The following is a 72,089-nucleotide window of genomic DNA, read 5'->3' on the forward strand; positions in this document are numbered from 1 at the left end:
GTATACACGAAGCCCTGGGTTCGATTCCATAGCACCACATATATAGAAAGTGGCACTGTGGCTCAAGTGGTAGAGTGCTGGCCTTGAGCAAAAACAAGCCAGCGACAGTGCTCAGGCCCTGAGTTTAATCCCCAGAACTGTCAAAAAAGAAAAAAAGAAAAAGAAAAAAAAAGGTTGAGACCCAACTGACAGCACCTCACATGTGCTTTCACCTCTGACCACCAGAGAGCAGGCCAACAATGGCCTTCCAAAAAATGAACCCCTTCCCCGCCTTCCTCAACTAGGAAGCTTGAGATGTCAGAATGCTCTAGTTGGAAGAGCAAACCAACCCTGTTGAGTCTATCAATATTACCAGGACGGAACACGAATGGACATACCTTATGCAAGTTCTTTGGGTCCTTTTAGATGACTCATGACCTCAGAAATCACACTCATGAATAAATGTCTACGGCCATATACACAGACAATGTGTCCATAAGATGAGAAACTTTGATCTTGTGGAATGGAACTGTGCTATCACCGTACATAATGGCCCCTCCAGTCCTCCACCAATGAGCTTGCAGAAAATGATCACTTCTTTACTGCTCAAGATCTGAATGACATTAATAAAAACATACAGAAGCTTGCTGTTTATGAAAATAGAGATTTTGCTGAAGGATAAAATCTAACATTTAAACAATGATTTACCCAATCCAATATGCAGTCTGTCCCAGAAACTCTATTTTGAATCTACACCTTTTGTCACCATACCTAATACCAAAAACCAAATAAATAGAAAAGCAAACTGACCCACAGACTTGTTCAAATGCCAAGTTATAGAGTATGGTAAGATATTAGGATGAGATAAAGTGGGGTTTTAGATATTGTTTTCTAATCTTTTTTATTTGAAATAGTACATCATTTAAAAATAACAATAAACAAAAGAATGATTATCAGTTAGTTCTATGAGGAGTGCTAAGCAACATATTTCAGGCAGGAAGAACAGCAGGGACAAAGGCAGACAGAAACATGGCTGTGGGCTGGGAATGTGACTTAGCGGGACAGTGCATGCCTAGCATGCATGAAGCCCTGAGTTCGATTCCCCAGCACCACCTAAACAGAAAAAAAAGCTGGAAGTTGCGCTGTGGCTCAAGAGGTAAGAGTGCTAGCTTTGAGCAAAAAGAAGCCAGGGACAGTGCTCAGGCCCTGAGTTCAAGCCCCAAGACTGGTGAAAAAAGAAAAGAAAAAGAAATACGGCTGCAAGCACAGAGAAGGTGCTGGATAAAGGTGCTGGTGCAGAAGGAAGAAGAGTAGCACATGTGGAGACCGCAGAGCCAGGTTCTACTGTGAGGAAGTCAGAAGCCACAGCCCCTCCCACCCCATTTAATGACATAGCAGACAGGCATCTGGTGGGCAGTGTGCATCACCAAACACTTCCTTGGAAAAGGAAGGGAGCTATCACATATGGAACACTTGCAGCAAGCTCTTTTCATATGCTATCTCATTTAGCCCTCCTAATACCCCAGAGCTAGATGTCCTTGGCCCTGTAGAGAGGTTATGACTTGTCCACAAAACAACTTATTTGCAGAGCCAAGAATCTATCCACATTTGTCTGATTCTATAAGGCCAATGATCTTTTTATTTAAAAAAGGTTTCTTTGATATAATTTCCCACAATAGTACCTTTTTTGTTGCCAGTCTTAGGGTTTGAACTCAGGGCCTAGGTGCTGTCCCTGAGCCTCTATGTGCTTGAGGCTAGAGCTCTACCACTTTGAGCCACAGTGCTACTTCCAGTTTTCTGGTGCTTAATTGGAGATAAGAGTCTCATGACTTCCCTGCCCAGGCTGGCTTCGAACTGCCATCCTCAGATCTCAGCCTCCTGAGTAGCTAGGATTACAAGCATGAACCACCAGTGCCTGGCTAGTAGTACCCATTTTAATTACATTATTTGATGAGTTTTAACTCATTTAATACAAGTATGTAACAGTCACTGCAATCCAGTTTCAGGATACGCCCCTGGCCTATAAAGTTCCTTTATGCCTACTTGCAATTAATCTCTGCTCCCTTCCCATCTCTGTAATTTTGCCTTTTGAGTTAGTTTTATAAAAGTGAAATCATACAATATGTGGTATGCAAAGCTTTTTTTATTATTGTATGGTCAAGAGATATAATTAGTAGTAATAATTATTATGCTATTTTTCTTTTTAAGAGTACTCAGAAACTGGACCCATACTTCATGTACCATCAACAATAATGATTCCTACATATTTGCAATGATCATGGTGCATCTCATCAGTAAATTAAATACAGGTTTTTCAAGAACATTATTTAAAACACTGGTGTTTCTAAAGTCAGGGTTCTAGCTCCATGAAGCTTAAAAAATAAACCAATGACAATTAATTGAATTATTTCCTTTTGGTTCAATAGTAGTATATTATAAGAGTCGGTGATGAAAAATAAGACCCTGGGGCTGGGAATATGGCCTAGTGACAAGAGTGCTTGCCTCGTATACATGAAGCCCAAGCACCACATATATAGAAAATGGCCAGAAGTGGCGCTGTGGCTCAAGTGGCAGAGTGCTAGCCTTGAGCAAAAAGAAGCCAGGGACAGTGCTCAAGCCCTGAGTCCAAGGCCCAGGACTGGCAAATAAATAAATAAATAAATAAATAAAATTAAAAAAAAGAAAAAAGAAAAATAAGACCCTGTCTCAAAAAAAAAATCAAACAAAAAGCCTAAGGGAGGGTTGTACCACTGAATAAGAGAAAATATTTCTCACTCTTCAGACCAAGCTGCTGGCCCAGTGTCTGCTAACCATGCTTGAGTATTCATTCTGATCTGTATCTATGGAGGAATGCTGTTCTCATACCATATCACGTAGTAACACCATTTATCTTAGTAGTTTTGCAAAATAAAATAAAGCAAATGAAATAGCCACTTTGTTTGTTCTAGTGGCAGTGTGGTTTGAACTCAGGATCTTGAGCTTGCTAGGCAGGTGATTTACCACTTGAGTGACATCCCCAGTCCTTTTTGCCTTGAGGAATGTAGCTCAAATGGTAGAACACCTGTTTGATCCCTTACACCTAGATCCTCCATTCTCTGCATCCCAAGTAGCTGTAATTATAGGTGTGAGCCACCACTTAGCCCTCTTTCATATTCAATTAATAAGGTGACAAGCATACAAACCATGGCCCAAATGGCATGATGTATAGATAATGTCTCACACAGAAGAAATGTACTCAAACTTTTCTATAGGTGTAATTATACTTGACATCACTTTTTTTTTTGGGGGGGGGGGGAGTTGGTTGTGGGGCTTGAACTCAGGGCCTGGGCACTGTCTCTGAGCTCTTTCACTTAATGCTAGCACCCTATCACCTTGAAGCCACAGCATCACTTCTGGTTTTCTGGGGGTTAATTGGAGATAAGAGTCTCATGAATTTTCTTGCCTGGACTGGCTTTGAACTGTGATCCTCAGATCTCAGCCCCCTGAGTAGCTAGGATTACAGGCATGAGCCACTTGTATTTATACTTCAAAATAAAATTATATAGGGCTTGGCATGTAGCTGACTTACAGTGCACTTTCAGGATGTTCAGGACCCTGAATTCAATCATCAGTACTACATACATTCTAAAAAGTTCTTTAGATTTTACAAGTTTCTAGATGTAACCCTGAGCAGGAGGTATCTCCAGATCTGGACAGGGTGTGCTCAGATGGCAGGTTACACAAATGGAAGTGGCCTTTCTCTGCTGTTAGCCATGGGTTTCGAGGATTAGTGTAATTACAGCACTCTGATATTCTGAGATGAAAAGTGCTGGGTGAGCATAAAGATATGTAAGGAAATATAAACAAACAGCATTGTAATGTGGGCCTGGCTGCTGGTACTGGAATTAAAAACTTTTTTAAAAGGTTATTAGAGTCACTTGGAGAGTACTTTCTGAGCACTTAGTCGCAATACCTTTTTTTATGGCAGGCACTAAAAAGGTTAATTCAACTCTTTCAAAATTCCTAACTAAATTCTGAAACCTTAGGAGGCATTTGTGGGTGGAGATCAAATCCTGTACATTTCTGAAGGTTCATTTGCTTTCTTTCCTTTTTCTTTCTTGCTCTTCTTCTTCCACTGTTAGAAAAGGCCAGATACATGAGAAAACAGGAAAACAGACAAGCATAGGAAACAGATGAAGTTATCTTTTCCATAATATTCTTTGTAAAGTTGTGCTATTCTTGTTTTGCCTGATATAAGTGGGACAAATATCCTTCTCTACATATCTTAAAAATATTTTTCTAAAAAACAAACCAACTCTAAGAAGGCATGGATGCCTGGGTAGATAGTTGTTTGGTGCTCCAATGGCAAAGAAATGTAGGTCATTTTGGTATTTCAGTCAGTTATTGCAGTGATTATAGCCATAGCATCCTGAATTCTAGCATGCCATCTTTCTCAGAATCATTGTTTTGGAGCCTTTTTTACTCGTCATAAATCAGAACCTGTATACAGATACCCACACAGTAACTTTCCTTCATTTGATAACTTTCACAGTTCCTAGTGGCCAACAGATTCATCTATTTCCCTGATCAGATATCTCACAGAGCATAGGTGACACGCCAGTGAGGATACTTGCTTGATATGAAGAAAATAAAAGTCAATTTATTGTGCTGACTGATAATATAAGACTGGTGCTTCACACCTGTAAGTTCCTAACCAGTCACTACAGAAAAAAAAAACCCAGCCAAGTTCTTTCCTAAATTTATAAGGATCCTATAAGGATTCAAATGCAAAATTAAAAGAAAAAAATCTGTTCTCCTTCATGTTGGATTCATAGAGCTACAGGTAAAAAAAGTTTCTCAGTGAACATAAAATAGCTCCTAAAGTAGACACTATCAGAATGACAGCTCTTACAGGCAGTAGAGAACATTATGTTTGAAAAGGGTGATTCCTAGGGCTGCAGGTAGCCTCAAAAATGCTAAGGAATACTTAAGAGAAAAAACTGTTTAACATTAGACTACTACATTTTAGGAGCTTAAGATTATTTCAACAGTGAAGTCGATTGTCATTTGTTGATTTCTTTTTAATGCTATGTGTTTCAGACTCATTTAAACTGTTTTCCCTTCTCTCTGTGTTGGCTTCATGTTTTCTTAACTGAGCAAAGTGTGGCCCAGCATTTATTTTGACTAAGTAACCATGTGCCTTTCTCTACCCAGTGCAGTCCTGAAACCTTCCTTATCTGCTAGGACCAGCCTTTCTCTGCCCTAGGAAGGCCTGCCAGTTGCTTGCTTATCTACATGCTAAATCCCTAGGTGGAGGGGGAGGAACCACCTAAATATATAAGAAATTACATTGGGTCTTTAAATGATCACTGGGACTTTTTTGAGCTGGACTTGATTTACTTTCCATGTATTTACTTGCTTAAATAATGCAACAATTTTATGAGGTAGCTACCATTATTAGGCCCATTTTTATAGCCAAAGAAACAAGGCAAGTATTGTAAACAAACTGCTCAAGACCAATGGTTAGTGCAGACTGGTCTTAGTCAGACATTCTGGCTCCACACACCCTACCCACTACATTGTTGTCTTTGAATCTACAAGTCCCGTTGTCTCCTAGGTGGATCATTATTAGTTCTCAATAATATGTATGCATTCCAGATTTAGCCTGAGAGTTCGGAATTGTTGATTTTTAATCCTGAGTGTTAACTACCTTTTGTATTCAGGCAGTTTTTTTGCTCACTCTGGGCTTCCATTTTTTCTCAATTATGAAATAGGAGAGTTGAATGGATGGAACTGGAGGAAATTATGTCAAATAAAATAAGCACGGCTCTGAAAGACAAACATCAGAAGTTCTCACTTCTATGTGGATGCCCAAAAGAGTTGGTTTCATATAAGTAGAGAGTAGAACAGTGATTACTAGAGGGTAGGAGAGGAAGACTTTGGTATTAGGCAGTAAGGTAGGTGGGGTAAGTTCTAGTGGTCTATAGCATAGTAGGGTAAATATAGTTTGCAAAAATTTATTATATGTTTATAATTAAGAGTTTAAAGGTTCCTAGTACAAAGAAATGTAAATGTTTGAGAAGATGGAAATTCTAATTACCCTATATTGGTCACTATGTATTGTATGTATTGTACATGTGGACCAAATTATCACACTTTATTTCACGTACTTATACGGTTATATCAACTTATCAAAGAAAAAGCCAGGGACAGTAGCTCATACAATCCCAGCTACTCAGGAGCAGAAATCAGGAGGATCACAGTTTAAGGCTAGTACAGGAAAAAAGTTAACAAGACCCATCTCACAAATACATTCTCAGAGATACAGACATAGTATTCATATAAGTACATGCATTCTTCTACATGCATATGAGGTACTATTTAGTAAAAAAAAAAAGTTGGAGGGAAATTAATCTCATACCTTTTTATTAGTGCATTCATTAGTAAAATATTTTCCAGGCCATGAATGATATACAATGGGAACCTATGGTAAACCAAAGCAACAGGGCCTATTTATTTAGGGGGCCTACAGAGCAGTGGAGAAAAAGGTAGTGTACAATGTAAGTACCCCTGTGAAGATTTAGAGAGACGTTCATGGTGCCTTTAGAAGAAGTGAGTGAGGAAAGAACAGATTTCTAGAAGAAATCTGATCATTCACCTAATATCAACAGTGGAGAGCACTTCTTTAGTAGGGAAAATAAGCAGATAGGGAAAATAATTATACACAGAGAAAGAGGTCAACAAGGGGTGATGGTAGCTTAGGCTAAGACATTGGGAGTGTGTAAGAATGTGTGTGTGTGTATGTGTGTGCAATGTAAGTACATTTTCAGTTTGTAGTTTCAGCAAAGGGGCATCTATACTTAGTAGGTCAATGGTAGGGACCAGACATGGGCCTGTTTCGCTAGATTATGGGTAGCAGATTTTAATTTGACCCTGAAAAGGATAGGATGGTCAGAAATTAGATACCAGGAGAAAACAACCACTTCATAATGACACTGTTACGATAAGAGACAGTCCTGTATATGGACAGAGGACTGACTGACTCTGGAGTTTCTTGGAGGGAGAAATGTTTTTGCCAAGTTAAAGATAGGAGAGCCTAAGTTAGTGGAAGATGTTTTTATGTTTTATGGCAGCTTAGATTTATATGGAAAAGGACAGGGGCAAGAACTTACAAAGGCAAGAACTTAACTTTGCCAAGATATCTGTTCTATTTAAGCCACGAGTAAAACAATCCTTAAAGAACCATAAACATTAATACTGACTTTTGAATTCACATTTAACAGAAAGACAAAGAGACAATATGGCTGTAATTTATTGCATTTTACTTAATTGATGAACATGGGACTACATCAAAAGTTGCTTTTTGCATAGTATCTGTAAAATAAGAATTAAATTCATTATGATTGTCCTATGGAAGTTAATTCAAAATTTAGTAACATTAACTCCCCCTCTCCCTTACCTTCTAACCCTCTCTCTTGCCCTCTGTCTGCCTGTTTCTTTCTCTCTCTCTCTCTCTCTCTCTCTCTCTCTCTCTCTCTCTCTCTCTCAGAGAAGGTAGAGGTAGCAGGAGGGAGGCCTATTTTCCAAGAATTACAAATTAGTACCCTCGAGTCCTTACCTCCACTCTGCCCTCAACTGATTAATTCTGGGCAAATCAGAATTGCCATCCAAGAGTGTTTTTTTTTTTGTAAACCAGACAGTTTATTTACCTAATTTTCTTTTAAGCATACTTTTACTATGCAGTCAGGTTGGTCTCAGATCTCTACTTCCTATCTCTAGCTCCTAAATGCTGGGATTACAGGAATGGACCACCACACCCTGCTTTAGAGTTTACTTTCTAAGTGCTCATAAAATCGTAAGTCTTATTAGTCTAGTGTCTTTGGGGTTCATCTTTGCCTTAAATGGGCTTACAAAAATAATCCTTGCACGCTACCATATCATTATTTAAAAGCTAAAAGAGACAGAACACCTGGTCCAAGACATGATATTAGTACACAGATAACTATAGAAAAACCATCTTGTCGTTGAAACTTTTTTTTTTAGCTTTTGTAAATATCTATGTCACACAGTCCGTGCTTATGTGCGAGTAAAATTTGCTTTTAAAATTCCTACTTGACTAAATTAGATGGAAATTTCTCTGTCTTACATCAAAATCACATATTTATAAGCTAATTATTTTTGACTTACCTACAGATAAATGGTGTTTGAAACAGTTCTGGTTATATGTGACAGGCAGCATTCCACGGCTATCCGTAATAGTAAAATTAAATCCAATGAGCAGGTACCATTAAGACCAAACTCAACAGTCTTATGGCTGTCACTTATGTCTGCTTCTATCTTCCAAAGTAAGGATGGTGGGGACTCTGAATAGGAGTATATTACAATGTAGTAGAAAAACTTGCTCCTTAATTTTCCCTCTTCTGCTAGGGTCAAATGGAAGAACAGATAAGATTTGGAAGTTGCCTCTTCAAGCTGTTCAAGCTGGAATTCTAGCTAATCTTATCCAAGCCAAAATCCAACCATCACTACATAGCGTCTATCACCTCCTGGGGTGCATACTCAGGAGGAATCTAGACTAAGCTACAATTACGTCTCAGTGAGATCACTTCTGCGTATTACAGAAGTGAAATGTGTGGCAAGATTATCCTTTCAAGTACGTCTAATTGTTTTGAGAATCATCCACCTACTGGTCTTGTTACAATGATGAAAGCAGAATAATTCAGAGGACACTACGCACTGGATACCGAGGCTTCTAGAAATTTTTTTTTTTAAAAAAGAGAATTTCCCACGTGGGCAGGGAAACATATATTTCCTTATCTTTCTCTCCTGCCCTTCCTCCCCTGCCCCGCTGACCCCCCCCCCCCCATTCTGACACCTATGCTTCAAATCCTTGTGTGGTAGTTCAAACCTTCTAGAAGTTTCCAGGGCCTGGTGCCAAGCTTTGGCTAGCATTTCCATAGCTTTTTCTTGTAAATAACTGTGGTCTCTAGGTTGACAGATTTCTCTCTATCTGCTCACCCTCTGTTCTGGAAGCATCTCTTCTCCATTCAAAACACAGGCAGGGCACGGCTGGGGCCTTGCGAAAGTAAGAGTGAGCAGCCACAGGCCTTCGCTCCCATCCCTTGTGGCAAAGAAGCTGTCTCCGGTGAGGATTCATTTTAATCCGAAAACTCCCCCTGAGTAAAAAGAAATCACCTCCTCTCTCCCCCGGCCCTCCGCGGACGGGACTTCTTATGGCAGGTGTTTCCCTGTGACGTCAGCCGCTTTCTAGAGCCGCAAACCCTTCCGCCGCTCTCGGGGCCAGAGGTTTTTCCAGTCGCCCAGGAGACACTCCAGGGGCGGGGTTCGTGCCTCCACTTCCTCAGTCCTAAGCCCGCCCACCGGCGATGAACTCATCTTCTTATTGGTCCAGGTATGTGCTCGTCTTCTCAGCAGGCTAATCAAGGCCTTGCTTCTTACCCTCCGGTGGGATTTGGGAACCGGAAAGGACCTTGGCCGGTCCCGCGGAGGTAGGGCGGAGCCATGCGTGAGTGACGGCGCGATTTTCCAATAAGCAGCGCCGTCGCCTTGGCCCTCCCGCCTCCTCCCTTGGCTTCGGGGCTAGAAAAGTGCGTGGATGCCGGCAGCAGCAATGAGTCCTTGGAGACGCCGGCGGGTCGGCGTCGCCGAGGAGCGGCTGTCGCTGCTGCTCCTGCTGCTGCTGCTGGCGGCTTCTTTGCAGGTGAGTGGGTTTGTGGTGGAACCATGCTGTTCGGGTGGTTTCCATTCCTGAACGACGTGGTGTCAAATTTTTAGGGCGCGGAGGCCCGCCTGAGTGGTCCGTGGGGATCCGGTGCCCGGTCCACACCCCCACCCCCTTCAAGACGACCCCCTGGTGAGACAACCCCCCCCCACCCCCAGTCTGTCTCCAGTGTCCTGGGGGGCAGGAGGAGCCTGCCTGGGTGGTTGGGTCTTCGGCCAGGATGCATTGGAAGTTGGAGGGATGGCGAGCTTTACCCTGCTGGACGCCCGGCTATGGTGTGGCCGAGCCCCCTCGCAGACCCTGGGAGGAAGCCAGGCTTGGCACTGTACGCAGGACAAATGCAGACCCGGCCCCTGGAGGGTGGATCGATGCATAATCACGATAATTAGGACGAGGGTGGTGATACCTCGTTGGAAAGGAAAGGAGAGGAGGTGAATGTGTTCGGGAACCGGATTGCAGGTTCACAAGCCCTACAGATTTAAATTAAAAAAAAAAAAAAAGTGTCATTCTTAGGGATTAGAGGGATGAGGGTTGTAGTACCCCAAAAGAGATGCATCCTTTCTAGTTGAGTTCATAGACCTTGAATGATGATTGGTTATTTGCCAATTTCACTTCAAAAAAAAATGCTGGAGAACTTTTATATCTTATGAATGGCCCCATGAATGTTAATTGAATGTGGAGCCCTATGGATGGAAAAATAAAATCGAATGTTACACTTTATCACTAGATATGAAGGGCTTTTTTTTCTACAATAAATGAAAAACTAAGGTCAATGTGTCTTTTATTTAAAAACTCACTGAAGCCAGGTATCAGGTGTGGTACACCTTGAAATCCTAGCTACTCAGGAATCTGAGAAAGCTGGAAGTAGAAGTGTGGTTCAAGTGGTTAGAGCATCACCCTTGAGTGATGAAGCTAAGGGACAGTGTATAGGCCTCATGTTCAAGCCTCAATATGAGCACCAAAGCATAAAGCCTCCTCTGGAGTCCAGGATTTGTATTATTTTGTATTCCTGTAGTACCTCACACACCATAGATGTACCACTTAGATGCTGCTGGAGTTTAGAGAATTGCAATTTCAACAAGTAGCTTGGATGAAGGAGTAGTCAGTGAGAGCTCAAGACACTTTGGTTTTGGTCTTGAAGCTGTTACTATTTTTTGTGTGATTGTAAACCATTTCATCTCTCAACTTTCACATCTTTTAAAAATGCAGAAGTTGCTTTAGATTGTTTCTGAGGTGCCTGCTCATATTAAAGTTTGTTTAAAAAAATGAAGATGGTCAGCTAATTTCCGTCACAAGTGCGTGAGCCAAGTCTCCTTGCAGTAAATTCTGTACCATATCTGAAGTTTCCAGCTTCAAAGACATATTCTTTTGGGCCCTTATTTAAACCAAACCAAGCCAGTCATTGTAGACAATTTGGAAAGTATGGAACTACAGGGTGGAAGAAATTGTGATCTTTGATCCCCTCAGAGGCAAGCACTGGTAGTGTTTGGGTAGAACATGTAGTCTCTCTTCCCCGTCTGTGGTTGAAATTAAGAAGGGTATTTCTATAAGTGATGATGGATACAACTAAATTCGTCTATGCACTCATCTTGGTGTATCTGCAGCCTAGAAAACGGAGGATGCAGAAATGTTTGAACTGAATGATTTCTTGAACGTCCTTAAAATGAAACTTGGTATGAGGTGGTGTTTGTATGAAGACACAAGACAAAAAGTATTAGTGACCAAAACCCCTTCCTTTTAAGTTAGGCTACAAATGGGAGGGGGGGGGGGGAGAATGTACTTTATAGACTACTAAGTCAAAAGTTTTAGTGTGCTTCTAGAACTGTGTTTGTTCATTGTCTTCTTCTACCACCATTGTATTTTATTCTTATTTCTGCTAGTAAACTTCTCTCTAATCCCTTTTCTCATTTTACTTTATTCTTCAGTTTTTATTTTATTCATAACATCAATCTGGTAAGGTCACTTTCATACATTGGGGGGGGGGGTTAGTATGGAGGTTAGAACTCAGGGCCTTGTGCTTACTAGGTAGGTGCTCTACCACTGACCATATTTCTACCCTATCTCTAATTTTTTATTAGACGGCTTCATTGTAATTTATTTAATATTCCTAACAGTCTTTTGAGAACTATGGTTTCTTCTCATCTAGGATATGGAATCTGAAGCCCAAGGAATGTTAACAGTTTTTTTCACCTGCTTACTGTAAGCACAACTGTGTGAAGATACTTAATGCATCAAATTTCATTTTCCTTGAGAACTGTTTTAATTTATCAGAGATATTGTTCATATTCCTTTCTCTGTCCTTAGATATAGCTGATTTTTTAAAAATAATTACTTATTTATTGTCAAAGTGATGTACAGAGGGGTTACAGTTTCATAGTAAGGCCATGGGTACATTTCTTGTACTATTTGTTACCTCCTCCCTCATTTCCCCCCTCCCCCTTTCCCTCTCCCCCCATGAGCTGTTCAGTTGGTTTACACCAAATGGTTTTACAAATATTGGTTTTGGAGTCGTTTGTCTTTTTATCCGTTGTCTCTCAATTTTGATATTCCCTTTCACTTCCCTAATTCTAATACCAGTATATACAGTATTCAGGGTACTCAAATGAGATACAGTGATAGCACGGGGACAACTACAGGAAGGGGCTACAAGAGGATCATCAACAAGAGAAGCTATGGTTTCACATGGCATGTTGAAAGTAATTACAACAGTGATATAACACTCGTTTCCATAACATGGAGTTAATTTCACTTAGCATCATCTTATATGTTCATATGCTAGCCTGATCTTTTAAAAGTTAGATTTTGGCTGGGTGCCAGTGGTTCATGCCTGTAATCCTAGCTACTCTGAAGGCTGAGATCTGAGGATTGTGGTTCAAAGCCAGCTTGGGCAGGAAAGTCCATGAAACTCTTATCTCCAATTAACCACCAGATAACTGGAAATGGTGCTATGGCTCAAAGTGGTAGAGAGCTAACCTTGAGTGGAAAAGCTCAGGACAAGGCCCAGGCCTTGAGTTCAAGCCTCATGAATGGAAAAAAAAAGTGGATCTGATCATATAAAATAGTCAAAATGAACAATCAAAATGAACTTCAGGAAATGGAAACAAGAGTTTTTTTTTTTGTTGTTGTTAAATAAAATAGTGAGCCAGGTGCCAATAGCTCACTCCTACAAATCCTACCTCCTCAGGAGGTTGAGATCTGAGGATCACGGTTCAAACCCTCTTGAGCAGAAAGTCTGTGACACTCTTATTACAATAAACTACTCAGAAAAAAAACAGAAGTGGGGCTGTGGCTCAAGTGGTGGAGTGCTAGCCTTGAGTGATAAAGCTCAAGGACAGTGCCCAGGCTCTGAGTTTAAGCACCACAACTGACCAAAAAAAAAAAAAAGTTAGATTCCTATTGCAGAGAATGTTAGAAATTGCTCCAAACTGTGTAGTGAGGATTTGGATCAAAGGAAACAGCTACTTGTTCTGGAGTGACAATTGAATATTTAATATTTAAGTGTAAGCTGTGGATCAAAGTGATTCTGGTTCTGTGCCCCTGAGTTTATATTACTTGACACCATGGTTTTGATTGCTCTGATTTTGGAATGTAAGAACACCTTATTTTAGGCTGGACTTTACAATTTGCCTGTCTTTTATGAGTTGTGATTATAGAATTTTTTTATTATAGAATCTTAAGACACTAATTTGCAAACACTTGAGGAAGGAAGGAAGCAAAGTCCTAGGAATTTTCATCTGGAAGGCAGGATCTGGGCCTCAGCTCTGGTGGGATATGAGACATCATTTGTTTAAATAAGAGGCAGGTGAAGGAAGCGGAAGCCATGTGTGATGCTACACATGTTGAAAGCTCTTAGAGATTCGGAAAATCTTGCTGTCAACTTCATTCCTTCATTATCACCTCTGTTCTTGCCTTGCCAGATGAATGCCAGTCAGGACGCATGACTTCAACTTCTCGGTGGCACTCATGGAAAAGAAACGTTTTTGCATTATAATTAATTTAGGTGGAACTTCTATGCGGGAATATAACAAAAGGTCTTTGAAAGTCCTCTGAATCACCTATGTATTCCTGGGTTGCCAAGGCAATTGAATAGCACCACTACTTCTGTGCAGGTGCATGTTCACCTGTAGTGAGAAGCACCTGATACAATGTATGGGGCTGTCTCAGAGCGGGGAAGTATGTGTGAATGAGGGTAGCTAACAGGGCAATCGCTTTTCCCCCATGGTTCTGTCTTAAATCCTTTCCTATGCAATGCAGGGAAACAAAACTTTTGTTATTTAGACTGCTGTCAATGTGCTCATGCTGTCTTCTGTGAGGACTCTAAACAATTATGAATGGGATTCTGTTACTCATAGTTCTTTCAGTTCTGATCAAAGCTAACATCTGGTGATTTGGTAATGTTGGGAGTATCCTATAAATGGATATTTAATTAAGGTCACATGCTAATGCGCGTATGCGATCCAGCTAGGCAGTGATCTGCCTGCCTAATAAGACATACATCCATCCTGTTTTTGTAGTCTATAAACTGCGAATGGTTTTTACATTTTGACTTGTTGAAAATAATCCAATAGTAATAATATTTCATGTGCATGGAAACTTTATGAGATTCTAATTTCACTGTCTATACATAAAGTTTTGCAATTACATTTATTTGTTTGTACATCACTGACAGCTGCTTTCAGCTACAGTGACAGAATGATACAATTATGCATAATTACAATAGATAATAACAAATCCTTAAAAATGCACTATTTGGCCTTAAAGAAAATATTGCTGAGATAATCATATCTTTCACATTTATCTCTTTCATCTTGTTAAGATGGGGACCAGAATTGTTATAAAACTTCACTAGTATTCATACCCCTCATTCCATGTCTTTCTGGAAGTGCTACTTGATCCTCCTAAAATCCATGCTGTTAAACCTTTAATAATGTCTCAATATATAGAGAATATATATAAATATGAAACAATTGTATATGTATTTTTTCTTTGGCACAAAGCCTTTTTTAAAGTCACTGTTCAGCTTTATCTATTTGAGCTAATCTCCTCCTACTTCCTGGTTATACCTTATACTTAGAGTGACCATATAATTTTCCAAACAAAACACAAGTGTGAAAGGAGGCCTAGTAATAATTATGTTGGGGAAGGAAACAGGCCTAAAAGCAGTCCTGTTTTAAACAAATCAGTATATATAGTCACCCTTGCTTAGACCTCTTTCCAGTTTGAATGGGCTTTTTATTCTTTATATGCACCTGTTCCTCATTGTTCCCTTAGGCCAGAATACTTTTTTTCTAAATCTCTAACATAGCTTTCCAAATCCAGTTTAAGTAGAGCCATGTCCATGAAGTCTTCCTCAGAGACCCTCTCCCTTCCTGCCTCCTTTATGAAGGAAACACTTTTCAAATTGTGAACTTTCATCTTTAGGAGCACACGCGCACACACACAATTTCTTGACAAAAGAATTGACTGTATTAGATTGAAGAAACAGTATGTGGAGATTTCAATGTGTGAACCATTCATCTGAATGTAACTGAAGCATTGAGAAAAGTTAAGACTTGGAAGAACAGAGCTTTTTAGGTTCCAGTGTGTCAGTGTAGCTGAATGGTTTGAGCCATAAGTACGTAGTTTTGGGGGCAAAGCCTGCAGAGACTGAATTCCAGCGTAACCATTTACAACCTGTCTTATGTTGGGCAAATTAACTTCTCAGTAATCATAGAACCTTCTCCATGGAATGACAGTTGAGGCTGCAAACAGTCCCGGGAACATGGTAAGGACTCTTAATGTTAGCTGTTGTGATTAACTTCACCATTGCCATCATAGTACCATTACAAGTGGGCAAGAAAGCACTGAGATCCCAAACCAGGATGTAAGAGCTGGAGGAAATGCAGTACCAGCATTTTAATAATGAATGAGTTTCCACTGATGGGTGCAGTCACCTTGGAGGGGGGTCATAGCAGTGTGGGGGTCCTGGGAGAAGATGGTATTCCTTTAGTAAGAAGTGACTTGCACACAGTCTTTTGAAAAATCACTTCCAATAGAGTTGACAAGGTACTTGTTAGAGGTGTCAGGGGACTTGGAGAGTCATGTCTAGAATGAAGAGAAGACAGTGGGAGACAGAAAGGAGAAGGTGAGGGAGAATCCTACAAGAGATATTTTTGTTGAGTACACTTTTTCTTTAAGCCAGCACATACTTTAAAATAATCCAATAACATGTGGCCCCCTTTAAGGGTATGTAGCAAATTATTGATTAAAAGTAGTTCTTGGGGCTGGGGATATGGCCTAGTGGCAAGAGTGCCTGCCTCGGATACACGAGGCCCTAGGTTCGATTCCCCAGCACCACATATACAGAAAACGGCCAGAAGCGGCGCTGTGGCTCAAGTGGCAGAGTGCTAGCCTTGAGCGGGAAGAAGCCAGGGACAGTGCTCAGGCCCTGAGTCCAAGGCCCAGGACTGGCAAAAAAAAAAAAAAAAAAAAAAAAAGTAGTTCTTAACTGTCAATAGGTCTTGCTGAAGGATTAAAGAAGGATCTTTAGAAACAACTGCAGGGTTGACTTGACCAAAAACAAAACAAACTTGAGGTTTTTTTTTCCCCAAAATGGCTTTTCATGTGGGGGGTGAGAGGTATGTATATTTTAGATCCATTTTCAGAAGTTGGGGTGATCACTACTTGGCCTGACTTGGTGCCTTTGGATTTATATCTTAAGAAATGGCAGCCTTTTTTTGAAGGATAATTTGTGACTGGAGATGATTCTGTGAAGTGAAACCAAGGGAGCCTAGATCCCCATGCCAGGACTAAAATCAGGAGTTGGAGGCAGAAGACTTGGATGAGAGGCCCAGTTTGCTCCTTAGTGGCCATTTGGATTTTCCTTTTGTTGTTTGGTCATTTGTTAATGGGCCTTGAACTCAGGATCTCACATTCTCACTGAGCCTTTTTTGCTCAAATGGTAGAGTGCTACATGGTAGCACTCTACCATTTGAGCCACACCTCTACATCTGGCTTTATGCTGGATGGTTGAATCTGTCTGCCTATGGCTGACTTTGAGCCTGGATCCTCAGATCTCAACCTCCTGAGTAGCTGGGATTACCAATGTAAACCACCAGCATCAAGGTTGGCCTTTTTAATTTTTTTTAAAGTCAGTCAATTTCTGTAGAGATCATGGCCATCTGTAAATTTACTAACCTTACAGTATAAAAGTACATGGTACAAAACTGTAGTGTATCATTATTCTTGGCTTCTGCTTTGCCCTTGTCCTTGCTGTCTTTTCAACCATGCCAACTGTTTTTACTTTCATGGTTCGCCTCAGTAGCACAGTGAAATCTAGTAATTTTTCCTCTGAATCCTGTCAGCATACCTGCTGAGTGCCTTGTACATGTGAGGTGACACACTTTAGTTCTAGAGAGCCAATAAGACCTTCCTTGACAGCACACACGGAGTGCTACAAGACAGTTTCAGGCAGTCCTGACCTATGTGTGGGGGGTGGGTGGGGGTGAGAAGGGGACAGAGGGCTCTCTCAAAGCCATGGCCCTTAGGCCAGGAGTATCAGCAGCACCTGTATCTTGTCAGGTGGGGCCCATCACTGGTCTCACTGATTCTCTTGGGGATTTTGATGCATACTAACCTTTGGGAACTGCAGCCCTAAAGCTAAATAATGTTCCCAGTGATCTAACTCTAAAGCCGCATTGTCTTCACCAATAGCTACTGAGCAGTTGAAAGTGGCAGGTGAGATGTGCTTTAAGTGTAGAATACACATCAAAGAGTATGAGAAAAGGAGTGTAAAATACATCCTCAATAATTGTATGTGGATCGTATGTTGGAAGGATAGTATCTTTGATCTATAAAATTAAATGAAATATATTATTAATATTATTTTACCCATTTCCTCCTTCCCCTCCCCCCCGCCCCCGTAGTACTAAGGTTTTTGAACTCAGTGCTTCAACACTTTCTAGGCCAGTACTCATTCCTCCAGCCCTACATTTTTTGTTGGAGATGGACTTTCAAGAGCTTTTCTGCTCAGACCCCAAACTATGATTCTCTGGATCCCAGTGATTATAGGCATCAGCCACTTGATGTTCAGCTTCCTTTCCATTTCTGATGTGTCTTTTAGTAGGATTAAAAATACATATGTAACTTACATTATATTTTAATTAGACACAGCTGATCTGCAGGATGAACAAAGATTTCCTAAAGCAGGGAGAGAATGAAGTGGTAAGAAGGTAATAAGTGACTGGAAGTTCCTCAGGGCATATTTTATAAATAAATTTTTAGCAACTGAGATCATCATTTGTGTGTTAAAATATTTAGCCAAGGTTGGTAGTAAACACTTAGGAGACTGAGGTTGTAAGATCACAAGTTGGCGACCAGCCTGAACTATATAGTGAGATCCTGTTTCCAAAAACAAAGCAAGAAACAAATAAAAACGATTCTTCAAATTTACAGGTTCTCTCTGGTCTGACTCTTAACTTGTTTACTCTCCATCCCCCATAAACCCCTACACCCATCTCTGGGAAGCCATTTTTCTGGTGTGTCCCAGGTGGGGGGGCGGAGCCTCATTATTCTCATGGTCACTCTGCTCCTAGCACAGGCAGGCAGTCCCTGGCCAAGCTTTCATTCTCTTCTGTCCATTCTGAGGCTGAGACATTGTGTTTCCCTCCCAGGTGGAGATACCTCCACCGGAGTCCTGAACCCTGACCCCCCACTCTTCTGATCACCTGTGTTTTTTGTTTCGTGTGCACCAACGTTCAAACCTAATGCTTGACAAGAAAGGGGTATTGTGATTCTATTATAGCCTCTCAGCTACGTGCAATTCACTTCATTCTGCTTTCTCCTCTATCCCTGAAACCTTATAAGAGAGAAGATTCCTCCCTTCCGAGGAATTTGTTAAAGAAATGAGTAGAAACTAGATATAGATTCCAGCAAGCTTGGTCACGGATGGTTGTGTCATTATTGTAAGTGAATCACAGTTAAAGTGGGACAGAAAACCCCTTGTGAATGGAAGTTGCCAAGAATGGCAGAAGAGACTCTGATGCTCATATAATCTTTCTTCCCAATGTAGAAAAACACTGGGGCAGAGGAGGAGGGCACGGGGGAATGTCGCCCTGGCTGTGTCTGTCCTGGTAGACTTCCTTTGGTCCTTTGCATGGAGGGTGAAGGCAGGCTGACACAGCCTGACAACGATCCTTAAGCCAGCAGCTGACGCAAAGAGAACCCAAAATCATTTTAGTGCTGCCTACCCCACTTTACTAGATTTTTCTGCAAAGATGTAGCTGGTGTGTTTAGTGTTTGCCCAGTTGGGGAAGAGGAGGTGGGGCCTCCTTATCAGTGGGGCTCCTTTTACCCCGGCAGACCTGCTCCCCTAATCTGTTCAGACAGGCAGAGTCTCTCTGCTGCTTGCACTTGATACCTTGTTTTCCATCCGGATTTATTCCTTCCCACTGCTGTATCTTGAGGCAGGTAGACGACTCTTTGGGTGAGTACCACTTTTGCTGTTAATATCACCTTCAGTCACTTTTGATTCATCCTCAAATGTTGAGCCAATGTGTTTACATACTAAGATTTGCTTGTATGTGGTATGGCCTGGAACACTGAAGAGCTGGTTGCGACCAGTCATTGATGCATAGGAGATAAATGCAATGGCTCACTGAGTTAACACATTGACAACTTCTGTAGTAGGAAGGTAAGGCTGGTTGGTACACAGTTCTTTTTCCACCATGGGAAAAAAAAAGCCAGAAGGGTGCTGTCAGTCTAGAGTCAGCTGCTGGGAGCTGGGAGTTCCCTGCTCATTCATTTAGACATCTACAAGTCCTTTTATTAAGTCCTATCTACTGTAAGTATAAACTGCCTTTTATCTGGCGGAAATGTAGCATGCCATTAGAATGAAGTGTTCTGTTATTTTACGTCATACAATTAGCATACCATCCAGCCATCAGAAAATGTAAGTCAGCTGGGTTGTCTGTAATTAACTTCCTGGAAAATGTGCCTCTCAGTACCACAGCACAGGCACCCCAGATTTCTGACCTCAGAATTGTTCAAAGGCATTTCAGTTTGTTTTAGAAATTGGCTGTTGTAAAATTATGCCCCCATTCCTGAGCCATCGTTCGAATGTATAAAATAACTTGTGCTTTTTGTTTCTCTTCTTCCCAGATGTATTGCTGGTCTTGAACATTATTCCATTTGAAAGCACCAGGGAGGGTCAATCACCAGGATGTCCAAGCATAAACTTATTATGTTGAGACATGGGGAGGGTGCTTGGAATAAGGAGAACCGATTTTGCAGCTGGGTAGATCAGAAACTAAACAGTGAAGGACTGGAGGAAGCTCGGAACTGTGGGAAGCAACTCAAGGCACTGAACTTTGAGTTTGATCTTGTGTTCACATCTATCCTGAATCGATCCATCCACACAGCCTGGCTGATCCTGGAAGAGCTGGGGCAGGAATGGGTTCCTGTGGAAAGCTCCTGGCGTCTGAACGAGCGTCATTATGGAGCCTTGATTGGGCTCAATAGGGAGAAAATGGCATTGAATCACGGTGAAGAGCAAGTGAGGCTCTGGAGAAGAAGCTACAATGTGACTCCACCTCCCATTGAGGAATCCCATCCCTACTACCATGAAATCTACAGTGACCGGCGGTACAAAGTCTGCGATGTACCCTTGGAGCAACTGCCACGATCTGAAAGCTTGAAGGATGTTCTGGAGAGACTCCTTCCCTATTGGAATGAAAGGATTGCTCCAGAAGTGCTGAAAGGCAAAACCGTTCTGATATCTGCTCATGGGAACAGCAGTAGAGCCCTCTTGAAACATCTGGAAGGTATGTCCCTACTTAGAGGTTGCTAAGTTATATGGAGAGTTAGCTTTAGTCATTTACATAAGAGAATTCCCTTCTCTATCCATTGGTCTCTTCAGATTTAAGAGCTATTCTGTAAATCGAAAGTCACATGCCTTTGGCATTCATGGTACATATACAAAACAAGTTTTCAGATGTAAGTCACTGGCAGAGCTCAGTATGATGTGGAATTTGGGTCTCCCCCCTCAGCTTTTGAATCCGGTCTGGGGTGCAGCCTGAGAATTTGCATTTCTTAAGCATTTCCAGGCGCTTCTGCTGCTCCAGCAGCATCTACAGCTTAGGGTTGGTGGTGGAGGGAGATGGCAGATGGACGCTCAGGGAAAATTGGTGAGAAAAGCTGCAAGATGCAGTTAGATATCATTCCATATGTGAATGCTGTCGGTGTGATGAAGTCCCCCCATCAACCACTCTACCTAGGACAACTTGGTGCCTTTCTGGCCTGTAGTACCCCCTGGTGGTGCCACTAGGATGAGACCCGGGTTCTTTGATGTTGCTCTGATTCCTCTTTTGATTCACTCCTGAGGCCTCATGTGCTAGAGATGATTTATTCTGCATGAAATTGCCTGAGATGGAGTTTAGAATCACTTCATAAATTACTTAGCATCTCTTGTCTTACAGGGTCTCTAAACTTGTCTCCATTAATCAAGTTGCTCTCTTATACAGTATCCATTGAAAAAATAGTGCATGCTGTTTCTTCTATGTCATCTCTGATAGTTTAGTGATATTTCAGCCTTTTAAAAATGTATTAGATGTGCAGATGTATTTACTCACCAAAATGGGAGCAACCAGTATTATAATGTCTGTCTTGCATACCAGACCTTCTAATTCCCAACCTTAAAGAAAGCATTTCACTGACTTTAGATGCTAACTTTTCAAGTCTCAAAAAAAAAAAAAAAAGACTGAAGCTGGAAGAGGAGCTGTGGCTCAAGTGGTAGAGCAAAAAAGCTCAGGGACAGAGCCCATACTCTTAAGTTTAAGCCCTAGGACCGGAACAAAAAAAAAGGAAAGAAAGAAAAAGGAAAGGTTTGAATCTCCTTTACTGAGTGGAAAAAATAAAGGATTTTCTTACAAGGAGGACTACCTTCCAATTTCTCTCTCTCTCTCTCTCTCTCTCTCTCTCTCTCTCTCTCTCTCTCTCTCTCTGTGTGTGTGTGTGTGTGTTCAAAACCTATCACAAAATTAACCACATTAATTGCCAATTTACATTTACTGCAGTCATATGATCACCTGCTCCATTTTCTGGTTCATACCTGTTAGCTTATTAGATAGCATTGCCTTTTCTCTTCAGAAGTACCACAGCTACAGTATTAACTTTCATAAATATTTCTGAAATGGACATAAGCATAGAAACTAATGTCAGAGCTCAGATAGGCTGCTGAGGTTGACTTCAACCCTATCAGATGACTTATTTATATAATATCCATAAATTGTATGCAATTTGAGATTGCTTTACTTTTATTTTTTGTTTTTATGTTTTTTTTATGAGACAGTCTCATTTATGTAACCCAAGCTATCCTAGAACTTGTAATCTTGCTACCCAGAGAAATTATAGCAATGAATAACCATGCCCACACAGATTGCTTTACTTTTAACCTGATAATTCTTAATATATTCAGAAGAAATAAGACAAACATGCCATGAATTTTCTTACTATATAGTAAGAAAGTTCCTTTTTTTTTTTTTTTTTTTGCCAGTCCTAGGGCTTGGGACTCAGGGTCTGAGCACTGTCCCTATCATTTTGCTCAAGGCTAGCACTCTACCTCTGGAACCACAGAAGTCACTTCTGGCCTTTTCTGTTTATGTGGTGCTGAGGAATCGAACCCAGGGCTTTGTGCATGCTAGGCAAGCACTCTACCCCATGCCACCTTCCCAGCAAGAAAGTTCCTTCTTAAGGGTCTGCATAACAGATTTGGGGGAGCATAAATAATTACCTACACCATCTCAGTAAGTACGGGTTCACGTCGGATCTGCCTCTACTGGCTCTGACACACTTCCCACAGCACACCATGAACACTTTGCACGCACACTGTGGATCTAAGAGCATCCTGCTCCCTAGTGTTCCCAACAGGTTGGTGTTGCTCTCTCTGGTTGGCATAGTCACTTCCTGTTTGCTTCCTCTGGTCCATACTGAAGGAAACGCTAGGTACTAAGCTGAGCACTGGAGATATATACTCTACACCTTGCCAGAGGAAATGGATTGTTTAGTCTGGGCTCAAGCAAAAGAATTAGGCAGTTTCAAGTTTGGAATCAGAACGGCAGCAAGACACTCAGGAAAGGCAGACGTGCTCTTGGGACACAGCCAGGCAAAGAACTCTGGAGATGAAATTAGAGAATCGGGAGGAAAGGTCAGCTGGGACTAGCTCATGGGGACCAGGGCCTGACAAGCATGTCACCTTTGGCATTTAGTGTGATATTTTCAGAAGCAGTAAGTTCAGGCTTTTCTCTTGTGAGCAGATATTTGCCTAATGGTATGTCTTAAGTTTTCAAAAAGTATACCAAATCTATAGACACCTATATTTCTCAACATTAAGACAAGTATAAAATTAAATGGATGAGTGTATTCTATCTGCCTTATTCTAATTTAGAATTAGGCTTTTTGTCATCGCATTAAAACAGTCAAGTAACCTATTTTTAACGGCTCCCATCCTGTCTTTAAGTTGTACATATGTAACATTCAAATGTTAAAGAATTTAAGTATGGGCCAGTTGCAGTGGCTCACACCTGTAATTCCAGTTGTTCAGGAAGCCAAGATTGGAGTATCAGGGTCAGGCCAGGCACAAAAGTTAGCAAGACCCCACCTCACCCAATGAAAAATCCTGTCTCCTCCCTCAGGAGAATCTATGGGACCACAGTTCTAGGCAAAAACATGAGATTTCTGAATTTGAAAAGTAACCAGAGCAAGCAAAGGGAAGGTCTTGGTGGTTGATCATCTATGATACTGAGAATCTCTTTCAACTCTTACACAACAAATGGCGGTCAGTTGAAATCTCCTTATGCCTGACTGGACTGGCAGGGAGTGGGGAATGCTGGTAGCAGCCCACAGTTGAATCCACTGGAGCGGTTTCTGTTTTTCTGATCCAAAGTGTGTGCATTACAGGATTGGGTTTCCTTTTTTCTAGTCACAAATCTTTGTCTCTCCCTAAATATTTCCTCCTGTTTCCCGAAGTTCAGAGATTTTTTTTTTCAAGCAAACTGTTTAGAGAAAACCAAAGAACACAGAGCAGACATTTTATCTGACTTGTTTGCTTATTAGCACTAGATAGAAAAAAGTTTTTGTTCTAGGCTAAGACCTTTCAGCTCCCTCTTTTTCTCTTGTTAAATTCATGTAGAACAGTCTTTAATCTTGGAAACTTTTGACTTCCTTTGAATCTTTGAAGCCTTTTTTTTTCTGTGAAATGTCCAATAGTACTATTTCTCTGGCAAAGACCTAAGAGTGCTTCCACTTGTAGATTTTATATTTTGGAATTCTTAAGTTACCTTTATTTCTTATAGCCTTTTAATTACATGTAGTAAGTACATTATCAGCACATGCCTGTAATTCTAGCTATTCAGGATGCCTAGACACGGAGGATCACTGCCAACCCAGGCGTAGAACTCTGTGAGACACTATCTCTAATGAACAAAATGCTAGACTGGAGGCGTGGCTCAAGTGGTAGAGCACAGTCTATGAGCAAGAATGCCAAGTGACAGCACCAGCTCTGGTATCAGCGCACGCGCACGCACACACACACACACATACGTCTATTCAAATAATAAATACAATTAGAATGTATTTTCTGGACCCTAGCTGCTTGGAGTTAAACTTTAAGCATTTGCAATGGTAAAGCACTTTAAAAAGAGCCTAGGTGGTATAGGAATGGATGTAACACTTCCTGTCCTCCAGGAAGTAGTCATCCTGGCAGCAGACACCACACTTACTCAAGCGCCTCTAGCAGAAAAGAGGGCGTGGGGACTTTGCTTTGGAGGGTTGGGGGAAGTTGCTTGTAAGTACAGATTTGACTTAAAGTGAAGTTGTTTGAATTTCTTCCCGTTTTTGTCATTGAGTTACCCTTTTGGTTTCTCCACAGACTTGGATTGCTTTTTTTCTGAAGTTTTGGTATGTGTGTATGTGTATGCGCGTCTGCTGGTCCTGGTCCTGGGGCTTGAATCAGGGGCTGGGTGCTGTCCCTAAGCTTTTTTGCTCGTGACTACAGCTTTTCCACTTGGGCCACAGCTCCACTTCTGACTGCGTGTGTGTGTGTGTGTGTGTGTGTGTGTGTGTGTGTGTGTGTGTGTGTGATTGGAGATAAGGGTCTGACTCCTAGATAATTTACCTACATGGAGACTCAAAAATTAAGACAAGTCAGATGAGAAACACATGCCTGTAATCCAAGCACTCAAGAGAATGGCATTATTTTCCTTAAAAGGAAGATAATGGGTAGTGGAAGAAGAGAAAGAGACCTCCATGGAGAAAACAGATACAGGATGAGAACTGGCTCTCTGAAGACCATTTTTAGACTGTATTAAAAAATCTGAGCCAGTTAACAGACAAGATGTGATACCTGGGCACTCATTTTACTTTCACATGAAGTTCTTAGTGAATGAGTTTTTAATAAAACATACATTAATACCACTCTAAGTGTGTTTGGTTTAATACAGTATAGATGCATTGTTTCAGCCTTAGGAGCCATGTTTATTTAACTCTCTTAGGATGAAGAATATTGCTTATGCCAAAATTTAGTAAAGAGTAATGGCTTCCCTGTGGTTTTCCCTCATTTGCTGTTTCAAAATTTTAGTTGCTTAAGTTTCATTGACTGATTAGTAATTGATTATTAACACATTTAAATATTGGTGATTAATCTGTTTAAATGGCTTGAGTAGTCATTAAAGTAGAATGTTATTTATGCATTGGGAACACTTCTTTTTTAGTTCTTCTTTGTAGATAAAGTATAGTTTGGGTAGCCTCAGTTTAGCGGACTCACACCCAACTGTGGTTACCTAAGCCATGGATGTGAACTTGAGGTGTTGTTAGAGGGCCCGTTGGATCTGCTTAGATCTGAGGCCATGGTCAAACATGCGGGTCCCGTGTGGGCCCTAGGCCCTTGCCAAACACTTAGAACTTAGTTTCTAAGGCCCATGTGATCCCAGTATGTTATCTGTTTCCGGGGGTTTGAACCACGGGCATTTCTGTTCTTTCCAGGGCTGGGAACACGAGATGCTGATATCTAGTCTCTACATGCCTTATCTTTCACAAGGGAAAAGCAAAGTATAAACATTCTTCTCTCCCATTTTGTGGAGGTGGAAATGAGTCTTGTGCTATGGGAGTGAAGAAAAAAATTAAGCAAGCCTAGGATTTATCCAAAAAAGAAATGTACTCTTTTAGCTGACATATGTAATTGTAACCCTTCTATATATACAGTAAAAAAACCAAAAAACCAAAAAAACAAAAAATCAAAAAAAGCAAGCCTGGGTCCATTTTTACCACCTTAATGGTCTTGTGACTCAAGCAGGCTTATTTGACCTTTCTGGATTGGCTTAGTATTTTTAATGTATTGGTGCATAATTCATGTTCCGGTACAGGGGTGCTAGCCTGTAGTCACAGCACTAATGAGGATGAGGCAGGAGGATTTCAGTTGAACTTGAGCTTAACTCTAGGCCAGCCTGACTACATAGTGAAACTGTGCTCCCCCGCCCCAACACAAACACCAAATCAGCACTGAAGTGTGTAATTCAGCGCATTCAGTAGATAGTTGTTGTATATACTAGTTATGGACTGTCATCCACATAGTTCTGGTTTATAGACCCCCGCAGGCACCAGCGTCTGCAAATGCTCACATCCCTTACATAAAAAGACAATATTTGCTTAGACCTTGCGCACATCCTGTCCTATCCTTGAAACGTCCTCTACATTTAGTAGTACTACCTAGTGCTATGTAAACACTCCCCACACTGCATTCTGTAGGGCTGAGTGACGAGAAAGTACATCTGTGCTTATTTGATATAATGTACTTCTCCCCCTCCCGAAATAGTTTCCATCCATACATGATTGACTCCATGGGTGAGGAACAAGTAGAGAGGGCTGACTGCATTCAGAGCAGTAAATCCATGATCACAGCCAAGTTTAAAATCTTTTAAGAGGGAGGGGCGAGGTGAGCTTGGTCAGAAGTGTTTTCAAGGTTCATCCATGTTGTAGCTTATATCGGGACTTCATGCCCTTTTATTTCCAAATAGAGACACAGCATATATTCTTTGGATGATAAGACACCAGGTTGTTTTCACTTTGGATTATTGTGCAGAATGATGTTCTTGAAGATTCGTGTACAATTTTTTTTTGTTTTTGTTTTTTGCCAGTCATGGGGCTTGAACTCAGGGCCTGGGCACTGTCTCTGAGACTCTTTGTGCCCAAGGCTAGCATTTTACCACTTAAGCCACAGCACCACTTCTGGCTTTTCCTGAGTAGTTTAGTGGAGAAAAGAGTCTCATGAACTTTTCTGCCCAGGCTGGCTTCAAACTGTAATTCTCATATCTCAGCCTCCTGAGTAGCTTGGATTCCAGGAGTCAGCCCCTGGTGCACAAGACTACCTTAACGGTCATGTGACTCAAGCAGGCTTGCTTTAGTATTTTTAATGTAGGGGTGCCAACCTGTGCCAACCTATACTGAGTAGATATCAGCATCTAGTGCACAGCTTGTGCACAGCTTTTGAGGTGGATATACATTTTGTTTCTTTTGGGGACAGGCCAAGGAGTGGAATTGCTGGATCATATGGTAGCTGTGTTTAACCGTCAGAAATTTCTAGGTTTTATTCCAAACAGACTGCAGCTTTATTCACCCACAATATTACAATGTATTCTAGTTTCTTGGCTATAATTTGTGTATAATTTGACTTTTATTGTAGCCATTCTCATGGGTAAAAGGAGAGAGTATTTCATTGTGGTTTGGGTTTGCATTTCCCTGAAAGCTTTTCTGGTGCTTGTTCACTGTTCATTCGTCTTTGGAGAAACATTTCTTCACATCTTGTGCCATTCATCCCTTTATTTTTGATGCACAGTACTTGTTTATATGTTTTAGAAGTAAGTCCTTAAACAGATATATGATTTAAAAAAAAGAGAACTGAAAGCAATACTTCTTCCTTTCCAGTCTGGGTGCCTTTCATGTTATTTTTCTCACCTACCCTTGCCTAGAACTTCCCATACAATATTGAAGAGAAGGGCAGTGTTGATCACAGTAGAGCCCTTTCTCCTAGAACATGTCCTAAGATTTATTAGTTAGTACAGAATCGCTAAATGGTGAATCCAAAATGTTCATGTGAATTTTTACTTTCTACTTTTCCTGGTAGACTTTTTTTTTTTTTTTTTTTTGGCCAGTCCTAGGGCTTGAACTCAGGGCCTGACCACTGTCCCTGGCTTCTTTTTGCTCAAGGCTAGCACTCTACCACTTGCTTTTTCTATATATGTGGTGCTGAAGAATCAAACCCAGGGCTTCCTGTATGTGAGGCATGCACTCTTGCCACTAGGCCATATTCCCAGCCCTTTCTGGTAGACTTTAGTGAGGCGTGATCCTTTTTCTTAGTTATCTCCTAACAAATTAATTTCTACAGTAAACATTTAGATTGAAGGAATTTCTAAAAATCCAGTGAGCAACACATGTACAACCTCTGGGAACTAAGAACATGGATCTTGCAGAATAGTTAAGTCTTCTATGTCCCCATGGCTCCAGGCTTCTGAGCTACCTCTGCTTTTCTCAGTCAGTACTTCACTGCTGCTCTCTGCATAACAGCCAAGTTATGGTAATAGCCCAGGTGCCCTACAGTGGATGAGTGGATCAAGAAAATGTGGTACAGTGGAATTTTACTCATCTATTAGAAAGAAGAATACAACATTTGCTGGGAAATGGATGAACCTAGAAAAACTGTGTTAATTGAAATAAGTCAGACTCAGACAAAACAGCACACAATTACTCTCGTGTGTGGAAGCTAGATCTAAAATGCAAACATACATGCTAACATACATAGGGTTTGTACATACACACACAAACTAACAGGTGGTATGCTTAGGGGAGGAGTCCAAAGGTGTGATTCCTCTGAACAGCTAATGAACTGTTTAACACAACGAATACTAGGAAGCAGAAACATGTTTTTTGGGGAGTCACAGAACTGAGCAAATGCAGTCATTGTATTCAGTGTATCATATGTATAGATGAACTATGTAATTTGAGTACAGGGACAGGAAAATGAGGGAGAATGACGGGAAGGGGTGACACTGATCAAGATGCATTATACTCATAACTTGGCATATGGAATTGTAATCTCTGTACAGCCACTTAATAATTTTTTTTAAAAAAGAATAAGATAAAGGAAGTTGGTGCTGGAAGAGACAATTTCCAAAGGGAGGAATGATCATGGGAGGGAAAAGCCTGCCTAAGTTCACCACCAGCAATCTCCGGGCTTCCTCTGGATTTGGGGAGTGCCCTCTGCTGGATTCTAAAGCCTCCATGGTCCCCTGGTCCCCTGGTCGTAAACTTCATGCTGCTGAATCCCCGCCCCACCACCGGCTCCAAGGGAGGCACAGGGCAGCTGCCCCGGGGTGGGGGTGGGGGTGGGGGGGCTTTTCTGACCTGACTGAGCCAGAGGTCTCAGAATCCGGAGCAGTCACTGTAGTCCCTGCTCACCAGGTGTGGTGAGGTCTCACGGTGTCTGTTCTTGCCAGTGTGAGCGTGTGGTGGTGATCCCAGGGCCTGGTATCATCTCACTAAGGCTTGCTGTCTGGCGGCAGGGGCTTGGCAGGGCGAAGCAGCGCCTTAGCAGCCCTCCCTGTAAATCTCCTGCTTAGAAGGGAAAGAAGAAACTGCCACACGCATTTCACGTGTTCTCATTTAAGCCATTTTCGTGTATCCCACAGCTGGTGGAGATGCTGAGTGTGGCAGAGATTGAAGGCTCAGAGAGATTACATGCCCAAAATAATAGAGGCGTGTAAGAGACGTGGGCCCAGACACGAAATCCTTACTGCCATTCAGCACAGGAAAAATCCACAGCAGTAACTCCGTGGGTCTTAGCCAATACTCATGACCAGTAACAATTCAAATGACAAAGTACATGGATCATTAACTGTAATTCTGACGCAGTCAAGTAAAGGCAGACCCTTGGACTCGCTTCAGAATTTTCTGTACTTAGAGTCCATTAATATAGAGCAGAAACCAGGGTTGTACTTTAGAAGTTTAAGTAATTAGGTTTATATATTTTTAAAAAGCAGATAATTGGAGTGCTTTTGTTAATCCACAACTCTATCTTCTCTCTCCCTCTCTTCCTCTCTGTCTCCTTTTCCTCCTGCTCTCTGTCTCTCCTTTCCATCCCTCTTCTCATACCTCACTTTTTACTATTCTGAACTCTGAGAAATGCTTGAGAAGCAGTTCCATTACACAGAAGCCAGAGGCTCTGTGTGATCCTTGTCATGCTGGCAACGATGGTCAAATGAACAAGTGAATACATATAAAATGCTTAGCAATATGCCTGGCGTGTTCTGAGGATGTTAGCAGTTTATCTCTCAAGTAATAATGTTGGTGGCTCACACCTGTAGTCCTAGCTGAGATCTGAGGATTGGGGTTTGAAGTCAGTCCAAGCAGGAAAGTTTGAGACTCTAACAAAAAGTAGCTACCAAAAAGCTAGAAATGACACTGTGGCTCAAAGTGGTAGAGCACTAGCCTTGAGCACAAAAACTCAGGGACAGGGCCCTGGCCCAGGGTACACGCATGCACACACACACACACACACACACACACACACACACACGCAGTAATAATAAAAATCTTACTACCACCCCCACTAGAATAACTCTTAGCTCCTCTGGTTGAAGAAAAAAATTACCTTTATCTCACACACATTTAAGAATTAAGGGCCTGTCCCTTACACCTCCCCTCCTTCCCGAGCAGTTGGGGTGTTGAGACAATCGAGTGGGGCCTGGAGCTGCCCAGTCCTTCCCACCTCCCGCAGGCTGCACATCTGGAACCTAGGGTAGAATCCTGCTGGACCAGGCTAGCCAGGTTGCTCCAAGCTCAGTGCTGGGGCACTAGTCACTTTCAAGTCAAATAAGCTCGATTCAGAGATTAACAAAAAGTCCTCATTTTAAGAGCAGAATAGAGAAGATAATTTTTATTCCTTTCAGATTTAGAAAGGAAATAGCCTAGAATTGATTACCCAGAAGGCGTATACTGTTGATGTGAATCTCTGTCTAACCATGCCCTCCCTCCCTCCCTCCTTCCTTCCTTCCCCTCTTCCAATTTCTATATCCTAAAATTGTACCTGTTGCAGTTGGAACCTTACACAGCACCTGACATAGTCTTAGAAACAAGGTTAAAATAGGAGTCTAAGTCAACAATTAAACAAATCCTTCCTCTCCTGACCCCACAGGTATCTCGGACGAAGACATCATCAAAATCACTCTTCCCACTGGAGTCCCAATTCTGTTGGAGCTGGATGAGAACCTGCATGCTGTTGGGCCTCACCAGTTCCTGGGTGACCAAGAAGCCATCCAGGCTGCCATTAAGAAAGTGGAGGATCAAGGAAAAGTGAAAAAAGCCCCACAATAAAGTCCTTTGCAGTTCTGGCGAGGGACAGACGCCAAAGGAGTGGCATGCAATGTGTTCTGGGTGCTGATATATATTGATATATATATATATTTTTTTCTCTTTCTCTTTCCTGATCATCTGCATCTTCCCTGGGCTAGGTCATGCGGTACTGTTGGTGCAGGTAGCAAGGTAACTTAACTAGGCCCAGAAAGGCCTCTAGGATGCCTAAGTGCTTATGCCATAAGCCTTAGGAGTTAGCTTTCCTCATCAAATCAAGTAACCAGTAGGGTTTAATCAAGGTTGTTTTGTTAGTGTCTGAGATGGGAAAGTAAGAAGTAGAGATGGTTTAAGGTATTCAGTAGTTTAATAAATCATCACTGAGTAATTGACAGGCACTCTTCCAAAAAAATCACTTTTTAATAATTAAGACTTTCTGAAATGTTAAGTATTTCTAGGTAATGCACTATGCATTAATATTTATTTCTGATCTTTTCCTCTCAGAAAAGGGATGCTTTGCCCGTCAAATGGGACAGCCCCAGATGGGTCCCTTCAGGAAGGCCAGCCTCCCACCTGAAGAGCAGCGGCAAGGCCCGGTAGCCTCTGTTAGTGCAGAGTTATCTTTGGTTTGACATTCAGTAGAATTCCTCTTTGGCCCTTAGAGTAAAAAGAATATAGACAGCTATGGGTGTTTATGTTTGCTTTCTGTTTTGTTTTTGGTGGGCTGTTTTTTTTTTTTTTTACTTTGATCTTTGGGTACTTACAGTTGATTGCAAATAAAATTCTGTAACAAAAAAAATGACATTACCAAGATATCTGAATGTGTGTGATGATACATTTTTTAGGTAGACCTCTGAATTTGTCTTTGATTTTTGTCTTCTTGTCATATTTGCCCTGATTTCAACACCCAGACACTTACCTAGGTGTCCACTCTAAGAGACAATGTGCTGGGCCAGAAGTAATGCACACTTCCAGAACCTCTGGAATCTTCAGTCCTTCCTCAGTTGGGGATGAGTTTTGCTGATACTTTCTGATATGATTTGCCTTTAACTGTTCTTCATCTTGGCTGATAGAAATATGAACAGCAGAGACACTTATGAAATCTTCATATCCAATGTTAATAACTCCATCACGTCAGCCTTAGGACCACCTGGTGAAGCTGTTGTCTTTTACCTGGTTAACAGATGATCTAGGATTTCAGTTGCAGGAATCTGGAAATTGTCTGACTTGTGTCTTTATTGTGGCATCCTTCTGAAGCTGGCGCAGAAATTAGCCTTTTCTTTTGAGGTAAAGGAAGTTGACCAATAAATTTGGTTCTTTGAGAGAAAAGCCAATCTAGGTTTACCCTGGGATCAGCTAGACAAAGTCACCTCTACTCAGGCTGAAATGTCTGTGTCATGGTGGGTCCAGTGTGGTGAGATAAGAGAAAAAGCCAGGGCAGCAGCAATACCTGCTTCTAGAGATCTAACTTCAATATCTTCACCGGATACTGTAGTCCAAGACAATGAATGTTTGTTGCCAAAAAACAGCATTTGTGCTCCAGGAAAATGGAAATTCCTACATTATTTAGTACTGATTGGGACACTGCAGTTACAAAGCATCCTTGGTTAGAATTCATTGTGTCTAATGTATTTTTTTTCCTAGATAAGAGCATAGAAAGATGGTGGATGTGATTTACCTCCCAGCTCGCTCAGATGGTGGTTCTTTTGTTTTTCAGAAAACCTGCTGGTATTTCTCATCATAGACTATGAACGCTTAAGACTTAGGTCCCATTGTGCACATTCCTATCCGTGGTTATTTGTGCTGTAGACTGAGAATCCTTTACGTCCTCTACACCTGTGTGGAGAAGACTTGTGGTTACAGGAGGGAACTCGTGGCAGGGGAAAGGGACATATGAGTGTGGTAGAACAAATCTGTGCTGAACTACACTCGGCTAGCCTGCTGGCTGAAAGGAAAAATCCTGGTCATGTTGCCAATTCTGGTAAAAATAGGTCAGAGGTCAGGAACGCTTCCCTCTTCCATACACAGGCACAGGGGCACACTACTGTGTAGCTGTAGACTTCTATTTTCTTAAGTCCTTTCTGGTTTTGACACAGTGAGGGAAACATTTACTAGACAGAATATTGATTTCTACAGTGTGAGTTTTTAAAATTCATTTTCACTCTTTAACAAGTGGCGTGTAAGAGCCTCCAAAGGTCAGCTTTTCTCAACCCGGAAAGGCTCCCTTCATCCTTAGAAACATGCATACATTGTCTCAACAGGGCAGACACTGGTCCTGTTTCCACTTTGTCTTTTGCATAATTGGGTTTTGCAAATTTGGGGCTCAGTTTTATACTCCTCCTTGCCCTGCACACAGCAGATCTGGCCCCTGTGGTAGGTGCCACGTGGTACTGTAATCCAGGAGCTTTCATGTTGGACTAACAAGCCAGTCATGATCCCAAGGGGACTAGGAAACATCTGACACATAATATTTCAGACTGTATGAACACGCCAAATGAAATTTCCAGTTAACATGCTGGGAGGGAAAAGTGAACTCAAGCAACAGCAAAACCCTTCGTCAAATCTTTTTTTTTTTTCCAGTCCTGAGCCTTGAACTCAGGGCCTGAGCACTGTCCCTGGCTTCTTTTTGCATAAGGCTAGCACTCTACCACTTGAGCTACAGCACCACTTCTGGCCTTTTCTGCTTATGTGGTGCTGAAGAATCAAACCCAGGGCTTCATGCATGCAGGGCAAGCACTCTATGACTAGGCCACATTCCCAACCCCTCAAATCTTTTTTAATGACAAGGTAAAATTAAGGGCTGAAGTCACCCCTTTTCTACAATTGGCAACATTTTTTTTTTAATTTGAGAATGTTATCAGTGGTTGGGTATGATCCCCCTAAAAGACATGCTAGGAACTGAAGCTGCCACCCATATTACTGGTGTTTGGAGAAGAGGCCTTACATAGGTGATGAGAATCAAATGAAGCCATGAGGACGGTGGCATTAGCAGCTTTAACAGACAGACCTGAGCTGTCCACTCTATCCCCATCCTTGGAGCCCTGTGCTATGTTATAGTAGCATAAGGCCGTCACCACATCCTAGCAGGAGCTAGAACCATGATCTTGGACTCCTGGCCTCCAGAACCATGGGCTATGTTAACTAAATTATGCCATCTGTGGTATTCAGTTACAGAGACAGAAGGTGATAGAAGGCAATATAGCTACATGGTTTAGCCCTAGTACTTTGAGTTTCCCCCTCCATTTCCCCAAATTATTGTAAGTTCCTTTGACATATTTTTTTCTGGAAGCCAGAGTACCACATCTTATTTGCAATTTACTTGAGTTGGAACTGGCTACTTAAGTTTACGTTAACTGTGACTTGGCACATACATTTTAAAATTATTTTTATTACAATTTTTAAACATCCACATAAGCAGAGATAGTATGAAAAATTACAAATATGTCCCTTCCTAACTACCAAATCACTATGACCAATGCCATGTGCCATTCTCTCCCCCTACTCCAGTGAGTTATTTTGAAATGAAGGACAAACACCAAAGAAGGTAGATTTGGAAAATGAAGATACAATTGAGAAAATAAAATAAAAGGTGATTCTGTGTTTCTGCTTTTCAACAGGAAGTATGTATATGCAAATGTGTATACCTATATGTATTTTCTCTTTCCCAAACCCCAGCCCTACCTACTGGCTCTGGTCTGGAAGGCATAACTCACTAACACCAGTTAGCATGCCTAGTTCCCCAGTCTTGCTTCCTAAATACCTCAGAAATAGGCATATTTGGAATGTTCCAGGTTTGAGGCAGATCAAACACAAGGTGAGTCTGGGACATTTTAATGAGTCAGAACACAATGCCCAAATGGGACTTAGAGGACCAAATTTGGAACAATTTAGACTCAAGGGAATAAAAATGAATGAATTTTAAAATAACCCATTTAGAAACCCATAGATTTTTAGAGGAGAGGAAGGGAACAAAAGATAAAATTATAGAGAATGCTCTCCCAATATAATAATTCCAACATATCAATGGATGTTAAAAACACTGAGCGTTAGGAATTGATTACAGTCCAGCATGAGTCTTTGTGACTCCCAAGCAGCCATCTTGTCTCTTGTTCCATGTACCTTCTGAGTCTGCTGAGGGTCTCTGGCCTGAGATGAATTGCGTACAATGTAAGTCAGATGGATTTTGTTGACATTAAAGACTTATGGTAAAGATGGCCACTTGCACTTGGATTAGCTTTTTGTCTGTATGACAAAATGCCTGAGGAAAAAAACAATGAAAGGAGAATGATTTATTTTGGCTTATTATTACAAAAATTTCAGCCCATGATTAGTTGGATTTATTGTTCTGGGGCTTTTGTGTCACAGAACATCTTGGCAGAAACCATATGGTAAAGAATTGCTGTGTACCTTCTGGTGGCTAGGAAGCACAGATAGGAAGAGGTTAGGCATGCCCCCAGAAACCCATTTCTTCCATCAGACCCCCCCACTTTCCACAATTTCTACCAATAGTCCATTCCATTATGAGTCCATCGATTAGGACAGTGCCCTCACGAGCCAATCACTTCCCCCAAAGCCCCACTTCAGAACATTTCATTGGGAATCCAAAGCCTTTGACACAAGTCTTGGGCAGAGTTCAGTGTCTACATTACAGCAAGATCTAAAGTCTTTTCATACTCTGAAAAACACAGTTTCTGAAACATCTTATTTTCATAAATATGTCTTTCTTTTTCAACATTTCAAAGCTTAGTCATTTAATTCTAATTTTAAATTCAAATTAAAGAATGTAATTTAAATACAAATTTTAAAAAATTACCTCACCTGACACTAGTGGCTCATGCCTATAATTCTAGCCACTCAGGAGGCTGAACGATCTAGAGACTCCTGATTCCAAGCCAACCCAAGCAGAGATGTCCACAAGACTCCATTTCCACAATAACCAGACAAAAACAAGGCTGGAGGTATAGCACACGTGAAAGAAAGGAAAGAGGGAGGGAAGGAATGAAGGGAGGAATATCTACACATCCCAGGATGTGACAACAGCATTGAAAGAGCCTACTATCTAGTGTTACGAAAGTGTGCATCATATGAGAGCAACTGGCCAAGATAGAAGGTCACTGGTAGAGGATCATTTTCCCTCATGCTGAAGTCACTGCAGCGAAATGTGTTCTTTCCCCACTGACTTTACTCAAGTATTTCTCATGAATTTAACAGCACAGCTATTGCCAAGGGAATATTGTCCTCCATTCGTGTAAGAGGAAGCCACATTGGGTGCCATATTGAGACAAGTAGGCATTCAGACAGGAGCTAAAGTTTATATTAGTTGAATCAATTGCATAAAAACCATGCTTTTCATGGGAAGACTCTATAGGAGTTGAACTTGGGACTTGACAAAGCTAGTGTGCAGCTCTGCACCTGTGATTGAGGCCAGTCTATCTGGATATTGGGTCAACAAGACACTCGTTATCTAGAGTTATCTAGTTAGTCACTGGCCAGAGTTGGTTAACTTAGTATTTGTATTTCTGAAGCTCTCCAGGAGCCTGAATTGGATCTTAAGGAGCACCATTTACAACTGTAGTTTTAGGTACAGTCCCAGCGATCTTGCTGTTTTGTCATCATTCTTTAAAGTCTTTATTTCTGCACCTAAACACTGGGGGTCAGTATTTATTCATGAATGTTTCTTGAATTGACTGCTAATCTAGCTCTGGCTATTGACTTCAAGAGGTCATGCCAAGAGAGAGGCCTGGAATGTCTCCTCTGGTGGGATTTCTTTCTCTTGATTATGTAACTACGGAGCTCAGCCTGTGTAACCAGGAACATAAATAGTAACCTTATGTGTCCCCATGGGATTTTAGCCTGGGAAAGAAGCAGTTACTTTTGAATCTAAAATACAAGCCTGGAGAATTGTCTGATCGCTTCTGCCTGCATCAGTGCCTCAATACTTGGCTATTCAGGTCACTCCTGATTACTTAGGCACTCTAGGCTATATCTCTTGATACTTTTCAAACTCATCCCCCTCTCTATTGCTACTCCCCTTTAACTTTTTACCTCCTAAAGTACTTCAGCAGACTTGTAGCTGATGCTCATGCCTCCACTTGGACTCTTCCAGGCTCCTCCAGACAGGTGTCAAGGTGATGTCTCTGAAGTCCCAGAGTCTGGTGCAGACTCCCAGGGACTGGGCTAGCATCCTTTTGGGCTCTGCCTTTGCACTTGTAGTTCCTTTGGCTGCCTGGTTCTCCAACACCGACTCCACCTTGCCCTCCTCTTATTCCCTACCTCATGGATATTCATCTTTCAGGACCGAAAGGCACTCATGGAACCTAGCGACTCATTCCTGGAACCTCACTCTTTCATTTTTTGGAAGGAGAACTGTATTCATGTCCAGGAGCCATTCTCAACAAAGCCATGCAAATGTACCCTCCAGCATTCTCTGGATTTATTCCCCTTAAGCGATGTCTATTTTATAGCTATATTCTTCAAGATATTTCTTACCGCGCTGATCTTTGGCCGGTGTGAACTCCGGCTGTGGATCCTCTCGGCAACCTGTGGAAGCACGAGTGGGAAGTCTGCCCTTGGTGAGCAGGAAGGCAGAGGAGGCCTGTCAGCCAGACAGAGCCTTTCTCCACAGCAGCTGCTATAATAGCATGGTTATTTCAGGAGTCATCCCTTGTTTTCATGCAAATTATAGTTAAAGGTAGCAATCGAAATATGTTGAAAATAAATGGAAAAGATTCCCTACTCTCACCATCCTAAGAACTGTTTTTTTTCTCTCTCTATTTCACACAGATATGTTCATAATTTGCATGCCATATTGCATTCTTTTACCAATCACAAGCATTTCTCCGTGTTTTATAAGCTTCAAACAATCTAACTCTACATCTGTAAAGTTCTATCAACTGGACAGAACGTGCAAGTGCCCATAGGGTGAGGATTAGATGTTTTTTTTTTCTATAATTAGTCATGTCTACGTATTTAAGAATGATCAAATTAACAAACGAAAACTATTAGTAATCTTTCTAAATATGTAAAGCTATGTTGTATGATTGAAAGCCACTAATTCAAGAAAAAGCGATGGTAGTCTTCTCTGAAAAGAGTTCATATTTAGTAAACGACTAAACGTTGAATGTTATAGTGTGTGCCAGTGTGTGTTTATGCTCGGGCATGGGGATTCAAGCTGAAGAAATAGTATAGGTGACAGCTTTGAGGTGTAGAAGGCTGTCTGAGAACCAGATAACATAGGGAAGATGCTGCATTTGGGTCCCAACAACAAGAAGCTATATAACATAATAAGATCAGGTGTCTTGAACCCAATAATGAAGACAGACATGGCATGTGGTCAATTAGGGAAGTTTGCAGAAGCTAAATAGGGTCATGATGGGATGCATGAAGACCAGAAAAGTCTTCTATGCCAAGTATTTCCCCAGTACCCAAGTCCTTGTCCCTGAGGAGCTTCAGATATTTGAGAATACAGTCTCCCCTGGGCAACATATACATTCTTCTGTTGAGAAATATAATCCCTATGAGAACTGAGAGTCAAAATCTCAAAAGACATTGGGGGGGGGGGCTGATACTTCTAAATGCACCATTTCTGGGAATGATATCCCAATGGGAGGAAAATGAAGTTTCCCTGAAGCACTTACTTAAACTCTTGATTTAACCTTTATCTCTCAATTATAATGAATAAACTCCCATCATCCATTCTCTAGTGGAAAATTAAGCCAGGTCTCTAAAAGCCTGTTAGGTTCTCACAACCTTAGGAAGTGGACACTTTTCACTATCCTCATTCAAAAGCTGAGTGACAGACCCAAAGCCACAAAGCTAACGACGTTGCTGCAGGAGGTCTCAAATCCAGGCCAATCTATGTCCAGAGCTCATGTTCTGGACCACTCCTTAATACTGTTCGTTGTTAGTGAGGGATGGCTCAGTTGGTAAAGCACTAGCCAGTGAAAATAAGTGCCAGGTACCAAGTTTGAGTTCCAGTCAGGGACCTAAAGAAAGAAAAGAAAAAAGAAGTAAAACAAAATAAAACAAAAATATTAAAACCAAGACAAAGGCCACAGAGCTCCAGCCTGAAGGAAGCTGTGAACCTCACTGTCATTCGTTAGAAATAGTAGACACCAGCCACTAGCCTACACAGCAAAGGAATTAATACAAGAACATTGGGTGGCTGGCAGACTTTTGGGGATGGTTAGAGTACTGCATGTGGGAGGCTATTCGGCTGAGAACAAGTCTCAGATCACAGCCTGCAATTGCACCAAGAAGGACTCAACACCCCAGCCACTGGCCACGGACACTGCTGACAGTGCTAGGTACCAGACTCTTTCCCACTTGCCAGTACCCGGGAGGGGGGTGGGGGGGATTGCCCAAATGACCACACATCCTTGCATCCTCTGTGTGCTCTTGCCATGGGATTCTATCCTCCCCACCGATTCGGGACTCAGCCACTGGCCACCTTCTTTCTCTTTTCCTGTGTATGTATATTAGTTCAAGGCTGACCCCATTACTCAATGAACTGTGCTGAAATCAGCAGCTGTAGCGTGAGCCAGGGCAGGAAGTCTCCTCCACAGCAAGAAACACCTACTGCTCTTTAACAGCAGTCCTTTGTGTAGGGTTCCGCAGTGCCACATCCCCAGGCCTCTGACTGCAATTCATTTTTCTTTTCACCATTCCTGTGTAGAGTTAAAGGACAAGTTCCACGCGTGTGCAGGCTGCTGAGAGAGCTCAATTCCAGTTCATGAGCTGAAGAGCCTCCTGGGCCACATTAGGCCATGGAGGCCCTACTGTGCCTTCCAAAGAACCCTGTGCTGACAACGATCTCTGGTGGTGACCACTTCCTCCTCTTTCTCCTGCACTGGAATTAAATGTTGGCTCTGTGCAAGACTCATGCAGAGAGCTGGACCTCAGGAACTCCAAAACACACACCCTTTTCAGAAATTTGTAATTTCATCATTTCTTGATGGAACGACTCTTACCACAGAAAGGCACAAATTTTCCATTAGGATTTGTTTTGCTGCTTCCTTTTGCTGGGTATACTTTCTTTTCTCTCTTTCTCCTTCTTTCTCTCCCTCTCTCTGTCTCTCTTGCTTTTAAGTGTCTGTTTATTACATGAATCAAAACTGATTTTAAAGTAAATTTCTTATTAAATACACATGTCTCACCTTTCTTTCTAATTCTAATTTGTAGATTTGAGAATGGAGATATAGAATACTCTATGGCTTAGAGAAGCAAAATTAATTTTTTTAAAAAAATGTGGCCCATGAACCCTAATCTGGACTTTGAAGTCTGAAGATCTAGTATTACCCACTCTTTCTCTCCTACTTTTACAACAACCAGTCCTGGTGCAGAAAGCCAGGCACCTCACTGTCGAAACACAGGCTTCAAGGTGCAACTGATGGAACAGTTTCTTGTACAGCAAATAATTTGTAACAATTAAGAATTGTGACGTTAATGAAAAGCAATTAACCTGATGGCAAACTTTGCCATACATTTTCTTCCTGAGGTGAACACATCATGCAGGTATGAGCCTTAGATTTCAGATTAAAAAAAGAGAATGTGGAGCTATGATTGCATACAAAGTCATCCAACCTGGAAAATGCCAGAAGATAGAAGGAATGCAGCTTAGAGCCCCGGGGCAGAGGGAGGGAAGAGCTGAATGAAGGCTGGGGAGTATGGGGAAGACAAGAAAGTAGGTGGGGGGTGGTGTACCATCTCCAGGGGCTCGACCAAGTTGAGGCAGGCTCCAAGTTGGCTTTGGAGGAGGGAGTGTCAGGGCTGACATCTCCCCTTGGGCTGTTGACCTTGAACTTCTATAGATCGAAGTGAGCCTCAGCCTTGCCACTCTAGCCTTGCCCATTACAGAGTCCCAAGACAGGAAGAATGACTCCTCACTGCCTGGGAGACTTGACACCACAGCAGAGTTGCCAGAGGTGGTGGGAAAAGGATTTGGGCTAAAGAGGAAAAGGGTTTGGGGAGGACGGTGTGCCTATGTGTATCTTGCTACCAGTCAGAGTTCTGGAAAATGTATGGAGGAACTTTTGAGACATGAAAAATCAACCAAAGACATTTCAAGTTCTATTTGTAGGTCTAGATTTTGAGGAAGGGATTTTTGCCTTTAGAAGATCCAAATAGACTTTGCTCTTAAGGATATTCATTAAGGATACCTTCAATGAATACCTAATACCATCACAAGATCCTTCCCAGCCACTAAGAAAGTTTATTTTCCTTTGGCTGCCACAGATGTCAGAAACTCCTTTAATCAGAAACAAAAATCTTTATGAAAACATGAGAGGTAAAACTAGGCAGCAAACATCCCCAGGGAACAGAGCATTCGGAAGTTACTCCCTCCCAGTGGAAGGGTGGTCTACGAAGCAATGGGAAGAATTACTGGGGGTTGATTCCCTCTTGTTTTGACAGAGGAAAGGGATGCTGAAAAGGAGGGACTGCTGCTGAAGAAAGACCAAGAAAACAAGTCAGTGGCCAGTAGATTAAACCATGGGTTGGCCTTGTTTATCTTTAGTTGGGTGGAGAGGAGAGAACTGGCCAGTGTGAAGCTGGATGTAAAGATACCTTTGTCTCTCCGGGCTGTTGATGGTAGATAATCATATGCTTTCTTCCCTGGACATTTTGGTGTCTCCTTTGCAATGCTTTTTTAAAAAACAATGTTATTGGGGTAGCAGGCAGCAGAGGACAGAGAAGTGCAGAGACAGGAGGCCTGAAGAGCCCAAGTTCTGCCACCAACTAGCTGAATGACCACGGCCAGCGCCTTTACCTCTGCGATTTAAGGACTCAATGCAGTAACTCTAGGTCCAGTTTTTCTTCTTTGCAAATCAGAACATTGTGTGTGTGTGAGTGTGTGTGTGTGTGTATGTTGTTGTGCCAAGTCGCAAGACCACCAAGAAGACCACTGAGAATCAGACATTCCGAAATGCAATAGCAAGGCAAGACTTTATTTAAGCGAGCTGCAACTCGGGCCTCGTCCTACCCACCGACACAGCGGAGGTTAGGAGGCAGCCCCGAGCTGTGATTACACAGGGCTTATAAAGGCAAAAAACAAAGTTTCAACAATCAGGTGTTCAAGCAAGCAAAATTAGGATACAGGTACAAATCTGATTGGCTCAGGGTTCGATTCTAGGGGCGGTCAGAGTTAAGCATTCCCAGCGGTTAGAGTTCTAGACCGACTGGGCCCTAATGGGCTTGTCCTGGGTCTGCTCACAACAGGGCCTGCTTATCTCAGGTTTGCGTGGTAAAGTGGGGTTCGTGTGGTAAAATGTGGTTCACGTGGTAAAATGGGGCCTGACTTCAAAGTCTGGCACTTCAATGTCTGTGTCAATGTGTGTATGTGTGTGTGCGTGTGTGTATGTGTGTACACACGCACAGGCCTGCACTGTGCTGTGCTGATACTGGGACCTGAACTCAGGGTCTCACACTCTTACTTGCTTTTTTTTCCCATCCAAAATGGGTGCTGTACCACTTATGCCACGCCTCCATGTCTGGCTTTTGGGTGGTTAATTGGAGATGAGATCTTATGGGCTTTTCCGCCTGGGCTGGCTTTGAACTATTATCTTCAGAGGCTGAGGCCTCCTGAGTAGCTAGGATGACAGACACGAGCCCCCCACCTTATCCAGCTCGGAACACTCTAGTTGTAAGTGGAGGAACAGCCCCCAGAGCGCTGCCTACTCAGCCTCTCCTGTTCATCCAGCCTGTAGGGTGACTCATTGGAATCCCGTGGTGGTTGGGAACCTGTGTGGTAGATGCCATCCCCTCCATTTCCCCCAGCAGTAACTGCAGATTAGAGATCTGGCAGTCCTTGGTAGGGTGGAGACTAGGGGAGGGGCTGGGAGCCAGAGGAGGTTGATGCCAGCAGGCCTTGGGTTCTCCAAACAGTAGACAAGTTCTTTCTCAGCTGTGTGAGCTGCCAAAAGATATGGAAGCCCTGGGAATCTTTATGAAAAGTTCTCTGATTATGCACAGCTTTTATTTGTTGTTGCCTTTACCAATAATTGTATATGGCCCCTGTGCTCCTACTGTGTGTCACAGCTGGCTCAAGGGATCAGAATAAATGTACCTCCTATATTCACTTGCTAGAGTGTCACCTTTCCAGAGCCCACTGCCGACACACAGAGTGGAGAGAGAAATGTCTTCTAGTCCTGGACACACAGAGTGGAGAGAGAAATGTCTTCTAGTCCTGGACATACAGAGTGGAGAGAGAAATGTCTTCTAGTCCTGAGCCTGCTAAGGACTCCCCTCCCCTCACGGTGGAGCCTTAGAGATGTTGTTTCTATGTCAGGGAATCTTACCATGTCCCTGCTCCCTCCATTGACAATAAGCACTGAGTGAGCACCTACCCTTTGGGAAAATAGATGATTAATCACTAGAAGAAGTAAGAAGTGACATACAAAAATGAAACGCAACAAGACTGGTTCTTTCTTTGGTATTTGACTCTGGGACAAGTCACATCCAAAGCGATACTACACACTAGGCAGTGCAGCTCAAGCCCGGAAGCACCGGGCATGGAGAGGAGATGGTTGGTGTCGAGTTCAAGGATTCCTGCAAAGAGGTGGAAAAGAAAATCAAAATAGGAAAAACTCAATTAGACCAACAACCCTAATGGTAAATAATGGCAACACTGGGCATGATGTGGACCAGAACCAGATATGACAACTCTCCTCAGGGGAGGCAGCAGCAGTCAAGGGCGAGGACTGGGGCCTGGAGACTGAGGAGAGAAGGTCTCAAGGTCCACCATCAGCTGTCCTCAATTTGTCAACAGCAGACCTGATGTGGAGGTGGCAACTCCCATCTAGAGCTCCGCTCCAATTCATAAACCTAGGATTTCCTCCTTCATTGAAAAGCGAACTGGCTCTGAGGTAGTCATAAAGATACTCACATGCTCCTGCACATTTTAACTTGTCCCCATGTCCTTCTGGAACCTTCCATGTTAATGGAAGAAAATCAGAACATCCATCAGAGTACAGCTAATAACAAAAGTAATAGAAATGAGCATTTCTACAGAAATTATTCTGTGCAAGCCTTGCTTAGTTCTCTGATATACTCGTGTATGAAGTAGGCTCTTTTATGCTCGCTCTCTCTCTTTTTTATTTTGTCAGTCTCTCAGAGCCTGGGTGCTGTCCCTGACCTTTTCTTCTCAAGGTTAGCACTCTACCACTTTGAGCCACAGCTCCACTTCCAGTTTTTAGGTGGTTAATGGAAGATAAGAGTCTTATGGATTTTCCTGCCCACATCGGCTTTGAGCCTTGTTCCTCAGATCTCAGCCTCCTGAGTAGCTAGGATTCCAAGTGCGAGCCACTATGCTCCCTCTCCTTTTATGTGAGGAGACTGAGGCAAAGAGCAGTCAAGATCACACAGTTGCAAGTGGTAGAGTTTGGCTCCAAACCTGGGCAATATAGCTCTCCATCTCACATGCTCAATAGCATGCTTTGCTAGCTCTCACACAAATGATAATGGCACAGGTTCACTAACATATATGGGGACATGCTGAACAAAGCTCTTACAAAAGAGCCAAAGAAGCAGAGGTAGATGGGGTTGGCTCAGGCCACCTCAGAGTGTGGCAAGGTGACTATGAGGTTGTCATGGCCACTATACGTGTGCTTTGCCACCGCTGCTTCTCTTTTTCACTAAAAATTAGCAGCCACAAAGAAGCATGATCCCTTGCAACTTAAGAAAACAACAACAACAAAAAAGCCAGCAGCTATAGGAATCTGGAAATCATATCCCCTAACTCAAGGGACTAATGCATTGGTTTAAAGGGGTTGACATTAAAGCTGGTATGTGAGTTTACTGGGGCCATTGGCAGAGATGCTAGCAATTTATGGAATGCATTTTTGGAAAGGATTCAGGGCAGGAATTATTGTGTCTTACAAACCCAGAGTTGAGAACACAGCTCAAAGGGGTGAGCATTAAATATCACACATTCAGTATGCACAGTTTTTAAGGGAATTCATTTGCCTTCTTCCTTCGCTTTCTTTTCTTTTTTAGCTCTTACCCTAAGGATCAAATTCAGGCCATACCGGCTGTACCCAAATCATTTCCATCTGTTACCCAGGATGACCCAGAAGGCCTGGCCTTGAGCAGCAGCTCCCAGAGAGAGCTGTTTGTAAAGGGATCAAACTGTAATCATGTCAGCCTCGTTTCTGTTCAGCCTGGTTGCAGGTCCCACTCATATGGTCTCTGTGTTTTGTTTTTGTTAATAGGGAGGGAGAGCTTGGGGGGAAGGGAGGGAATGGGCTTCTTTTTTGCATTTTTTAATCCAGGTCCAGAACACAAAGCCACCCATTTCCCTCCCAAGCTCTCCCTCCCTATTATATAAGAATGTGCTTCTCGTGGCCTAGAAGCTTAAGGCAGATGGGCAAACTGAGGTGCAGAGGTTGACTGATGTGGTCTGGCTTGGCTTCTTTGTTTTGCAACAAGCAGAAAGACATAAATCTCTGTCCAGTGGAAAAGCTCTAGTGGCTAATGGAGTGTTCAATCAAAAGAACCCCAGGCTTCTTATTGTTGTTACCATTATTTATATTGTTGTCGTTACTGTTATTAAGAATCCCTTTGTGGTAATTCTGGAGAAGCTGCTTGGAACTGTCCTGCCTATGCCCACATTTTCACTGCTCCCCAAGTCACAGAGACCTGCTTAGTTCTCTGCTCACCTCCATGATGGACAGACATGAGCAGGCAGCTTGCCTACCTGCCCTAAGAGCGGCAGCCATCACTTCTGGGCTCCATGTTGGCCTTCCTTATCCATGATTTCCACGTCCACGGGTTCACCGAACCTTGGGTCTAATGAATTCAGAGGGAACGTTGTATTTAACACGCGCAGACGTTTCTCTTGTCATCACTCCCTGAACAATACAGCGCAGTATCTCCTTCCATGGCAGTTGTGTTGCATTATAAGCGATGTAGGAATAACTTGATGTACGAGGGAAGATGTCCATCGGTGACAGACGCATGTTTGGCCTTCTTATGGAAGGGATTTGAACAACCTCAGATTTTGGTGTCTGCAGCAGGTCTTTGGAACTGATGTGGATTCACCAAGACAGCAGTGATGAAATGGAAAGGGGATGTGAACTTGTGACAAGCAGCTCTGGGCACTGGCTGAGCCCGCAGAGAACACCAGTCTGTGCTGGGTAGTGCTCATGGGAGCAGCTACAGTCATACGGGACAGTGACTGGCTGTGTGTTTGATGAACATATCAATGTGGCCTATCTGACGGGGCTCAGAGAGTGGGTTCAATGAAGTATAAGACTTCTGTGCCAGCTGGGTGTGGTGTCACCATTGTCACCTCACTACCAAGTCTGGAAGCCACTGGAATGAAGGAAGCCAAATCACTATTGAGATCCCAGCTTCTCCGGCCCCGTGCCAGTGCCTCATATGAACTTTAGGCTTATGTGGTAGAACCACAGCTGGAACCCACCGCTGTCCTGGCTTCTTTTCACATGGAGAAGCAGCATTTGAGCTAGCATAGTTGCTCCTTGTGAGGCAGGGAGGTAGAAAAGCAAGGAGCTACAAAATGGGAGACAGAAATAGCTAGGAAGTCCCAGGCTGCAGGTAGAGCTTGTTTGTTTTCTTCTTGCCTCCAATCCTTTTCATGCATGCTTGCATGTGGACTCAGGTGTAACCAAGTCAGGAGGAAGCTTCCTGAGGAAGGACATCCTCATTTCACGGGCTCTAGACTGCCCGTCATAAATCTACAAGTAAACCCACTGGATGGTAAAAAAAAATAAATGCACTGGGACATGATAAATGATACAGGTCTCTAGGCATTCTTACAAGAGGATCACAAAGGCCCAATAGCTATGTGCATCTGACCCTAGAAGATAATATTTATTGCAAAAAAGAAGAAAGAAAATAACACTTATTGAGATGAACTCCAGGAAATGGAAACAAGAGGTTTTTAATTTTTTTTTTTTTTTTTTTTTTTTTTTTTTTTTGGCCAGTCCTGGGCCTTGGACTCAGGGCCTGAGCACTGTCCCTGGCTTCTTCCCGCTCAAGGCTAGCACTCTGCCACTTGAGCCACAGCGCCGCTTCTGGCCGTTTTCTGTATATGTGGTGCTGGGGAATCGAACCTAGGGCCTCGTGTATCCGAGGCAGGCACTCTTGCCACTAGGCTATATCCCCAGCCCCTTTAATTTTTTGTTGCTATTTTTTTCTTTTCTTTTCTTCTTTCATTGATCTGTCTTTGGGAAACAGCATTTCTCTGACGTCAAGGACAGAGAATGAGCTGCAAATAAAAGCATCAGCCTCCTCGACACTGATTCACGGATTGCCCCAGGAGCAGCCAAACAAACCTCTGTATAAGGTAGGGCTAGCTTGATTTGGGGTGTGTATAAATTAGGAAATGTGTAGCACTAAATGGGAAATTGCTGTCTTTGAGTAAGTATGAGATGACTATGATGCTGTTAGTTTGTGAGTAATGTTTTGCTGAACCCCAAATTCCTCACCTATAAAGTCGGACTAATCACATCCACTCAGGGTTATAGTCAGGGTTAGAGGAGATAATGCATAGGGGTTGAGTTCCTATTGGATGTGGAACACGAAAGACTAGGAACACGATTTTGATTGCTGTGAAAGTGTAGAGCCAAAGTGGTGTGACAGTTGAAGAGATCAGAGCATTTCCTGCGACCCAACACAGGGAAACATCAATGAAGTCTGGGAATTGAAAAGAATCTCCCATTTCAGATGTGATACGTTTCTAAATTAACCAACCAACAGTAAAAGCAATGCTTCAGGACGATTGTAAGAGTCCTAATATTGATGTACTCCAGACTGCTTGAAATAGTGAAACAATCCACAGAATTGCAAATATAAACAATTAGGGGAAGAAGAAAGAATGTATGAACCCAACTGCCAAGACCAGCAGGAGAAGCTATCCTTGCTTCAGCATGACACAAGCAGCTACTGGGAGCTACAAACAGAAGCAGCAGTGATCTGTGTCCTCTCCAGGAGGCTTTTGTGGAGCTGGAGACTAAATTGAATGGACACACAGAGATCACAATTGTGTCTGTGATGTCAGACTATCCTACAGGATACAGGCTAGCAGAGGAGAGGAACATGGCAGCAAGAGCAACAGCCATCCTGATGTTCCTCTTTCTCAAGCAAGTTATACTTATTAGGAAAGCTTGTGCAAACACTAATTTGTTCAAAGTATACCACTTGATGTTAAATTCCAATAGGATATATTTTTCTGATATGATATCCAGATCCCAGAGAACATTGTTTGGAGAAGAAAATTCTAGAAAGATGAATTGATGAAAAGAGAGTGGGGGCAGAGCTAGATGTGTTGGTACATGCCTATGATCTTGGCTGCTACTGAGGCAGCGTTAGGAGAATCATGGTTTGAGGTCAGCCAGGGCAAAATTAGCAGAAGGTTCTATTTGAAACACAAACAAGAACTTGGGACATGGCTCAAGTCATAAAGCAAAGCCTTGATACCAAACTTTAGGATCATGCAAAACAATGAAAAAAAATTGTTGGTTAGTGTTTTTGTTGCTCTTAGTTTTCTTGTACTTACTTATATAGCTGTTGGAAAGGAAGGTAAGAAAAAAGGTTTTCAGTTCAGAGTAGCTGTGGCCTAATGTTGTACCATTCGAAGAGAGAAATTGTTTTCTGAAGTGAATTTGTAGATCCAGGCAAAGTCTTCTTAGTATTTGAGTGTTCTACAAGTTGATGGTTCCAGACTTCTGGAATTTATGAGCCTGAAAGAAGTTTTTTTTTTTTTTAAGTTTGGGAATGTGGAGTCCAGGAAGAGGTTGACAGCATCTTCTTTTGCCAAATAAGAGCACTGAGAACATTCTATCATCCATTTAGTGTCATTAGTTTTTCACAAAGAAAGGGCTTCTCTCTCTCTCTCTCTCTCTCTCACACACACACACACACAGAGAGAGAAACAGGATGAGAACACAGCTAAGAATCAAACAACCTCCTCTTCAGAAAAGGGTAACAGGTAGATCTAACATGGTGGCTAACTCTAGCTAGATTTTGGTCAGCATTCATGTATTGTCATTCTGTGATGTTCTCAGGACTAAATTTTCAACCTCCCATGGGCTTAGGGGGCCATGATACTCATCCTCTGCAGTGAAATAAAGAGGAATGCATGACACCTCCCAGCTTGGCGTGCTCTTTGTCTTCCTCTCCCACATCTTGAAGATGACAGATCCTGGGATGGGAGATGCTCAAGTTCTAGAAGGACCAGCAGAACAGCCCTCATGTCCATGAACAGGATTGTAAGGTAAGCCCTTATTTCCTTAGGCATACATGCCTTTTGACGCTGCTTTTACAAATCAGTGAAAACTTTATCACAGACAAATTTAAGAACTCTTTTTTTTTTGGCCAGTCTTGGGCCTTGGACTCAGGGCCTGAGCACTGTCCCTGGCTTCTTTTTGCTCAAGGCTAGCACTCTGCCACTTGAGCCACAGCGCCCCTTCTGGCCTTTTCTATATATGTGGTGCTGAGGAATTGAACCCAGGGCTTCATGTATACAAGGCAAGCACTCTTGCCACTAGGCCATATTTCCAGCCCCAGAACTCTTTTTATACTACTTGGATTTTGAAAAGTTCTAATGGCAGAAGAGTCAAAGTTAGTGAATTCAGCTATTATGAACCATGACTGTGTTTACCTCTTGTAAAAAGGAATTTTTGGAGACCGGGTCTTGCTGTGCAGCTCAGGGTGGCTTTGAACTCCTGGCTTTGAACTCATCCTCCTTTCTCAATTGCCAACATATGAGGCTGGCTTTGAACTTGAGATCCTCTTGCCTCAGCTTCCTAGTGCTAGAGTTATAGGTATGTACCACCATGCCTGGCTACATATTTAATATTATAAGGTCCTTGGCATAAAGTCTAGTTGCTACTGGAACTTGGAAAGTGCTTTGTAGGGAATATCAAGAAATCGTATCTGTTACTTGATGAGAACAGTTGCTTCCATTTGATCTATACCAAACCATCTAGTTTGATGCTAGCCTTCCAGAAACTTGCTGCTTTTCTTTTGTTTTTTAAATGGGTTGGTTGATTTCCTAGTTCAAATGTAATACTTAATGAAAAATTGTCAAGTGATCTTTGGAATTTTTTTTAAGGCACTGGTGGTTCACGCCTGTAATCCTAGCTCCTCAGGAGGCTGAGAGCTAAGGATCATGGTTCAAAGCCAGCCTGGGCAGGAAAGTTTGTGAAACTCTTACCTCCAATTAACCACCCCCCCAAAAAACAGAAGTGGAGCTATGGCTCAAAGTGGTAGAGGACCAGCCTTGAGCAAAAATGCTCTGGGATAGCACCCAGATCCTGAGCTCAAGCCCCATGACCAACAAAAATAAATAAATAAAATAAAAGTGATCCCAGTATTATGAAGATCTGGTAGATAGAACCAGATATCAATGGTTTGGAAAATAGCTCCTAAGTTATACTGTGTGTGGGGAGGGGCGGGGGTGGAGACAGGATGATCAGGGTTCAAGGACAGCCTAGATAAAATTAGCAAGACACTATCTCAATACCAAAGTTCTAGGGGGCATGAATCAAGTGGCAGAACCCTTTCAAGGCCCTGGATTGAATCCCAAGTATCATTAAAAAGCAGGGAAAAAGAAAAAGATAGCAACACTTTTCATTTTTTGATCAAAGACTGTTACTCATTTTGATGACAGTAGGAACCACTAGTTATTTACCGGATAACCTCCAGAGACAGTACCATACCTTCACATAGTACAGATCCAATATTTCTTAATTGTCCTAGCCACTGATTGAATGACCCCTTCAATGTTGAAGACTTTGGGATGAAATTACAGCTGTTTTCACAATGCTACTTTTGGAGATAAGAATCAATGCGGTGAGGTGGCAAAAACACTCTGTGTGGAGTCTCTGGCTTTATTTTTTGCCCACTCTGTGTTGTTTGACAAATAATTCAACGGCTTAGGACTTTGGTTACTTCATGCTATGACAGCTATGTAGTATCCTAAGGGTCTTTTATTTTAGGATAAATGAGATAATGCATAGATAGTGTGATAGATAGTATGGTTATGTGTTGTTGATAGTTAAAGGGATAGTCTGAGAAAGTAACTTCAAGTGGAAATTTTCCAAACATATTTAGATTTAGGAAAGTGACTTGGATGAATTTTTCATAAGATAAGAAACTCTCATTAGTTGCATTAGTCTTAGAATTTCAGTTCAAAATGCAGTCACACTATTACATCTGATGGGATTCAGGAGATGAGTGACAATCTGACAAAAACCGTTAGAGTTTCTAGTCTTTACTATTTGCTAGCACAGGAATGCTATTGAGATGGAACGAGCAGGGGTGATGATTTAAAATGGAAAGTACCATGGCAGGCATCCGAAGTTGCTTTCCGATTAGTCTCTGATTAAAGAATGGAAAGTATTTTTCGCAATGAAAATTCTTGTCATGAGGCCAAACACCTTTTGTTGAAATAGCTTCTTGGGAGAGCGAGTTCTCTCTCTCTCTCTCTCTCTCTCTCTCTCTCTCTCTCTCTCTCTCTCTCTCTCTCTCCCTCTCTCTCTCCCTCTCTCCCTCCCTTACTTCCTTTTTCCTTCTTTTGTTTTGTGCCCTGGGGCTTTGACCCAGGACCTGAGCACTGTCCCTAGCTTCTATTTGCTCAAGGCTGGCTAGCACTCTACCACTTGAGCCACACAGCACCACTTCTGGCTTTTTCTGTTTTTGTGGTGCTGAGGAATCAAACCCAGGGCTTTGTGCATGGTAGGCAAGCACTATACCTACCACTAAGCCACATTCCCTTTATTTTCCTTCCCTTCCCTTCCTTTCCCTTTCCTTTCCTCAGAGATCAGGACTCGAACTCAGTACCTGATGCTTGCTTTTGCTAATTGGCTTGATGCTCTGTGACCGGAGCCAGGCCTTCAACCCAAGCGAGAACTGGAACTCATTTTTGTCTAGGCATTTCACCTCTTTGGGAACTAATATCCATTTCAGTAGGAATCTTTCTGAGATCTGGATTTCTAAGAATAAATGATTGAAAACTAGATTGCTATAGGGTTCAAGCATCCTGAATCAGTTATGTATCTAAGAGCCTTTATATTTGGCCTGTATATTAATTTACAAAGGTGTAAAATGTTGTATGTTTCCATAAAATATATTTATACATGTGATTACATGTTTAATTACAAGAGAGTCATTTGAGGACCATTTCTGCAAAAAATGTACTTGTATGTTTCATGTACAAGTGCTAACACATTTTTTGTATATGTCTACAAAGTAGGCTTATGTGTAGAAAATTTGGAAATAGAGAAAAGCATACAGAATAAAAATAAAAAGGTCTTATGATTGTACTTCATTTTTAAGCCTGTTTTAGGCCTTTGTCCTTAGGTATGTGCATATGCTTATAGACATGTTCTATATATTCTTGTATATAATGTATGTTATATATACTTATGTATACATTTATATGTTATATATATATGCAATATATGCAAGGCATACTTTCATTCTGCTCGTATTTACAAACTGATAGGAACATGTGGCATGAACATTCTCCTCCAGGATGATTGACAGTAGCCCTGCAGAATCTTCCCTCACAGTGAGTTGTGCTTTAATCTGTCCCAAGAATTCAGGAAGTCCCCGAAGGTACACAAAGGCCACATAGATGTGTAATAGCCTTCTTCAACTCCCATAAACTTATCCTTCTGCTGGTATGTTTTTCCAGCCCTTTCACACACTTCCTCTTTCACTGACACTCCTCTCTTCATCTCCACGTCCTCGTCCTAGCTGTGGTTTCACTGTTTCCTAAGAAGGGGGAGGGCAATCCTTTTCCTGATGGCTTGACTCCCTGTTCCTCCCCTACGCCCTCCATGCATTATTATATGTTATCCACAGAACAAGGCTATGCTGTGTTGCAAAGAATCCACAAACATAGAATACCAGCTTCATCTTAAGATATACATATGTGTATATATATATAATTTTTAAAAGAACCTATGATAATAAACATATATTCCAGTTTGACGAGCACCAGAGATGAGCATATAGAGATCACCATTACAGTGTGGTTTTTTTTGCTGCGTAAGCTTGGTGTAGCACAGAACTGGAAATAGCATTTCTCTTGGTGGTCATGTATATATTTGAATGTCTTCTTATTATGTCTTCGAACAGGACTTGTAGCTCTGCTCAGATCTCCCCTCAATCCAGGCCAGTGTAGATTCCTTACGGCAACCTATTATAGGAGTGTACCCTTCCTTAATGTGAAAGTGCTGGGCAAGATTTGGGTGGGACTGTTTGGCATGGGGATCTCTAATAGAGTATAGATCAGTTGCATAAAAAGTGAACATGCATTCAAGCACAGGTGGCTCATGCTCATAACTCTAGCTTCTCAGGAGGCTGAGATCTGAGGATCACGGTTTGAAGCCAGCTCAAGCAGGAAAGTCTCTGAGATTCTTATCTCTAGTTAACCACCAAAAAGCCAGAAGTGTAGCTTGCTGCGAATGGTAGAGTGCTATCTTTGAGCACAAAAGCTCAGGAATGGTGTCCAGGTTGAGTTCAAGACCTAAGATTGTCAAGAGAAAAAAGGTCCATGCACAAACAAGGAGACCACTAATATTTAATTTGTCATTGGAGTTCACCATTTATGGTTCTATAAGTTATCAGATGTATTTCATGCAGTAAACATTGGCAAAATAGTTCAATTGTGCCTGCCACTTCATAATGGTATTTTGAAACAAAATATAGTAAGAGTGAAAATAAGGTTATTAGCATCTTACAGTGTGTCTTGAGCTTACTGTTTTAGGACATAGAATAGAAACTAGAATTAGACTGACCATGAAAATTCTCATGCAGCACCATTCAAAGTCAAGGCACAATGAGAGATTCAATGGAATGTACCACCAGGAGAATTTTTTGTTCAATGTACTGTTACGAACAATGCAACTGACTGCTATAAAAATTTCACCACTGACAAAAGTCCAGTGGGGAATGTAAGAATTATCAACCAAAGTGCTTAATGTGTTCATTCAAAGGCTGAGATTTTATGAAATCTTTTTTTTTTGTTTTTTTTTGGCCAGTCCTGGGCCTTGGACTCAGGGCCTGAGCACTGTCCCTGGCTTCTTCCCGCTCAAGGCTAGCACTCTGCCACTTGAGCCACAGCGCCACTTCTGGCCATTTTCTGTATATGTGGTGCTGGGGAATCGAACCCAGGGCCTCATGTATACGAGGCAAGCTCTCTCGCCACTAGGCCATATCCCCAGCCCTTTATGAAATCTTTATAGCACCAGTGGGCGAGACTTTATTTTGCTTGCTTTTGTATTGTAGTGATGCAAGCAAAAATGAGAAAGATTTATTACTTTGTAAAGCTCTTGATATGCACAACAGAAGACATTTTTAGGTGCTTAGATCCACTTTTTAGCACATTATCAAATAAAAGTGGCAAAAAATATAAACTAGCTATAGGGACATCATGAAAACAATGACAGAACATACCAAAGGAACTCTTCACATTCAAGCCGTTAGCAATGTGACTTCAAATTGTTGCTGTTTTTTTCTTGAGATAAGAGTCTTACGGACTTTCCTTCCCAGGCTGCCTTTGAACCTTGATCCTCAGATCTCGGCCCCTTAAGTAGCTAGGATTCTAGGTGTGAGCCAGCAGTGCCCAGCTAGAATTTATTCTTTTTAAATAACAAAGGCCAATGACAAATGAGTTAAGAAAGAACTGGTTTTTGTTTATTTTTTGTGGTTATTGTTGGTAAAAAAAATACCATTACCACATTTATCTCTCAATAAGCATAATTTTAGTAACTATTAACCATATTAACATTGTAACCACTACAAATTGGACCATTAAAGCTATTTATATGTGTGTGTAATGCATAAAGTAGTATACTGTATGTATTCTGTATGTATATATAGTACATATATACATATTGTATTTACTGTACATATATATAGGTATATGTAAAATGAATCCCTTCTGGAAGTGATGCTGTGGCTCAAGTGGTAGAGTGCTAGCCTTGAGCCGAAAAGCTCAGGGACAGTGCCCAGGCCAAGAGTTCAAGCCCCAGGACCGGCAAAAAAAAAATTGTATGATCCCTTCTGTATGACTAATGTAACTTAATGAATAATTTTTAGTATATATACTATTTATTAAAATTAGATCTATTGCATATTAAATCTATTATGTATTATAAATATGGAATATTTGTGTTATATTTCATACTAAATTTCTTGCTGCAGTGTTAGGTTTACCCAGAGTTGAGCAGAAGGTACACAGAGTTTCATATATCCTTCCTTCACTCCCAGTTCCTCCAAGAAGTAATATCTTGCATTAGTGCCATCTGCTTGCTAGAACTAATGAATTAAGATAGATACCCTATTACTAACCCAAGTCCATGTTTACCATAAGGTTCACCCTGTGTGTGTGCTGTGGATTCTGACAAAGTTATGTACCCCCATTATGATGTCATCTAGAATAATGTTACCACCCAAGGAGCTGGTGGAATGAGTATAAGCATATTCCTTTGCTCACAGTGGCAGAAAAAGCTCCATCAGTGAAAATGAAATGACTTTGAGTGTCCATCAGCACGTCACAACCAGCACATTTCACGAGCTTTGATCCTAAGAATGAAGGAAAAGGAGGAGTGAGGCAGAATGAATGATATAAGGCAGAGCATCAGAAACCAGTGTACCAAGCTGGGCATATGCTACTCCTAACTAGCAGCCTCTCTGCCTCTCTGGCTGGGTCCTGGTCCTCAAAATAAAGCCTGGGGCTTCATGCTGGATAGTCCCTTCAAGCTCTAGCTGAATGTACAGATAACTATAAGCATGGTTAGTATATATTTAGAAGCTTGGTAAATATTTCCTTAAGCTTCAGGATATTTTTATGCCAACTGCTTTGAAACATTTCAATAATTTTTAAAAGACTATGAAAATATAGAGATTTGTATTTCAAATGTTTATCAACTTAGCCAGTAAATGACATGTTTGGGCTATAGCTAAAATAAGAAAATCAATAATAATACAGATCTTTTTTCTAGACAAGAATCCATAAATACCATTTTCTCCATTTCCCTTCAGTGTAAGAACATAGTCTATAAGAACTCATTTTTCTTGTGGGGTGGGGAGAAGCTCAAATAATTGTGCAAATGCTCCTAAAGGTGGAGTTTTCTTTGGGTCTCTGTGTTATTTTATTCTTATTTACAAAGAACCATTCTAAAGTTCATCAGTGGCAAGACTCAGAAAAGCAAGGCAGTTTGGATTATTTATTCTGCAATCTTATGCTCTGTACTGAAATTTCTAAAAGCACTGTACTTGAAAAAAAGACTATCCAAAGAATCATGTGGATATTACATAATTAAATACTAGCTACCATTTATTGTAAGCCTAATGTCCTGAGCTCTTTACATGGAATGTAACCGTCTGTGTACTCATCCATCTTATTAAGCAGATGCTATTATTATCTCCATTTTGTAGCTGTGGAAAGTAAAGCATAGGGCAGTTAAATCGCTTGTTTAAGGTTTCTGGATGGTGGTTAAACTGGGATTTGAGCCCAGGCAGTCTGACTCCTGATCTTGTGTTCTTAACCACTAAACTATACTACTGTAAACTATATATTTATATTTATTTATATACACTTTTTATTTAATGGGAAAGGAAAGAAAGTTCCCCATGATGATATATCTAAAATAGGAGCAGAGACAAGGAGCCAAATGAAAATGGTTTGTAAAAGACTTGCTCTGAATTTAGAAATCCATAAATCCCAGCTTTAGCTGTTTTTTAACTGGAGTAAACAACTGTCCAGATTTATGTTGCAATTAAGCAACTTCGGTTTCTGCCATTGCTGTGAATAACAAAGTCCTTCATCTCTGACCTAGGACCCTTGTGACTTCAGCTTGCGTTCATGCAGTGGGCTTTCTGGATAGTTTGCAAGGGAAAAATCTCAGACTCCTAAGAGTTCTTGATAAATTTTGTGGAGTTTTAGTTTTTAGAAAATACTGTCACCAAGATCTGGATGTCATACCTAGATGAATAATACCAAATGAATCTGAATAAAACAATGGAAGAATAGCCTGTACAAACAACCTACCAGAGGTTCCCTTACCCTTCTCAATATAGGATAGACTCTTGTTATTATCATTATTATTTTATTGTGTCAGTACTGGGACTTGAACCCAGGGCCTTGTGATCTTGCTTGGCTTCTACCACTTGAACTACACCTCTACTTCCATCTTTTTGTTGGTTAATTGGAGGTAAGAGTTTCAGAGACTTTTCCGACAGGACTGACTTTGAACCACAATCCTCAGCTCTCAGCCTCCTAAGTAGATAGGATTACAGGTGTGAGCCACCAATGCCCTGGACAAGATAAATTATTAATCCTAACTTTGCAAATGAGGAAACTGAAGCTTGGTGAGATTAACCACCATTTACAATATCGTACAACTAGTGAAGGTTAGGACAAAGATCTAAAACTAGTTCAATGTTCTTTCTACCACTGTTGCCTCTTAAAACTTTTTAACTATGGAAATATTAACTTTCAAAAGCATTAGAAAGGAAAAATGGTTATTGAAAGAGTAAGTAAGGACTGGGAGCATAGCTCAAGTGGTAGAGTACTTGCCTAGCAAGCTCAAGGCTCTAAGTTTATACCCCAAGAGGCACTAAAAGAAAATGCAAACTTTGAGTAGAAGGAAAAGGAGAGGCAGCAAAAGAATGAAGGTAAGAGAAAGAAAAGAAGGCAGAGAGGCTTAATGTATGAGAAAATAGAAAATATATCCTATACATTTACAGGGAAATGAGATGGTTAAGGTCCCTAACACAAGGGTTAGAAGCAGAAGGGATTGTGGAGCTGGTATAGACACATGGAAAAACTTAAATATAGCATTCATGGTGAAGTTCAGAAATAGCTACAAAACCAAGGTAAATAAAGAGGTAATCCGATAGTGAAGTAGTAAGAGTCTAAGGAAATGGAACAGTTATCAGGGTCCCCTAGAAAGAGTGACAGAGAAAGGAATCAGAGGAGAGAATCCAGTAGTTTGAAAGTGTGGATAGGCGGTATTTCTTTGAAGCAAGAAGCTATTGTGATGGAGACACTCTTTGGTCACTGTGGAAAGTGTGTGTGTGTGTGTGTGAGAGAGAGAGAGAGAGAGAATGTGTGTGTGAATGTGTGTGTTTGTCTGTTTTGCTTTATTTGAATATTGAGAGCCATGTCTTTATGCAGAGGAGAGCCATAGGACCTTGGTCAATATCCTGGTTAGCCATCAATGGCTCTGTTTTTCTGGCAGAGCATGATTGAAATAGTTTAGGAAAATTTCACTTCTTCAATGGGCCTTAAGAATGATGAATGTGTCCCTTGTTCTGAGGCATCATTTTATTTCCTCCAAAAGAAAAAAAAAGCCTGATAGACAGCTGCTAATTTCTGCTTCCATAACCTTATCTTCCGCTCTAGTAAGATCACTCATAGTTGGAGGAACGTGTACTGTGGAGGTGAAGCTGTTATTCGTTAGGCTTCAGTCCTCATTAGTAACTTCTTTATCAAATAAACACTAGATTCTGCAGCAACAAAGAACAAGAGGCCCCTTTATACCCAGTACAAAGATAAATGTCTCCTGTGGCCCCAGATTCCAACTCTTCACATCTGTGATCCCCCGGTTTCCATGACAACATAAAGTAAATAATAAAAATAGTCCAGATCCAGGAAAAGGAACAGCAGGGAATGTCTGTCCTAAAGGAAAACAAGTGCTTAGCATATACTTACATACCAGTGAACCCGCCGGAGCGCCCGCATGGAACTGGGCACTTGACCCATAGGAAAATACCAGTGAGTGCAGAAGGCAGAGCCTGAAAGCAAGCACAGCACACAGAAATGTCAAGATTTTTTTTTCAACAGTGTTGTCTGCTTTTGGTAGGAGGCTTGAAGGGAACATTGTCTCTTTGGTTCATGGGCTTGAACAGTATGTATTTTACAGTTTGTACAAATGTGTTTTGAATTATAAGCTTGTTATATCACACTAAGTTTAAAGGGAACCATAGATTATAGAAGTAATAATATCAAAGAGTTAGTAACTGCTGATTTAGTCTTTGCCCCATAACTTCTTGTTAAGGCTGTGGTCTGCCAAATGGAGCCTCTGAATCTCCTCCCAACCTGCAGCCTGACATGGGGTGGGGGAGGGCTGCTCCTGGAGCCCTCTGCAAGCCGGTGGCACACTCTAGGTACCAGGCCTTTCAACATGTGTCCCCACAGGTCAGGAGAGAGGGGCGGAGCAGCCTCTGGGAGAGGAGAATGTGCCTTCATGGATACAAGAAAGCTCTAGGGAGAGGAAAGTTTTAAGAATGAGGATTTTGAGGTAATTTCATTTTCTGGCTAACTGTTGTGACTTTGGACCTTTCAACTTACTGACCCTGGCTGATTTCATGAAAGACAGAGACAGAGACAGAGACAGAGAGACAGAGAGAGAAAGGGTAGAAGAGGGAAGGGGGAAAAGGAGAGGGAGGAGAGGGTCAGAGAAGGGAAGGGAAAGGGAGAAGGAAAGGAGAGGAGGGGAGAACTATTAGCTATAGCTATTAGCTATAGAAGAGGGGGGGAAGGAAGGAAAAGAAAGGAGGGGAGAGGGAGGGAGGGAGAGAGAGAGAGAGAGAGAGAGAGAGAGAGAGAGAGAGAGAGAGAGAGAGAGAGAGACTCCCATGACACTTGTATTTGTACCAGGCTTGGAATTTTTGCAGTTCTATGAATTGAGCACAATGTATAATTTTGTGTCAGCCTTTGTGGTTTAAGAACTTAAATTATCTCCTGGATTTGCTGCTCTACTATAGCAAAAGCTATGCATTAAATACAGCTAGGCAGGTGTGTGTGTGTGTGTGTGTGTGTGTGTGTGTGTCTGTCTGTCTGTCCATCTGCCCGTCTGTCTGTCTATATTTGTAGAATGGAGATGGTTTAGTAGAAAGACAGAATACTCCAGGTTCAACCCCAGAAATTATTTGTGTGACCTTGGACAAATTGTTAACTGTTTCTTGGCCATAGTGTCTCCCTTCCTGACTGAGGTCTATGGTATTCCCAGGCTGCACTGCTTATAGGAATAACTACAAACGGTAGTTAGTATATCTTAATGGATTTAAGGTCAGTAAGTATTTCCAAACATATAAATAGGATTTTAGAGTACTGGGGCTACTTGTCCAGTGTCATTTATGGAAGCAACCATAGGGCTGAGTGATAGGTTTTCTGCTTGGTCCTTGTATGTGTGAAGATACACTATGCAACTTGAAATCCCTAACAGCAGCTTGCTTTCTTTCCCCTAAAGTAATACACCTAAAATATTCTGGTTCAGTGAATATTCTAGAATGATCAGGTCCTTAAAAAGAAGTGATTTATGCACAGATACCTTGTCATTTATTTACAGGTAATGTCTTCATTTGAAAGCTAGCTAAAATTCAACAGCCACAAAAAATGATTTGGGAGCAGATTTCCTCTATTCTAGCACTCCTTTCTTTGAGCTAAGGTGCTCTTCTCTTTACTAGTTTCTTTTTCTCTCTCTTTTATCTTTCACCTCTCCTTGTCCTTTTATCTGTCTCCTAATCTTTGATTTGAGCTTTCTCTTCTATCTAGCACTGTGTACTCTGTGAACTCTGTGTATGCTGGTACTGTGTACACTGTGTACTTGGGAACATCTTCACAGTCTTGCTGTTTTGCCACCTCTCCTTCTCCAGGTCTATCTGTCCTTCCCTCCTTCAGCTGTTTGTTGCGTTGAGTGTGTGTTTACTTCCATTCATCAACAAATAACTTTCGGCACTGAGTTTTCAAAGGATGGTTGATTGTATAGAATATGACTGCTTTGAATTTATAGTGCTCAAACTGAGATCTAGCAACTTCCTCAGCCACATTGACCCCAGAGGCACTGAGATTCCAAACAGCCAAGGGAAGAAGGAATCAGATGATTGTGGTACTGAAGGGAAAGACCTTAATTTTGGAAGAAGATTCAAAAAATAAATCACACCTCTTATCTGACTGAAATAAAGGGACAAATGACTAATCCAAGATTGGTGAATGGCCTCTCCCAATTTTATCATCTTTAAGCACTATGATTAAATTAACTGATGAATTTAATTCTCATAACACTGGTTAGTTGCTAACAGTCACCTCTGTATCCAACACCGGGTATTAAACTCAACTTTGCGAGTTATCAGCTCATGGATATTAGATGTCTTATGCAACACTTTCAGATTTCAGTTCGGTCATAAGAAACGTTACATAACTATTCAGCTAGTTGTCCATCACTGTGAGTGAGGATAAACCACTTAAAAGGCTAAAATATTATCTTGATCCATGGGTTTCAGAGGTTTCAGTTCATGTTCATTTGGCCCTGATGCTTTGGGATTGTGACAAGGCAGGGCATTATGGCAGGGAACATATTGTGAAGGAATAGTGCTTACTTGGTGGCAGCCAGGAAGGGAAGAAGGAGGGAGGGAAGGCAGGCAGGAAAGGAGGGAGGGAGGAAGGGAGGGGAGATTATGTGCGTGTGAACTACATTTAGGGTATCTTGAGGTTTCTTTGTTGTTTTTGCTGCTTGACCTGGGATTTTTAACTTTTTAGGAAAACATTATTATTATTATTATTATTATTATTATTATTAGTCAGTCATGGGGCTTGAACTCAGGGTCTTAGCACTGACCCTGAGTTCTTTCAGTCAAAGCTAGCACTCTACCACTTCGAGCCACAGTTTATGGTGATTAACTGGATATAAGAGACTCATGGACTTTTCAGCTCGTCCTGGCTTTGTACCTCAATCCTCAGATCTCAGCCTCCTAAGTAGCTAGGATTACAGGCATGAACCACTGGTGCCCAGCTAGAAAACTTATTTTTATCTGACATGTTAAGAGTCTATATGGCACAGGGCTCTAACCTGGTCCTCTTGACATGAATTGATTTGTAAATAAGATGGTGAGTCCTCAATATTATTGTGGGTACCTTTAAATCTGGCTACCTTTGATACCCCCAATATTCCCATTTGGATTTAATACCATACCCAGTCTCTGAGAGGATAAGTTTTGCCTTCCAGGGTACATGTCTCTAGATGGTTTTGTTAGTCCCAACCTTGGGGAGGCGTGCTATTGGCACACAATATCGCAGAGGCCAAGGGTGCTTCTAAACATTCCACAGAATGCCAGGAATTGTTTTTCCCCACATGCCAAAGGGCTTATGTTGAGTGAGCTCAGGTAAGACATATTCAGTAAAACAAAATCATTTTTGAAGTAAAGCATCCTTTTTGTTTTAGTGTCTGAGAAAAAAAAAGTCCTGGATAAAGGAGGCATTTCGTGGGAGCTGCAAACCTTTTAAAAGCTGAGGTGCTGTTATGAATTCAGGGTGCATTGCTTGCCCTTTGGGTAAGACAAAATCTGTGGCCTGTTTCATGCCAAAACATTTGCACAGAGCTTGCTATGCAGCAGCAGAGAATCTGTCCATAAAAGGGATAGACTTTGCAACCCAGAGGGATTCCCTTCAAGGGTTTCCCTGGTGAGTCTGAAAACTCAGTGGGAAAGGCCAAGGCCCGCCTTCAAGTTCCTGCTGCTGGTCACAGTGTGTTTAGATTCCCCTGAGGTGTGAGTGAAGGGGGAGGGGGAGGGGAGGAGGAGGCACATGGCACACCAGTCCTGAAAAGGAGCCATCTTTGGCTTCTTGGATGTGGACATTAAGCAGCCACACCTTTGGGTGGTGGGGGGAGGACATAGGCTTTATGTGCAAGGAAAGTTGAGAAGAATGCAGATACCTGGGGGTTTGGGTTCAAGAAGATGAAGTTCTGAACCCCAGTCCCCTCTAGCTGTGTACTAACTCTACGGCCTGGGGCCAAAAAAAAAAAAAAAAGAATGAAAATGAACTGTATATCTACCGCAAGCCAAGCTAGGGTTGGGTACAATTTGCTTTCTGTTTTACAATAACTCATTGAAGTGATTTGGCTCAAGCACGCCATTAGCAGCCAGCTAAATACACGTTTTGTGTGTGTTTGTTTAATTGCAAGGGCCCATGCTTTTCTTCTGTATCAGGACGCCTCACCATATCCTTAGGTCCCCTGTGCCTCAGTTTTGGTTAAATGGCTTGACAGACAGACAGACTTCAAAGGAGAGTTAGGAAGGGAAACAGAACCATGGAGGATGTATCTGATGCATCTGCCTGCAATTGATCCTGGCCTCCAGAGGGCTCTCCACACTCTTCGCTTTCTGCCTCTTTCTCCCTCCTCGGCCTGGTTGGAAGGCTCTGGGCACATTCATCGGCTGTTGAAAACATGGGTGGGAGATTCAGTGTGTGACATCAAGCCCCTGTGACGGTTCAGACTTCTGTTTTAGCCTTTTTCTCTCTGCAAAGCTTCCTGTGATCAGGGAGGGACTTAGGAGGTCAGCAAAGCGGTTTGCAGTGCTTAGATAGGAGAGGCTGCTGTCCCCACCCCGATGGCAGGTGATGGCCCAGGCCAGATCTGTGCAAGGCCTCCAAGTCAGTCTTCCTTTTGTTCTAAAGATTCCTTCCTTCAGCCAATATTTTTTGGACCTTGTTGCAGAGCTTGACAGACACACAACCATCCAGGCTTCTCTTCTACTGGACGAATGGAGATCTCCATTGGTTTCAACCTCACTCCCTAGATATAACATTGCAGGGAAGATCCCAACCCTGATGAGTGCAAGGTTCATAACTGGGCTCATAATTTGTACTCAAATTTCTCTTGTGGGGTGGGGTTCAAAAATGAGTGATATATTACCTGTCCATCTGTGATAGTCATGCCACCCCTGGATCCTACACGACTCCCATTTTGATCATTGGTGTTTGACTGTCACCTTCTGTGCTGTAGTCCCACCTAACAACATTTTAAAAGAAGACCTGAAAGGAGTAAATTCCTTCCTTGTGCAATGGGCTAAATGCCAGCCTAAGGTGTCAAGTTGTAATATCCCAGCAACCTATAAGGGTTATTCCTCTTCCTTCAAATAGTGGAAGCGATTATCCTTAGGATCTTAAGGCAATGAGATTTTCCTGGGCTGTTGGGATGGACTCCAAATGCCATTCCCTTTGTCTTTCTGAGAGGGAGACAAAGAAAAGGTAGGCATAGGAAAGAAAATGCTGTGAGCAGAGGCAGAGCTTGGAGTGAGGTAGCTAATGAATGCCAGGTATCTGGATGTTTTGTATTTCACCGACTTCGCTTTTTTTTTTTGGTACTGGGGATAGAACCCAGGACATTGCACTTGCTAGGCAGGCACTTTGCCATTGAGCTGCATCCCAGGCTCGTCTCAGACTTCAGAATCAGGCTTAGAAATAGGAAGAGACAAAGGTCCTTCCCCAAGAACCTTTACTGCTTCCCTTTGGATATTTTGTTTTCAGACTTCTGATTGCAGAACTATTCAAGGATACAATTCTACTATGTCAAGCCACCCAGTTTGAGGGTAATTTGTTATATCAGCATCAGGAGACTAATACATCAACTGTAATCCCATGGCAAAATTCAAGATTACTTATAGGAATTCAAATTTATTTAGCAGCTAAGAAAGTTAAAGTCCACAATGTTTATTTTACCATCTAACCCACAAATTCTTATATAATGAGGAGGGGGAAAAATCAAAACTGATCCTGGAAAGACTCAAATGATGAGATCAGCACATTCCGTTTTGTTTTTCAATGGTCACAGACTAGATGTGACTAGATTACCTCAAAACAAAAGGAGAACACTTATCAGACAACTAGCAGTCCCAACCACGGTAGGGGAAAAAAAAAGTCACCAGTTTTATTAGTCCCAGTTTTACAGTTGCAAACAACTGAAACAGATGGGGTTGATTTAAGCAAAAAAAAAAAAATTAAATTAAAAAGCACTTAATAAAGGGATGTTTTGTAATTCACAGACTTCAGAACCAGGCTTAGAAATTGAGCAGGAGCAAATGAGGCCCAATCTACATCCAAACCCAAGTCTGGCTCCAGAATCCATGCAGTGAGAGGCTAACACGGGGTACCATGAGCGCCCTCGGAGTCACCAGCTACCTCTGCAGACCTTGCTGCCACAGGGCCATCTGCACTGTGAACTCTGTCTCCAACTACCAGAAAAGATCTTCTGCTTCCCATCTGTGCACCATGGACTCAACCTGCCTGCCAGAGCCTCAGTCACATGAGGGGCCCCCACTGCAAGGGATGCTGGGAAATAGAGTTTTTAGCTGATAGCACAGGAAGCATGCTTTGTTTCTCAGCAAGCTTTCAGGAAAAAGAAAAGAAAAGAAATCTCAAAATTGAGGGTATGGAACTGGAGCAGTAGAATAAAAGGAATAATGATTGTTATCACTAGATTACTTGAGGCTACTTTCCTTGTATGGCTTGGGGCAGAGATGGGCCGTTCTTATTATGCTGACTCAGCTCCACTAAGCTCCAGAATTCATACCTAGCCTGATTCATTCTCTCCCCCTCTCCTTTCTTCTCTCTTTTTCTCACAGCATCCACACGATATCATTAAATAGGAATCATAACTCCAGAAACACTTTAGAGGATACAGAAAAGATGGAAAAGAAACAAAAGAGCACCAAGAAGCCTGTTAATCTCTCCGATCAGAGAAAAGAGAAAACCAGAGATGATCCCGCCAAATCCATGTCTCTTAATTCTTTCATCCCAAGGGAGTCAGGTATAGCCATCTCCACTTTTCCATGGGAGATATAAGAACCCCAGCAGATGCCTGAAAGTAGACATTGTACCAAATCTTATGTGTACATTGGTATATTTTTATGTAGGTAACATAACTATGATGAAATTTAATTGATAAATCAAACATGATAAGAGATTCACAATAACTAATAGTACAATAAGTCAATTGTAATGATATACTGTAATATGAGTGTAATGTGATTGTGGTCTCTCCTCCCTCTCAAAATAACTTACAGTATTTTCCCCTAAAGAAGCACTTTTAAGACTCGGGATGATGAGCTCTGAGGACTGAAGACAGACTGGGTAAGAAAGTCCCTGTGACTCTCATCTCCAATTAACCACCAAAATGCTAGAAGTGGAGGTGTGGCTCAAGTGTACTAGCCATGAGTGAAAAAGCCAAAGATAGTTCCAAGGCCCTGCATTCAAGCCCCACTACTGGTGGGAAAGAAAGAAAGAAAGAAAGAAAGAAAGAAAGAAAGAAGAAGAAAGAAAGAAAGAAAGAAAGAAAGAAAGAAAAGAAAGAAAGAAAGAAAGAAAGAAAGAAAGAAAGGAAGGAAGAAGAAGGAAGGAAGGAAGGAAGGAAGGAAGGAAGGAAGGAAGAAAGGAAGGAAGAAAGAAAGAAAGAAAGAGAAAGAAAGAAAGAAAGAAAGAAAGAGAGAGAGAGGGGTAGGGAGGGAGGGAGGGAGGGAGGAAGGAAGGGAGGAAGGGAGGAAGGAAGGAAAGAGGAAGGAAGGAGAGAGAGAAATAGGGAGAGAGACTGGAAAGAAGAGATAGGAAGGAAGAGAGGGAGGAAAGAAAGGAGGGAAGGAAGGAAGGAAGGCAAGAAGGAAGGAAGGAAAGGGAAGGGAAGGAAAGGAAGGAAGGAAGGATATAAGGAAGGAGGGCAGACAGGCACTTTAGGGTTTCTCTTTGCCAGCATCGCTGTATTTATTTACACTTTGGCCATTATTAAGTAAAATATAGATCATGTAACATAAAGATCAGAATATTCAGACAGTCAGTGTAACAGTCAGGCTGGCTGTGAAGTGACTTAGCGGGATGACAGATGACTGTGTGGATCCAGTGACAAAGAGATGATGATGATTGATTCACATCCTAGGGGGGTAGAGAGGGGTAGTATGAGATCTCATCACCCTAAAAGTAGAAAACAGGCTAAAGTGTGTCCATTTTTAATTTATTTCTGGAAATTGTCCTTTGGTATATTCATGTAGCCACTGATCACAGATAACCAAAGCTATGAAAAGAGAAACAGTGATTGAGGAGAGAAAGCTTTACACACAGTAACATGAGCACTGTGATCTGACTTAAACTCTTGAAAAGCCAGACATATGGTACTTAGACAGATAGTAGATTATATCTTTTTTTAAAAAAAGTCTTCTCTCTACCATCTATCTTTTGAAGTAACACAGAAATTAACCATGCAGATTAGTCTGTTTATAACAAAAATTGTTAAAATAAAAAGGTTAATACTATAATTAAGAATAGCATAAGTTAAAGACAGAAAAATACAAGGTAATTTTAGGATTAAAGTAGACTTTTAGATTTAAACATTCTTAAGATATTATATGTCAAATAGGCTGATATTTTCATGAGTTTATCAGGGAGACTTCTAATTTTGATTGGGTAGAGTCAAAGGAGATCTTCTCTTACAAAGTCTCTCCCTGCCCTACCTTATCACTTCCAGCATCTAGTCCACCTCATACTCATATTTTGTCCATATTAGATTTCTCTGGTTCTCGTACTGCCTCTCTAAACTCTACCTAACTCTTTTTTACCCCAAATTCTACCTCTTTTTAAATGTCTTCATTAAAAATATTTTATTGTTATTGTTAAGATACGTACAGAGGGGTTATCATTTCATAAGTCAGGTAATGAGTACATTTCTTTTTTTGTATAGTGTTACCCTTTCTTTTGCTTTCCCCCATCTGCTCCTTTCCCACAAGTTCCCACAAGTTGCATAGTTCATTTTCTACGTAGTGTATACTGAGTAGCACACTTGCATTTGTTCACCCTTCTTCTCTCCCTTTCTGCACTCCGTTTGTACTGAAAAAAGAAATCAAAACCAACATCACTACCAGCAGCAGCAGCAGCAACAAAAAAAACCCTTGTTTCCATTTCCTGGAATTCATTTTGATAAATAGTATTTTTTTTTTTTTTTTGGCCAGTCCTGGGCCTTGGACTCAGGGCCTGAGCACTGTCCCTGGCTTCTTCCCGCTCAAGGCTAGCACTCTGCCACTTGAGCCACAGCGCCGCTTCTGGCCATTTTCTGTATATGTGGTGCTGGGGGAATCGAACCTAGGGCCTCGTGTATCCGAGGCAGGCACTCTTGCCACTAGGCTATATCCCCAGCCCAAGATAAATAGTATTTTAAATGTTCAGAGGTACCACATTTTCCTGATCCATTCGTCTACTGAGGGGCATCTGGGTTGGTTCCAAATTCTAGCTATGACAAATTGTGCTGCGATGAACATTGTTGTGCTGGTGGCTTTAGTGTGTTCTTGTTTGTGGTCTTTTGGGTAGATGCCCAAAAGTGGGGCTGCTGAGTCATAGGGAAGCTCTATGTTTAGCCTTCTGAGGAATCTCCATACAGCTTTCCAGAGTGGCTGAACCAGTTTACATTCCCACCAACAATGAAGTACGGTTCCCTTTTGGCCACATCCCCTCCAACATTTGTTATTGTTAGTTTTCTTGATATAGGACATTCTTACTGGGGTGAGATGGAATCTCAATGTTGTTTTGATTTGGATCAGGAAAATTTGGTACATATACACAATGGAATTTTATGCCTCTATCAGAAAGAATGACCTTGCCCCATTTGTAAGGAAATGGAAGGACTTGGAAAAAATTATACTAAGTGAAGTGAGCCAGACCCAAAGAAACATGGACTCTATGGTCTCCCTCATAGGGAATAATTAGCACAGGTTTAGTCTAGTCACAGCAAAGGATCACAAGAGCCCAATAGCTATACCCTTATGAACACAAAAGATGATGCTAAGTGAAATGAACTCCATGTTATGGAAATGACTGTTATATCACTGTTGTAATTACTTTCAACATGCGATGTGAAACCGTGACTTCTATTATTGATGATCTTCTTGTATCCCCTTCCTGTGGTGTACCTTCACTATCTCTGTATCTTATCTGTGTACATTGGAAACCATGTATACAGGTATTAGAACTAGGAAACAGTAAGGGAATACCAAAATCGAGAGACACAGGGTAAAAAAAGACAAACGATTATAAAAGCAATACTAGCAAAACTGTTTAGTGTAAATCTACTGAACAACTCATGGGGGGAAAGGGAAAAGGGGAGGGGGGAGGGGGGAATGAGGGAGGAGGTAACAAACAGTACAAGAAATGTATCCAATGCCTAAAGTATGAAACTGTAACCACTCTGTATATCAGCTTGACAATAAAATAAAATAAAATAAATGTTCAGAGGTGTTACACTTTTGGGTTCCTCCCCTAAGAGTTATCCTCCTTTAGTCTGTTTGTGAGTGAATACCCAGAGTCCTGTATAAACTGTCATATCCAGTTATATATAGCTTCTATATATGATAGAAAATATCCACCATTTGTCTCTCTGAGCTCTGTTTACATCACTTACTATGATTTGTTCTAGGTCCATCCATTTCCCTACAAATGACATAATCTTATTCTTTCTAATGGATGAGTAAAATGACATTTATGGAGTAACATCCCATGAATAAAATCTATATTTTGTTGGTCATTCATCTATTGGAGGGCATCTGGTCTGTTTCCATACCTATAATGCAACAATGAACATGGATGTGCGTTGTGTCTTTACCATATCCTGACTTGCAGTGCTGTGGGTAGACGCACAAGAGTATCTACCCAACTGTTTTACGGCAGCTGCCTCCCCCACAGCTAAGATGACATTGTCATCTCTTATCTGGAGCTCGTCCTACTGGCCCTGAATCTTTTCTACCAACTTCTTTTCCTCTGCCCTCCTCCTCCTCCTCCTCCTCCTCCTCCTCCTCCTCCTCTGCCCTCCTCCTCCTCCTCCTCCTCCTCCTCCTCCTCTGCCCTCCTCCTCCTCCTCCTTCTCCTCCTCCTCCTCCTCCTCCTCTCCCTATAATCAAGCTTGCATTTTTCCTACTTAAAATCAACCCAACAACACAAACACGAATAATTTTTTTTCCTATTTCCCTTTCCAATCCCCACTAAAAAACACTCCAAAGTTCCTCATTCCCTTCTTCATCACAAAATTTATTTAAAATGCCATCTGCTTCTATTCAGATACTATCCATCCCCTTCTTAATCCTTGCAGCCTTGCTTTAGCTTTTAGGTTTTTTTTTATCACTCCATAATAATTGGTTTAAAGGTCAGTGGCAAGCTAGTTACCAAATATAGTACTTGCTTCATTCTTATCTTGTTTAATTGGTTTATGTGGCGGCCTCTCTTCCATTAACACTAACTACCTCCTTCCCTAGTGATATTCTCACTTCCTTTGCCTTCCTAGATAATCTACTTCCCTTACTCTCCATTTAACCTTAATCCTCTTCAGCCCTAAGAATCTGTTCTGGATCCTTTTTCTCTGTCATTTCTTCTGCATGATGTTTCAGTGAATGCAGTCTCATAGCTGTAATTTCTCCTTCTTTGTGACTCACTTCTGAAACCTCTTTCTTCCAGCTTAGCTTTACCCAATCCCCGATGGAAGTTTCTATCCTCTCCACCCTACCAATGTGTGGATCTTAACAGATTCAGGACTACATACATCTCTTGCCCACCTGGATATTTATTCTTTCTTTCTATTTCTCAAAATCTTCCCAATCACTTGGTCTCAAAACATTGAATCTTTAATTCATCTGATTATAGTCAAGTTCTGTTGATTTTGTTGAATGCATGTATTTTTTTCTGTCTTATTATTACTTTTTATTTCTACTGATAATTCTCTAGTCTAAGATTGGGATTTATTCCACTTTATTTAATGAAATCATTTTTTAACTGATCTCTCTGCTTTCCAGGCCTATCTATTAAGCTGAAAATTATATGTGACATACTGCTAATGTGTCAGTCTTCTTGGAGCATATGATTAAGTTGGTCACTTTCCTAGTCAAATGCTTTTCTACTCAAATGCCTTCAACAGATGCCTAATGTTTAAAACTTGGTGCTCGGTGGCACCCCTCTCCAGTTAATGTGTTGAACTATAATCCCCAATGTGCTGGTATTAAGGAGTGGAGTTTTTGGGAAGTGATTAGATCTCTAGGTCTTTGCCCCAATGAATGAGATTAGAGTCTTTACAAAAGAAGTTGAAGTGAGTGTGTTTATCCCCCATCCCCCTTACACACACCATATGGGAACCTATGGAAGGGACCATTTGTGAGGAATTGGCTTTCACCAAACACCAAGTCTTAGTACCCTGAAGTTGGACTTCCTAGCCTCAAGAATGGTGAGCTATACATTTATGTTGTGTGTGCATTACCCCATCTATGGTATTTATCATAACAGCCAGAAGAACCAAGACAGGTTTCCATCGCTGTCCTAAACTTTCTCTTTAATTTTTTTCTTAATTTTATTCATCCTATTAGTTCTTTCTTTCAGTTACCACTATATAATCACTTGCTGTCTCTTTACAGCTAACACTAGCAATGAACAAAATTAGTGTAACTCAAATGCACATGATCAATAACTAAATGTATATGCTTCATATAACAATGAGCTTGGGGCTCAAGGGCAGCCCCAGATATACATGTGTGCTCTCACTGCACTGCTCTGTACCCATCTGGGGTTATATAGTAAATTATCTGAGAAGCCACATTTTGAAGGATCAGATCTTGGAGTCTTTATTAATAAGAGCCATTAGCAGTCTTCAGGCAGCCAGTTGTTACAAAGGTCTGCAGCCTACAGATATCCTTTACACTGTTAGGAAACAGGCCAGAGAGGAAAGAAAGAACAAAAACAATACCAACAAACCACTTCAGCTCCAATGGAAAGATGACTTGGGACACCATGGTGACCAGAGAGGAGCCAGGATCCAGGACACAGGATGTGAAGACAGAGACATGTGGCACAGTGTAGTGACACCCAGGCTGGTCTGACCCTAAATAGGATCAGGTCAGGGGGCAGGGTCACAGGAAACTCCCAGTCCAAGTCACTTGACTGACAGGTTCAGTAATTTGGGAACACCCATAACCTGGAGGTGGGACTTCCCTTCCTCTAGGAATTCAGGCACACCCATCAAGACAAGAGGCCAAATAGTGCAACTCACCATGTGGCCAATGATAGTGCTGGCCAGATCTGACCTCCATACACCACTGGACAGAAGTGAGTCTCGTGTTGCTGGTGATGTCTCATTGCCCTCTGGAGCTCAGACGACGTGGAACTTCCTTCACCCATGACACCATCATGGGTGCTTTAATGACTTGTTACGTGGCTCCTCTCTTTCTCAGGGGATTGCGAGGGGCTTCAGTA

The 72,089-nt window shown here is 41.7% G+C and overlaps 1 protein-coding gene across 3 annotated transcripts; it reads left to right on the forward strand.

Moving 5' to 3' along the window:
• Positions 1–9,559: 9,559 nt before the first annotated feature.
• Positions 9,560–31,887, forward strand: Bpgm (bisphosphoglycerate mutase). 3 transcript variants are annotated; one of them, XM_048340255.1, is made up of 3 exons: positions 9,560–9,679; positions 19,838–20,499; positions 30,918–31,887. In XM_048340255.1, the coding sequence occupies exons 2-3, from the start codon at positions 19,899–19,901 to the stop codon at positions 31,094–31,096; spliced, it is 780 nt and encodes a 259-aa protein (XP_048196212.1). In that variant the 5' UTR covers positions 9,560–9,679; positions 19,838–19,898; the 3' UTR covers positions 31,097–31,887. The 3 variants fall into 3 exon arrangements, with proteins under 3 accessions (XP_048196212.1, XP_048196213.1, XP_048196214.1); XM_048340256.1 differs by lacking the exon at positions 9,560–9,679 and adding an exon at positions 18,486–18,582; XM_048340257.1 differs by lacking the exon at positions 9,560–9,679 and adding an exon at positions 19,069–19,163.
• The last annotated feature ends 40,202 nt before the right edge of the window (positions 31,888–72,089 follow it).

The sequence above is a fragment of the Perognathus longimembris genome, chromosome 2 (assembly GCF_023159225.1).
Source record: "Perognathus longimembris pacificus isolate PPM17 chromosome 2, ASM2315922v1, whole genome shotgun sequence".
In the NCBI taxonomy this organism is placed as follows: Eukaryota; Metazoa; Chordata; class Mammalia; order Rodentia; family Heteromyidae; genus Perognathus; species Perognathus longimembris.

Bases quoted from the DNA above. Each gene is read 5' to 3' on its own strand.
- Bpgm (XM_048340255.1), top strand. From the start codon at position 19,899: ATGTCCAAGCATAAACTTATTATGTTGAGACATGGGGAGGGTGCTTGG. The intron at 20,500-30,917 runs GTATGTCCCTAC...CTGACCCCACAG, and splicing joins CCTCTTGAAACATCTGGAAG to GTATCTCGGACGAAGACATC.